We start from the raw sequence: 72,089 nt of genomic DNA on the forward strand, positions 1-72,089 counted from the left end.
CAAGGGGAAGCAATCCTTGCTGCAGTGTTCTTAAGAGTGCTTCTCAATGCCATGTGGGTTTCATACCGTTTCTCCCCTCCCTAGAAGGTCATCTCTCTGGGCGGTGATAGAGGGGGCGCTTGCTTCTGTGAAGTCACTTATACTGGCTCTGCTGTCTCAACTCCCCATCTGCACTGTTGCCTCTCTGAGGGCCAACTCTGGCTGTTCAGGCATCTCTCTGTACTTGCTAGTGCTGGCTCAGACGAGGGCTCATTTGAACGAACGAGCGGAATCATCAAGGAGCTGGGACTTGAACTTAGGTCTTTTGGGCTCTGCCAGAGCCATTTCCACTCCTTGCCCTTGCTGCAGGCCTCTCTCGCCTAGTGAGGCCCTAGTTACACAAGCTCAAAAGCAAATAGCCGAGGCAGGCCAAGCTAACTCAGAATCCTTCCCTTGCCTCCCCTTTCCTTCTCCAGAAGCCAAGGAGAAACATGAAAGCTCAAGTGCGCCCTGAACCACTTTCACCCCCAAGTCAAGGAATGCAAAAGGTGAGGAGTCGCCATGGCAACAGCAGGGCCAGGTGTGGTGGTGAATACCTAGCCCGTGCCCGCAGCATCCGCGGGGAGGGCCTGCCCAGTGCCTGTCTGAGGGTTTGCATTTTCTGGCTGCAGGGGACCTGCATTTCCTTTGTTCCTCTTAATGGGGGCATTACAGGAGACTTTTGCTTTTCGTTGCTTCCGTTTTCTTATAAGTGGAAGGGGAGAAAAAACCCCCATTTTTCTCCCCTTCCAACCCACTTGGAGAAATGCCAGGAAAACACCAGCATTCCCACCAGAGGCTCTGTTGCCACTGGTCATGAAACCCCATCATCTGGGGCACCTGGTGGCTTAGTCCTTGAGCCTCTGCCTTGGGTTCAGGTCATGATCCCAGGGTCCTGGGTTTGAGCCCGTATCAGGCTCCTTGCTCAGCAGGAAGCCTGCTTCTCCCTCTCCCACTCCCCCAGCTTGTGTTCCTCTCTCGCTGTCTCTCTCTCTCTGTCAAATAAATAAATAAAATCTTAAAAAAAAAAAAAGAAACCCCATCATCACCTAAATTGCTCTATTTTAAAGGCTTGTGAAAACGGCATCAAATTGATTTTTCCCATATCACTTCTGTTATTTCTGTGGTTTCTCTTCTTTGTGCTGCATTTCCTGGGAATAGGAGAGCAAGTCTAGATGAAAACTTGAGGCACTCTTATGTGCTTTGGGAACCAAAAAATGAAAATGTTTGAGGGGGTACCAAATCGTTTTTCTTTCTTTTATTTATTCAGGTATTTATGTATTTATTTTTTACCTTGGGTGTGTTGAAAAAGATTTGGTTCACAGATTCCAAACTTAATTTAACTTTGGGACTTAATCACTGTTGAGCAGAGGATCTTTTATTTTTAAAGATTTTATTTATTTATTTGACAGAGAGAGACACAGCGAGAGAGGGAATACAAGCAGGGGGAGTGGGAGAGGGAGAAGCAGGCCCCCCACTGAGCAGGGAGGCCAACGCGGGCTCGAACCCAGGACCCTGGGATCATGACCTGAGCCGAAGGCAGACGCTTAACGACTGAGCCACCCAGGTGCCCCAAGCAGAGCATCTTTTAACCACAGGGATGGAAAGAACCTTAGAAGTCACTTGGCTCACCTATAACACTGTATGTTAATTATACCTCAATAATAATGATAAAAGAAGTCCCTTGTCTCAGAGGTCCCCAGACTTTTAGATGTCATCAATAGTCAAAAGTTTGAAAAATGAGGACGGTGTCCCAGCTGTGGTTGCCAGCTTTTAGTTCAGTCAGACAAGAATATTAAAGAAAAACAACTATCATGTACTACAACCACTGCTTCATAAAAGAAAAGACATTTTAATACCAAAAAAAAAAAGGAAGGGTGTACTCTCAGAACGAAAGACTGTCTTCTTTTTTTTTTTAAGATTTTATTTATTTATTTGTCAGAGAGAGATACAGCGAGAGAGGGAACACAATCAGGGGGAGTGGGAGAGGGAGAAGCAGGCTTCCCGCTGAGCAGGGAGCCCGATGTGGGGCTCCATCCCAGGACCCTGGGATCATGACCTGAGCCAAAGGCAGACGCCTAACGACTGAGCTACCTGACATCTTTGGATAATTGAAGCTGTTACTTCTTTCTTATCATCCCTTTCCCTTCTTAAGACTGGTTAATGTCCCTCCTCCAGGCTCCCTTATCTCCCCTGTGGTTACCACCCCTGGAGTGTTTACCTCATGGGGTTTTAATGGCCAGCTGACACATCCCTCCACAATGAGACTGTCAACGTCTTGAGGGCAGAGCTCATCAGGAACTGTTGACTGAGGGAATGGATTTCTCCCCATGAGACCAGTGATTTTGTGAAACAAAGGAAATAATAATCATGAAAATAACCAACAGTTATTTAATGTACACTATTTCTGGGGCGCCTGGGTGGCTCAGTTGGTTAAGTGTCTGCCTTCGGCTCAGGTCATGATCCCAGAGTCCTGGGATCGAGCCCCGATTCCGGGCTCCCTGCTCAGCGGGGAGCCTGCTTTTCCCTCTCCCTCTGCCTGCCACTCCCCTGCTTGAGCTCCCTATCTCTCTGTCAAATAAATAAATAAAATCTTAAAAAAAAAATGTACAATATTTCCTAAGGACTTTTATGAGATTTTGATCAGGAACAGGCTGTTATGTCAAGGCCCTTGGAAGAAGACGAAAATGGTAATTTATAAAGCCTGCTGTTGTAAAAGGAACGGTTTCTCTGGGAATTTATCATACAGAATTCCCCTATAAGGGCTCCGAGATGCATGTACAAAAATGTCAATGGCAATACTGCTTGTAATAGCAAAATATTGGAAACAACCCAAATATCTATCACTAGGGAACCTAAGTAAATTATAGTTCGTCCATACTATGTAGGCAGCCTTTCAAAGAATAGAGTAGATCTAAATGCACTGACATGGAAAACTGTCCAAGAGATATTGTTAAGAGAAACTATCCCATTTTTGTGAAACATACACATGCGCACAGGTGTGTGCATGCTTGTGTAAATGAATATACTGAAAAAAATATGAATGTGCAGAGAAAAATCTAAAGGAACCATATAATACAAATTGTTAAAAGTGGTTCCCTCTCACGGGGCGCCTGGGTGGCTCAGTCGTTAAGCGTCTGCCTTCGGCTCGGGTCATGATCCCAGGGTCCTGGGATCCTGCGGGAAGCCTGCTTCTCCCTCTCCCAATTTGCCTGCTTGTGTTCCCTCTCTCGCTGTGTCTCTCTCTGTCAAATAAATAAATAAAATCTTTAAAAAAAAAAAGTGGTTCCCTCTCTGGGTATGATTGTGGGGGACTTACTTTATTAAATATACATCTCTATAATTAAAAACTTTTTATAAGAAGCATGTCTTATTTTTTAACAGCTTTATTAAAGTATAGCTTACATACCATAAAATGCATATATTATTTTTAAGGCTGTGGGGAGAACAGATTATTTATTTTTAAAAATTTTAAAGATTCTATTTATTTATTTATTTGAGAGAGAGCAGGAGTGGCGGGGCGGGGAAGGGGCAGAGAGAGAGGGAGAAGCAGAATCTCTACTGAACTAGCAGGGAGCCCTACGTGGGGTTTGATCCCAGAACCCTGAGATCACGACCTGAGCCAAGTCAGCCGCTTAACCGACTGAGCCACCCAGGCACCCCGAGAACAGATTTTTTAAAAACACCACCAGAGGGGCAGCTGGCTGGCAAGGTGATGGAGCATGCCACTCTTGATCTCTTGGTCCTGAGTTCAAGCCTTACACTGGGCGTAGAGCTTGCTTGGCAAAAAAAAAAAGAAACCACCCCTGGAAGGAGAGGCTTCTGACATTGAGGCTAATATCTAGTCTTTTGTCCCTTTGCCTGTATTTCTGTTCCCTTCCTCACAATGGCTCCCCCTACCCCTTCTCAGGATCTCAGTATCTCTAAGTGGCTTCGGACATTCCTTTTCTTTAGCTGGGCTTATAAAAGGAGGCATTGCACTAGATGACTTCTGCTGTTCTTTCAAACATTAATTCAGGGAGGTTCATAGTCCTCCTCTCTCTCTTCCGCCAAAACTCATTTTTAGGGAGGCTCTCGTAATCTTGTTCTCATTACACGAAAATGGCTGGTGAAATCCAGTTTATTTTTCTCTCCTGTAATGGTTGCATTTTAACAAAAGATGAACTACCATTTTGACTTGAAACCAAGTAAGAAACCTCCAATTGTGCAGTTTTTATGCAGACAGCTGAGGATAGGGTAGGGGATATGTTTTGGGGGCAGGGCAACATTTTTGAAAAACATAGCAGTAGTCAAATTAGGATCACTGGTGTGGAGATGGGTACTCCAGGTTACCACTAGGTAAAATGGGACCCACTATGGAGGGAAAGTCAAGATTCTGGCCATAGCACTTGACAGAATTAAGACAACTGTGTACCGTTGGGGAAGGAATCTTCTCGATTTCAGAAAGTGACCTTGATTGTCCCATTTAACCTGGTGCTTTGATGTCTCAGTGTGTAGAAACATTATCACAGTCAGAGAGCACATATTAAACATTTATACACACACAGATAATCTAAGTCACTCTGAAAGAGGTTGCCATAACGAAAAGAGCTTACACTGTTAAACCAATGTCCAGGTGGGTAGATTGTAACCACATTCTCATTAGGAGAGGCAGATGGCATAGTGGTTGAGGGTGTGGGGCTCTGGAAAAATACTCCCTGGGTTCAGATCCTGCCTCTATCATATACTGGCTGGGTGACTTCGGTCAAGTGGCTTTGCTGTTATCACAGTTTCCATACAAGGATAATAAAAATTTCCATGTCCTGCCATTATTGTGAAAATTAAATTAGTTAATTCGCATAAAATGCTTAAAACAACAGTCCTTGGCACACAGTGAGTGCTCAATAAATGTTAGCCGTGAACATCGTTACCTCCTAATCCCGTTGTTGGGAGTTACAGCTCCAACAGCTCTTGTTTCAATTATTAACAAATTTCTATTTCCCAACTGCCAAACGGGGAAACTAAGTCTCGAGGTTATGAGAGAATGCGGTGAACTGAACCCAGCGGGCAGGGCAGGTTAGAGTACTGGGGAGTCCACCGCCGGTTCTCGGTACCTACCACCTGGAGCCGATCCCAACCTTGTCCTGCTGCACTTGCCCCATCTTTAGGAAGATAAAATAAGGTGGCTGAGCTATGTTTCTAAACCTTTCCCTCTCCCTCGCGGCCAGTTCCTGAAGTCGTTTTCTCACTGGATTTCTGGCTGAAATCCAGCTACACCTGACTGCGGTGGAGATGGGGATCCTGAGAGCTGGTTGGCCGCGGGAAGGTTCCCCAAGGAGGCCACGGCCTTCCAGGCCACTCAGGCCCGAGCCGGGATTCAGCCCCAGCTCTCCAGCTCCTACCGGCTAGAGGAGAGGGACCCACCCGGGGGCGAGCCTGGCCGCCTGTCGGAATTCCCAGCTCCTCACCCTCCCCGCAGGGCTCCCCCCAGCAGCACGCACGCCTGGGAGCAAACTGCGGGGTCTGTGCACCACTCCCCGGGGCTTCCCGCAGCAGCTGATTGGCAAGGGGTGGGGGTGGAGGGTCCAGCAGCGGGCGGTAACCGGCGCCCTGCCCCCCCCCCCCCCCCCCCCCCGCCTCCGCCCCAGTACAAGAGGGCTGTAAAATTCCGGAAGAGAGATTAGAGGCAGGGGATGGGTGGGGCGGTGAATCAGTACATTCTTTCCTCCCCCTGCCTCCTCCTCCCCGGTTATCACTTTGGGAGGGGTTGGGTCCTCTAGGCCTTCTCCTGACCGGTCCACAGGGTCGGGACGAGCGAGGCAGTGCTGGGCGGGAACCTCCCAAGCTCAGCTGAACTCTGTAGAGCCTGGATGGCTTATTTTGCAGCTCATGACCCCGTCTGGTATTGGGCTGGGGAATTTTGGTCCTTGCTTCCAACTGGGTCCTTTCCGTAAGAGTAGCTCGTAGGTGTGTCGGTACATTTGTTAGTAACTCCCATTTACTCTGAGGCAAGGTCTGTGCCGGGTCAGTCTCGTCTTCCCGAAACTGCAAAGTAGCCATACCTTATCTCTTGTGAGAGGCAAGGAATCTGAAAGCTCAGAGACGTTAGGTAACTTGACCAGGGCCTCACAGTGGCGGAGCCGGGAATAATCCCAGCTCTATTGGTTTCATGCATTTCCCACCACATCCTGCAGCTTCCTTTAGCTCAGGACATTGGAAAGCAGCACTTGTCAGGGGGTAGGGAAGTAACGCATGGTCCACCTGCACCCTGCTGGGCACTGCAGTTATATTGTCATTAATCATTTAAATTTTTTTCACAACAACCCCCTGAGATAGATGTGATCACCATGACCATATTACACATGAAGAAACTTTAGAGGTCAGGAATTTAAGAGGCAGAGCTAGGATTCCTGTACAGTCATAGTACAAAACAAGGGTTAATGTTTACATAGTGCTCCACAGTTTATAAAGCACTTTCAAGATCTTCATTATCTTCATTTCAGGGCTATCCCATTTCACAGACGAAGACAGGTTCATTCATGAAGTTAAGGTCACAATGCCAGTAGTAAGTAGCCGAGCCTGCAACTTTGAGATAAACTCTGTAGGGGCACCTGGGTGGCTCAGTAGGTTAAGCGGCTGCCTCCGGCTCAGGTCTTGATCCCAGAGTCCTGGGATCGAGCCCCATGTTGGGCTCCTTGCTCAGCAGGGAGCCTGCTTCTCCCCTGCCTGCCTTTCCCCCTGCTTGTGCTTGCTCTCTGGCTCTCTCTGTGTCAAATAAATAAATACAATCTTAAAAAAAAAAAAAGAAAAAGAAATTCTGTAGAACCAGTAGTAGCAAAGCTTATTCCATTGAAGCATTCCACAGTGCCAAGTACCATTCTAATAACTGTAATAATAGCTAACATTTACTGAACACTTACTTACTATGTGTCCAGTGTAGTTCGACCTGAGTTATATATACTACTTCCTGTGATGCTCAGAACAACCTTTGGAGGCATACTGTTACCTTTGCCATTTTACAGATGGGGAAATTGAGACTAGAGGCTGTAACTTCCCAAGGCTAACCAGGAACTTAATGGCAAAGGATCTGGCAAGGATGCCAGATGAAACAGTCTAGAGTCCCAGGGTGGGAGCCAGGCACCTGGTTTGTGTCTCCACCTCTGTCTAAAACCACGTCTTCAGGGGTCTCCGTTTCTTTGCCACACCACCATTAATTACTTCTTCTAACTCCTGGCCGGCCCACACAGCTCCCGCTCTCTGGAAGCTAACGCTCTATAAAATCTATAAAATTGGCCCAGAATACCGCCAGCTTTACCTCACAGGGGCACTGGGAAGATTAATAAGCTAATGGCAATTGGAAGCTTTCAGCAAAGGCACTGGATAGACTCGGGGCACTCATTAGGTGTGAAACTCACTGCCAAGGGCTGGTTCACACCGTGCCTGCAGCCCAGTTCCTGATCTGTTTTGAGGTGTGCAGCCTTCCCTGGGAAACCACTTGGGTGAGGTCATTCATGTCAGGGGTTAGAGCATTTCCCTGCTGACCTGGAGGTATGGTGGTATCATGGTCTCAGGTCTTTCGCTCTCAGTGGTGGTGGGGGGGTGTTCCCAACATCTCAGAAAGGGTTCCAGCCTACTCTGAGAGACACCAGTTATTGATTGCAGTCAGAGATTAACATTACGATTATTTGGGCTTCAGAGGCAGACACCTGTGCTGAATCCTGGGCCTGCCACTTGATCTCTCTGAATTTCCCATCCCCTTTAAAATGAAGGTAATAATACCTTCCTGATTTGGAAGGTTATTTTGAAGAGTAAACTTGATAATACATTTAAAAACAGCACGCCCCGGGCTTAGAATAGAGTAGATGCTTAATAATTGGTAGCCACTATCATGGCCATTATTGTTTTCCTTATGTTGTTATTGTATTATTTACTGACATTTTAGGGCCCCGCTGAGAGCTAGATGAGGGAAGACTCATTCATTTGTTCAACCATGTACCAGATTGCCCCAAGTAGGTCAGTCTAAGGAGGGGAGAATCATGAAAATAGGCATTTACAATACACTGTAATGAGTGCTATGATAGGGGATTGCGGAAGGTGTTTTGAGACTTTAGTGGAAGAATCAGTGACCGGGAGACTCAACAAAAGTTTTGCGGAGGAGGTAGTTCTCTGTTTCAAGTCTGTGCTTCCAGGAAGTGGAAAATGCTGCCTGCTGGAGGCACGCAGAATGCAAGCAGCAGCTGAGCCTCTGCTCCTCATCCAAGGGCCTTGATTCTGATCTGCAGCCCCTCCTTTCAGGGCCTCTTAACTCCCACGCAGTCCTGCCAGCCAGCCTTGCCCTGGAATACCCTCTCCTGGGCCACCTGCTGGTGGTGAACATCTTGGGTTCTGTTCTGTGGCTTGATGTGGCTGAGTCATAAGACCTTTCCTTTTACTGCTAAGCTCTAATAGAAGCCTTCTGGTCAGGAGCAATGCCCCAGGTCTACCTTATGGGGACAGCCTAATGATGCCTACTGACCATTGCTTCTCTCCACAGGGCCAGATGGACATATGTGTGGTCATGGCGGAGGGGAAGCAGCCCAAGGGGCAGGAGTCCCTTCTAGATAGGTGCGGGTTCTGGGCAGGTAAGACTTCCTAGGGTGGATAGGGAAGACAGAGCCCCCTACCCCCAACTCTCATGGGTGAGCCTCCCCTCCTCCTCCCAAGCCAGTCTCCAGTGCCTCTTTCTGGCTGCGGTCAGACCCGCCAGTGACCCAGACCAGTGTCCCAACTCACCGGTGACCACATTTTCCATACCAAAACTCAGAACTCGTGGTCTGACGAAGAATTAAAGAATTTCTGGTCACCTTCCAAATGCAAGAGAGAATACTGGAATCTCTAGGATAATCTCTGTCCTTAAGGGGGACATTTGGTTGGAAACCTTTAAATTCGGGATTTTCTCTTTATCAGGCATTTCTCATACATTATGTCATTGATACGTGAAAAGAGCCCCATGAGGTAGTTGAAAACTATTTCCATTTAATAGTTTAGAATACTCAGAGAGAGGAAATAACTTGCCCAAGAAGCTAGGTCCCCAAAGTTTGAATTGTGTGTGTGTGTGTGTGTGTGTGTGTGTGTGTGTGTGTGTCGCGCGGGGATGGGACCGGGAGAGGCGCAGAAACATCCTTCGCAATTGCAGAATTGCAGACGCACGCACGCTATTTATTTGGGGCCTCGAGGAAGGGCAGCCAAGAACTGAGCTGCCCTGGTTGTCACTTCTGAGTTGGAAATCCCCGAGCAAAGGGCTCGGTCGCCGCCCCGTCCCATCAGGATCTGGCCCCAGGCCTCACGGCTCGGGATGCCGGAGAAAGCCCTTCGACCTTGCAGGTCACACCGCGGCCGCTGGCCCTCGCCTCTGCCCAGGTGCGGATGGGATGCGGGGGCCGCGGCGTGGGCGAACGACTCCCCTGGCCACGTTCCGCCCCCTTCCCCGGTCACATGGACGCGCCTTCCGCAGCCGGGAGTGCGGAAAGGAACGAACCACGAGGAGGAGAAGGGGGAGGCGCCGAGGGCAGTGGGTCAGCGCCCCGCGGGGCAGGTGGGCGGGCCCAACCGCCCCGCGAGCCGGCACGCCAGCCAGTCAGCGGGCGCGGGGGGCGGGCCAGTGGGCGCGCGCGCCGCGCCCCGCAGCGCCCCCTGAGGGGCGGTGGCGGGAGCTGGTTCCGGCTGCGCGCGCAGCGGTGGTGGCGGCGGCGCGATCGGCCGGGCTGTAACCGTCGTCCGTCCGGTAGCAGCTGGAGCGGCAGCGGCGGCCGGGCACGGCGCGAGGCGACGCCACAGGGCAGCGGCGGCAGCGGGGCCAGCGGCGGCAGCAGGAGACGCAGCGGCGGCCGCAGCAGCAGCAGCAAGACGGACTCGTGGACACGCGCCGCCGCCGCCGCCGGGCCGGGCCGGGTGTCGCGCGCCGAGGCTGGGGGGGAGTCGTCGCCGCCGCCGCCACCGCTACCGCCGCCGCCGCCGCCGCCGAGGTGACTGAGGAGAGAGGCGCCTCCTCGCTCCCGCCGCCGCCAGACTTCAATGCCCAGTCCCCAGCTCGCCAGCGTGAGTGCGCTCCTCCCGGGCGGCCCCCGCGCCGGCTCCCGGGGCCTCGGGGAAGGGGAGGGCGGGAGGCGCCGCAGCCATTAGTGCAGGCCCGAGACACGTCCCCGGAAGGAGGGCCGGGCCGGGCCGGGGGCGGGGGGAGCGCGGCCGGGAAGCGTGGAGAACGAGGGTGGGTGAGGAAGGGGGGGCCGTGCGTGTGGAAGAATGTGGATTGTGTGTGGGGGGAATGTGCGTGCCTGAGGGGGACAGTGTGAGTTGGGGAGAGGGCTGGGTGTGCATGTGGGGTGAGGGAGGACGGAGTTTGGGGGGGGGCAGTGTGGATGAGAGAGTTGGGGGCCGTGTCCGGGGGCAGTGTGTGTGTGTGTGAGTGCTGGCAGAGTGGAGAGGACAGTGGGAGTGTGGGGAGGAGTGCGCGTGGGCGAGAGGGTAAATGGGGGAGAGTGAGGAGGTGGGAAGGGGAGAGCACTGAGTGTATGGGGTAGAGTGGGGGAGTGTGTGGGGGGAATATGAGTGCAGTGTGAGAGAGGGAGGCTGGGGAGAGGGTGAATGGCAGATGAGGGAGCGTGGAAAGGGTGTGCCTGCGATTGTCCAGTGTGTGAGCGGGCATCCTGGAGGCTCCGCGTTGGTCGTGATCGCTGTGTACGGTGGTGTCCTCGGTGAGGGAGTTCTTTCCAAGAGCGTCTTGTCCCTGGCTTCTTGGGTTCCAGTATGAGGAAACGGTATAGGAGTCTATGCCAGTGGCACTAGAGTCTTCTGGCTCTGGGATTTTTAAAAGAAAGGTCATGCTTTTTCGGGGGCGGGGGAGGGTAAATGTTTTCCCCCGTGTTTATGACTATCAATTTCTAAATTTGTCAAGGACGTGGTCGCCATCCCATCCTCGTCCGGCGCTCTGAGAGCTAACTGAAACAGTCTTGTCTATTGCCCAGGATCCTAGGCTCTTGCCTGTAGAGTGTTCAGAAGCATAGACTCTTTTGTAAAGTACTGCTAGTTTTTCAGGTGAAAGGTATTTTATCGTTAGGTAAATGGGAAAAAAAAATTATTAGGTATTGGCTCTTTTCTACCCTTCTGGAGAAGAACTCTAAACAAAAATAATGTAACGCTGATGATGAAGAAGAACCAGAGGCTAGTTTATTATTCTCTGGAGTTTGTCAAGAAACCTAAAAAAAGTGTCTAGCCGTTCTAGCAGCACTATAGGCAAGCTTGTCTCTTTGGAATCCCCAAACTGCTGGGTTAGAATACGGTAGTTATTTGCTGCCATGCTCTGTATTACAGAGTAGTTTCAGACAGGAAGTGAATGAAGTTATGCCTTGTTCAGTGTGCAAAAGGAAATTAAGGCTACAGAATGACACGTTTTTAAGGCTTCAGAATTACTTACCAGCATACCATTGTGTTGGTGAAGATGGTGAAGATTGTTTGCCTGTATTCTAATCTTGACATTTAAAAAGTTGTTGCATATTGGATAGTGAATGTATATTATGGACTTTTGCCAGATTCTTGTGTTGTGGAATTAGGGGTTCTTGATAAAAAGTACCTTGATAATGGATTTTACACTTTAATGATGAGAAGCTTCTTAGAAGTTGGGAGTCTTTCAATGGGATAAACAAAGACGGCTGATAGTAGACATAATAGAATTATAGGCCAAAACATATGTAATTAGAAGTCAGAAATTATGTTTTTCCTAGAGTGTCCTTTTCCTCAGTCGTTAGCATGCTTTGTGCTTTCAGAAATACTGAATAGTATTGTTAACTAATATTTAGTGGGATACTGAATTAATTAGTATTAAGGGCCTACTATGCACCAGGTATTTTTATACACTCCCTTTATATATAATTCTCACACTCTAAAGGTGGTAGGGGTCCTCATTTGCATTTATTTGGCACGTATTGAGTGGTTTCTATTTGCTAGGCACTTGGGATACAGTGATGAGCCCTCAGTGATTTACAGTGATGAGATGAAGAGATACAGAGACTCAAAAGGGGTTAAGTAACTTCTCCTAGGTCACAAGATAATAAGAATTGGAGATGGATTAAAAACCCAGGTCTGTCTGACTCCAAAGTCCTTGATTTTTCCACTATACCATTACCACCCTTGCAATATGTTGTCTCACTTTGAGGTTTCTCAACCACACAGTGACCTAGCAGCTCGTACAGATGAGAAATGTTGAATTTAATGCAGAAGACTAGATGGCTGGAGGCAAGGGGATCATTTAGGAGATGCTGACTTGAGGCTCTTTGGGGCCTAAGCTAGGCTTTTATGTGGGTGGGGATTCTGCCTTGAAACTCTTGGGGCCCCAGGGTGTGTGCTTTGAGACATAATTTTTATGAGGCACCTGGGATATGTCTGGGAGAGGAAAGTCTGATTAAAGAAACCCAGCAGCCTTTTATGTTTTTTATTTTGGGGGAAAGAGGAAAAGTATATTTATTGGGGTAAGAGTCAACTAGAAGTTGTCACTCCTATGTGAAAGTCTTTCTGTTCAGCTGTATGAGATGAGATACTTAGGAGATTGTGAAGATCAAGTGAGAAAATAGATGTGGAAGCACTTTGTTAATTATAAATTGAACTACAGATTCAAAGTATTATTACTACTAAGACCTTTCTTCTTAGTAAGGCAACAGTTTGTTATATTTAGTAACTGGAAAAAGCTAGCGTTTAGGACACCTATACAAATGAAAAATTGTTTAGAACTGCTGAACTGGGTCTATTCTGACTCAGAACAGCAAAAGTCAAACCACTCCCTCCATGAGTCAGTCAAGTAGTATTTAATTTGAACTGACCAAATTTATAAGCAGAAACCATTTACAACATCATTGAACTGTGGTGGCACTAGGGAAGAGTAAATGTTTGAATGCTTTTGATACAACTTTCTTAAAAAGTTTGAAAGCCCCATATTTATATTTCCTTGAAAAGACATTTGTGTGAAGCAAGGTAAAATACTTATTTTTCTTAAGATTTAACTCTTCATTCTATTTAACATTTTGTCTTTTAAAGGTGGCATTTCTGTATGTAGTAGTTATAGAATTTTGACACAAAGTTTAAATTTAGTAGAGGTTTACTTAACAGGGTTTGTACTGTTCCTTTTTGTTGGAATGTGGAATTGGTAACCAGTGAAGCCTCTAGAAAAAGGCTAGAGCAGTACATAAGATGCAGAAGAGCAGTACATAAATTTATAGCTGTTGCTCTTGGAAGAGCAAAACTTTAGAGTGAAACCCAAGTTAGCTCAGTTTCTTCAAGTGCTATGTAATCAGCTATACTACTTATAAAAGTTGGGGATCTTTAAAAATTTTGAGCAACTGGAAATCAGGATCCAAAATTTCAACATGGTAGACTTAGTTATGTTTATTGAGTAGGGCAGTGGTAGATATCTTGAGGTCTTAGGACACCTTATGAACTCCAGCATTATGCTTTAGGTTTCAACATTCTGTTCCTTGAGAGTCTTATAATGCTGAATCATAAAGCATCTTATTTAAAATTCATAATAATCTTTTGAGTGACACTTTCAGTTGTACAAATAAGGAGATTGATTTATAGAATCAATTGTTGAATTCCAAGTTTTGAAATTGAAGTTAAAGATATCAGTAAATAGAGGGCAGTAGATAAAAAAAGCTTCTCTTTGGGGCTTAAGGTACTTAAATCTCTTGCTAAACTTTATTTTTGAGTTAACTCTGCTCATTATATAGGAGTTTAGTGGACATTAAAGAAGTTGGCCTTTTTGTCTGAAATTTAGTTTTTAATTTTTTAGGTTTTTGTTTTTTTTTTTTTATAAGGGTACTTCAGTTACTTGCATACTTTTTTTTGGTCTTTTGGGGATGTTGCTTTGAGATTTTTCTTAAGGCACTAGTTGGGTTATGTAGAAACTGATGATTATTCTCTAAATTCATAAAGTGAGAGTCTGAAGTTGCAGTTCACATAATTTTATACCTTGGGTTTGTTAGTGAAGAGTGGATACCAGCAATTATAATTCTCTTGGGAAATGGTGATTTGAGTCTGTTAATCTGGGATGTTAGAAGAGCCTTTTACCAATTTTCATCTTTAGGGGTAGTATATGTATAGAGGTGTCTGGTAGCTTTCTCTAGTTTTGTTTTATTGACTGAACCACATTTTCTAGTTCCTTTGGCCACTGTCTTGGGACTTGCAGCCCAATAGGATTGCTGGGTGTAGAGCTCAAGTAGATACGTTTTTTTGTTTTGTGTTTTTGCTCCTTGGAGTTGTAGAGGTCTAGGCTAAACCAGAAACTGTCACTACTCTAGCACCTCTCAGAAAGAAGCTGCACGGCACTGCAGGCTCTGTCCATTTTCACAGTCACCCTGTGGAGTTACCAGGACCCAGGTGAGAAAATTACCCTTCTGCACGTGTTACCGTGGTTTCCCTTGAACTATCTCTTCAATCAACATAGACTGACAGGGCACAAAATCTTTCCTGGAAAAATGACTATGAGGAGTTGACAGATTATACCAGCAGTTTTTATATGATTTGAATACAAACGTTTTTTGTTTGCCTGCACTGATTTCTTACCCATAGGTTCTGTAACACAGCATCATCTCCATTGTAAGTGGCCTAGAAACTAAATCTCATCATTTGAATATATATTTACATTGCACAACATTGCCTTTTTAAACTCTAAAGAATTTTAAGCTCTTCTCTGACCCTTTTTTTGCTAGTTGAGCCTGTTTTGAAAAAATATTTTGACGATTAGAATGGTCTTTACCTTTAGGGATATTTAATTCCTTTCATAGTATTTTTGGGTTGAAATTTCATTCTTCTCAGAAAATGTTAATTCTTTTGGCATAAAATGAACACATGATATATTTGCTTTAGCAGATCAGATAAATTGCTTTGTGTTTTTATTTCTGCAGTGGTCAAAAATGTTGGCTCTTAACTAATGTATCGTTTGACAGGAATTCAAATTCAGTCTGCTTTCTTGTAGTCTTTTAGTTTTAGTTGAGATTTGAGCATAACTTTTTTTTACAGTCTTTTACAGGAGACATTCACTAGGTTGTATCACCACAGTATCTGTAAATTGGATTTATATACATACATTGATGTTTATTGTTTTTAGTAGCAAAACAAATTGATGTGTTTTCTACTTTCTGTTATTGGTGAAAAGCCTATCATGAGGGAACAGAGTGACTGGTTAGTGCAGAAGGATATGAGTCATCGGCAGGATTTGTCAGCAAATTGAGAAGGATATGATGGAGAAACAATAGATTCTAGTGACATTATTCTTCATTCCACACGTGTGGTTACAAACAAGTTTCCTTTTGGTGATTGGTTTAAATTATTCAAATAACTTAGATTGTTCTAGATGAGGAACACTTCAAATTTAAGTCATAGACTATACCCTGAATTGTTTTTCTAGTGAAATGAGATCTTCATTTGGAGGTTATCAGCAGGTAGAATTTAGTTAAACTCATATTTGTTTACTAGGAAAAATAATTCACCTATGAGGTAGGAGTTAGTAAGTTGAGAGTCTCTTTTTGTGAAGCTTGTTGTTAATTATGGAGCTGCTCAGTAGATCAGAAGATGCCCACCAATGTGGCATATTTGTTTTCTCTCATTGAGCAGAGAGTTGCTCCCTGACTACTACTCATATTTTTAAGTTCCTGAGAGCTTTTATTGCATTTGAGTTGGTTTGAAATTCTCAGCATGGTCAAGGCCTCCTAAGAGTTATCTAACCAAAGACTCCTTTCCTTTATCAGGCTACCACAGCCCTTCACTGTTTCTACAGTCAGGTTATAAAAGTTTTACCTTTCCTCGGAAGTCCTAATTAACCCTACTCCATTTCTGCTCATACTTTGTGTCTTCAAAGTATATAGCATTAGTATGAAATTTTAATGTCCTTCATCAAACATTTTTCACTCACATGGATTCTCCTAGTATCTTGATCCTGGATAGTGTTTGTATGGTATGTGCAAAGAGCTCCACAATGCTTGTTGTAAGCTTGGATATGCTGCATTTTAGTATCATTCAGAGGTGACATATTGTCCTCCATCTCAGTATTTGGAGGAAGAGGACAAGAAAGATTAAATTTTGCATTCTTTAAGTGGGAAGAGAAGGAAGGCGAATCCATGTTGAACTAAGCTGGTGAGCAAAGAGTAATTATCCCTTGACATGGCATTATAGAGGTATTTCACCGTTTTTACTTCACTTTCGTGTTTTAATGTGAAACAACTGCTTTCACTGTATGTTTTTTAAAGATTGCGAATGTTGTGTTTTACAAAAATAAACATCAAACCATTATTGGACAATTAGTGGGTAGACAGTATATTTTAAAAGGCCACCAGCAGCTCCAAAGAGAATGATTTGTGGTTCTTGACTGTTTATCTTGTATTATACTCAGTACATAGAGAGATGGCTGTGAAGTACAATGTGATTTATAAAAAGCAAGTTTAGGAGAGGAAGTGACGTGTAACTTAACAGGTTTTAGGGGAAACTTGGACCAAAATGCCCTAACAGCAGAAAAATTTCTGGGGCTCAAACAAAAGAATTTATGCTGACAAGATGTAATTTGGAATGTTTTTATTCTGTATCCTGTACATAGAGAGCTTCCTTCCCTTCTTGATGGTGGTGGATATTTGAACAGGACTTTTAAATAATGCCCAATGCATTTGACAAAATGGGGAAATGAAAGAGTTAAGCTGACCCATAAACTGCTCAGCTCTAAAACATGTATTTTAAATAATGCTAACAATAGCCGGGAAGTTCTTACTTTGCATGCTGCTCCTGTGCAGTAGGTTATTTTGAAAGGTGATTCAAATAACCTTTTCCCAAGTATCTATTTTGCAACCTCAGGGAACTCACAGCTGTTACAGTCATTCTAACTGTCCTGATATAGCTCAGAAAGTATTTCAAAGTGGTGTTGACAGGATGAATCCAGGTGTCCTTTTGGATTTCCTTTCCTTTCCTTTCCTCTTTTCTTCTTTCTTTCTTTCTGGATTTTCACCACTGAATTTGCTTTTTTACTACTGAAGTTCAGAATCTCAAATACATTTCTTTATTAATGAAATAATAAATTTAGTGGTTCTGGATTAATGTATATATAGTGATGCTGGAAACTAAATTAAAATGATTAAGACTTAAATTGTTCCCCAGGAAAATTACTTAGCCTTTTGAGGTTAAAGGAAGGATGTAAGAAAAGAAGAAAACAAATATTAGAATTTAATTATGTGGGAATGCTGCTGAATTTGAGAGTTTTTATTGTATAAAGGAGGTTACCACAGTTATTTAGGAGAAGAATGTACTTAAACTTTATAATAAATAGAATCAATTTAATAGAGCTAAGTGTTTAGCTTAATTTTTAAAAAAATTCACTGAACTCAATAAGATTAATGCCCAATATTAGAATTGTGCTGGTAGAATTTTTAATGGTATTACTGGTATTCGAATAATTTTTTAGAAAAAGTGAAAATTGGCCATAGTCCTGTTACCTTCATTTAAATTTTATTTATGGAAGGAAAAATAACACTTTTGGACAAGAAATTCAACTGGAGAATTGCTAATCTTTAGAGGAACAGTAGAGAATTGAAAAGTAAATACTTTCAAGTGTGGCATGAAAATATTTAATGCAATTTTTGTCATATAGTTATTTGTAGAGGTAGGAATTACTAGAAAATGACAGGTACTTCTAATCACTAGGGTACACACAAATTTGAAAACCACTCCCTTTTCATTTGAGTGGGAACAGGGCCCACAGGACTTCAGTAAATAACGGTCACTGTTCTCAGAAGCAGGTGCGATTGTTGGTTAATTGCTTTCCTTTCCTTTCTGAGTGGCAGGCCATGTATCTCATGCTGGTTCTGAAATGTTACGATATTTTCCCACCATCAAGGTCATAATTTCTTTTTATATAAGTGATTATTGATTTCTGTACTGGAACTTGATTCTCAAGTTCCCTCCTTAAATGAGGAAGTGGAAAAGTGGGAATAACCAAGAGAGTAACTATGAAACTTTTTTTTAGCAGTGAAGGAGCTATTTTTAGCTTGTTTACAGATATTTTGGATCCTAATTTGTGTAGAATTTAATGATACCTCTTTCCTTATCAGCTCCCTGGGACTGTATATGGTAGGGGAGGGGAACTAACATGAATTTGAATTGTCTAAATTCAAAGAGCCAGATGTATACAGTTTTAGTTTGATGAATGCAACTAGAGGGATGAACAAAGATAAGTAGCAGAGAGAGTAGAACTATTATTTCCACAAGGCTCTGATGAGTTGGGAGTAGGTTATGAAAGATGAGTACGATTTCAGTTTGAGACCAGTTAACTAGAAGATTAATTAGCAAAGTTAAGTTCGCTTTAATAAGTCTTTAAGATACATTTTTCCTCAAATGGAATGCAGTAGATACAGTAGTATTTTACAGACGAATTTTCCTACTTTTCTTCCTTGATAGTTGTGAGGATTTTATTGGTCTGTTTGAATAATCTCTGTATTAAGTTAGGCTTCGTACAGTTCTTACAGTTATTCAGGGCCTTGACTCTTTTCACAGGCCCCACATCCAGTCTGTAGACAAATCTACTTTAAAGTGTATCTTTTTCTTTTTTTTAAAGATTTTATTTATTGATCTGACAGAGAGAGACACAGCAAGAGAGGGAACACAAGCAGGGGGAGTGGGAGAGAGAGAAGCAGGCTTCCCGCAGAGTGGGGAGCCCGATGTGGAGCTCGATCCCAGGACCCTGGGATCATGACCTGAGCCAAAGGCCGACACGTAATGACTGAGCCACCCAGGAGCGCTCCCCCCCGCCTTTTTAAAAGATTTTATTTATTTGTCAGAGAGAGGGCTGTTCCTAGAACACTCCAAGCACGGCCCCACCTCATAACCTTTGCAACAGCTAATCCCTTTGCCTAGAATGCTCCTTCAAATATCTGTTTGGCTCACACCCTCAGGTCTTGGATAAAATGTCGTTTTTTTCAGTGAGGCCTTTCCTGATAGCCTTATTTAAAATTAGAAGCCCTCTCTTTTCTGGCACTAGATTCCCCTGCCTTGCATTTTTCTCCATAACAGTGGCATATTTTATCTTTTTCTGCCTTTAACTAAAATACAAGATCCACTCTGACAAGAATTTTTGTTTGTTTACTGCTCTTGCTGCACTTTAAAGATGCATAGTACGTGTCTAATAAATACTTGAATTATTAATAAATTCCTAATTAGCCAAATTGTAAGGAACATGTCTTATTAACTCTTCATGAGAATGAATTCTTTACTCTTGGTAGATTATTCATAGTTATTTTAAGAGAGGTGCAGGTGTCTTTGTTAAAGTGAGATAAATTTGTTTTAGGAAAAAATTGTTGCAAGGTTTTAGCCTTATATGCAGTATAATGCTTTCATGTTGCCTGTTTGTACAAACCAAGCTGACTCAAATTTGCATGACTTCCTGTAGAACTTCTGGTAAGAAAAGTAACAGTAAATGTATGCTTACTTGTTTTTCCAGACTTTTGCTTTTAGGCTTTTTTCTTAGATCTAGACTTCTTTATTGTGTATTTATATTATAATGTATTGTTTTAATTTAGTGAATCCTGGCATAACCCATCAAATTAGAGAGTTTATTCTATCAATTACTTTAACTTGGAAATAGAGAATTTCTGAGTGGAAAACTTGATGTGAGTGGATTGATAGGATTTTTTAAAGGATGCCTAATAAGTTTGGGTTGCCCTCAAATTCTCTATATATTTAAACTTAGAATTACAGTTGCCATAGAAGAACCTGAATTTTACTCAGTAATTTAATATTTTTTTTTTTTAAGATTTTATTTATTTATTTGACAGAGAGAGACACAGTGAGAGAGGGAACAGAAGCTGGGGGAGTGGGAGAGGGAGAAGCAGGCTTCCCACGGAACAGGGAGCCCGATGCGGGGCTCGATCCCAGGGTTCTGGGATCATGACCTGAACCGAAGGCAGACGCTTAACGACTGAGCCACCCAGGCGCCCCAATAATTTAATACCTTTAACAAAGGAGAAAACTGTCTGGATTTGTGTAGGTGGAGTCCTGCCTGGGACCAAGAGTGACTTAGCTCTTTATAATCCTATGGTTATAGCACTTTTGAGAACGTGGTTAAATTGTAAATCATTGTAGGGTTTTTGTCACCCTAGAATTAAAAAAAAAAAAAAAGTAATACATGTACATGGGAAAAGCAAAACATTTCAAAAGGGATGTATTATGATAAAGTAAATCATGTTTCTGGCCTCCAGCTCCAGTCCCCTTGACCCCGACAACCAGTTACCTCTTTTTAATTTTCCAGATAGTTGATGGGTATGAAAGCTATACAACACTCACAAATATTTCTATATATACTGTTCATACTATCATGTGCTCTTTGCAGTTATTAGTGTCTCTTAGCCATCTTTCCATATTTCATATAGATGTGGGGGTTTTTTGTTGTTTTTTTTTTTTAAGATTTTATTTATTTATTTGGCAGAGAGAGAGACAGCGAGAGAGGGAACATAAGCAGGGGGAGTGGGAGAGGGAGAAGCAGGCTTCACACTGAGCAGGGAGCCCGACGCGGGGCTCGATCCCAGGACCCTGGGATCATGACCTGAGCTGAAGGCAGATGCCTAACGACCGAGCCACCCAGGCGCCCCTGTTTTATTCTTTTTAACCTCGGCATAATGTTCCACTTTAAGAATATATCATGATTAAATGATGGTTAATGTATTATTTCATGCATTTGGTTTTTGAGTCTCATCTAGGTTAGATGTTAGCACTAGAGTATTGACACAGGACATTTAAATTCTGACCTACCTCTCCAAAGTTTTAAGTAGTCTCTGTTGTGTTACTGACCTAGTCTTAGTGGTAGTACACTATCTTAGCTTGGTTGGCTTCTTGCTCGCTTGTTCTTCCAGCCTCCTCCTCTTACATTCTTTTTCCTCTTTCCCATTCCTTCTTCTCCTTCTTAATTTAAAAGGATTTCTCTGTCACAGACCATTCTTTCTAATCCTGCAATGAAGTTATCTTCTTTGCTTAAAAATGCAAATGTTGCATAGGAAATGGGAATGTCCAAAATTTAACATTTTAAAAGTTAGTTTCTATAAAAGATAAAATTACTTAATGTCAGAGAGACGGGTTTAGAAGAAAGTTTTCCTGTAAGATGTATAGGTGCTGAGTTTATGCTAAAATACAGGGCTTTAACTTTTGAGTACCTTCCAGCTGTGGTAGGTTATGATATTTTTTTACAGACTGTTTGCTTTGTGTTCTTATGTCTGTTACAGGAATTAACATTAGTTTATCTGAATTTATAGGTGCAAGAGCATTTAACTTTTTTTTTTTTTAAAGATTTTATTTATTTGAGAGAGAGACTGAGATAGAGAGAGCATGAGGGGGGGAGGGTCAGAGGGAGAAGCAGACTCCCTGCTGAGCAGGGAGCCCGATGTGGGACTCGATCCCAGGACTCCAGGATCATGACCTGAGCCAAAGGCAGTCGCTTAACCAACTGAGCCACCCAGGCGCCCAAGAGCATTTAACTTTTGATGAGTAATTGAACTCTTGGGGATGGGAGAAGGAACAGAAGCATGTTTTTACCATGTTATCTGTTAACATTGATAGAACATACTGTTTCATTTGGCGGAAATTCCTTTGCTGGGGATCTCAGTATGGTGTTAAGAATTGAAAATCTAATAATGAATTATCCTTATCCTTGAAAGTGGTCCTTCCAAAATGAGGTTGGAGGAAAAAGATGGGATAAAACTTGTTCTGTTTGCTGAGCGGACAAACACTGGAGAGTAGGTAGAAAACTTAATGCTAGAGCTGTAACCTTTCAAACCTGGCCATCACTACAAAGCAGGTCTTTCAGTGCTTTTACTCAGCTGACACACATATTAGCTGTGATAACATCATTAAACCAAAGGGATTCAAACAGGTTAGAATTTCCTTATGTTTTGCTTTTCACTGCATGCAACCCATTGTTCTTTGAGTGGTTACTTTAATAATTTTTTCTCCCCTTATTTAAGGTCACAGAGTTGCAGATCAACATCCAAGCAAATATTTGAAGAAAAGTTACAGCTACATGAAAAAGATTATGACTTGAAAAATATGTGGATACCTCCATAGTCAAAGCTGAAGGAAAAAATGAATAGAGTTAGGAGACCTGGGTTCTTGTCTTTGATCTGCTATTAATTAGTGATGTGGTCTTATTAGTTAAGTCATTTAACCTCTCTTGCTCACAAATATCAATTTGTTTTTCTTTTTTCTTTTTCTTTTCTTTTTAAAGATCAGAGTCCTTGGTCTCTAAGTTTCTCCTAGCTTTAAAATTCCTTGACTGCACAGGGAGTACTCTATGAAATGTGTAATCTAAGGTGGCTGTTTTGGGGTTATATTTAGGAAAGTGATGGTATATATTTTTATTTTTCTTAGTTTGAGTATTAGAAGTTTCATGATTTTACTGTAGTGTATAACTTCTGCTGAGATTTTGAAGTTCTTAGAATGCCATTTTGAATTTCGAATTTCTTATGTATCTTTCATATTTTAGGAACGTTTGAGTTTTGTGCTTGTGTCCGTGGTAATATTGGCACAAGTATGTAACTTTAAAAATACAGTGCCATGAGAATATCATAAAAAGACTTGTGGATAGAATAGGTTTGAAAGTTTGTAAGCCTTGGTTCGTTCTTAATTGTATTTTAGTTTCCTCCTGAAATGGTTCTGTGGTACTTATCTTTCATGTCTTTTTCTATCTGGTCACAATCATCTTTTCAGAGACTACTAAATAAGCATTTATTGGTGCATTAGAGAAGAGGCAAGTGAAAGAACTTAGACCTTGTCCCTATTTCCAGAGCTATCTATTTATTTATGAAGATTTATTTATTTATGTAATCTCTGCACCCAACATGGGGCTTGAACTCATGACCACAAGATCAAGAGTCGCTTGCTCTACTGACTGAGCCAGCTAGGTGCCCCCAGAGCAATTTATGATTATGTTGATACTCTGACTGAGCTAGCTATAAAGATTATTGTGTTTCAGTACAGCAAGCCCAAAATAATATTAAAAATTCTGCCACTTTTCTTTCTCATCTTGTTTTTGGTATGGGTAGGAGAATGTTGTGTGAATCAGTGACCTTTAGGTGCTTTTGTACTCTTGAGATAGTGATGTGATGTGAGAAATAGTAAAAAGGTAAACTGGACTAGGGGCACCTGGGTGGCTCAGTTGGTTGAGTGTCCGACTCTTGATTTCGGCTCAGGTTGGTGATCTCGGGGTCATGAGATTGAGCCCTGCATCGGGCTGTGTGCTGGGTGTAAAGCCTTCTTGAGATTTTCTGTCTGTCTCTCTCAAAAAATAAAAAAAAGGGTAAACTGGACTAGAAATGAGATGATGGGATTTATGCATTAGTTGAGGCAGCAGGCATTACGGTACATTGGAAAGAACATTGGACTAACAGAAGACATTCACCTTAGACAAGTCACTTCACTTTCTGATCCTCTTTCCTCATTCCTTGTAGGTAGTAACAACTACTTAGAGTTGTAAGGGAAATAAATTAATTTTTTGAGAAGTACTTTATGGACTAGTGTTATAATTGGGGGCCAATGCATATACTTTGGATAGAAGGAATTACATCCTCAAAGTGGAATTTTGGTAAATACCTTCATCTACTTACAGATGTATCTTATTTTATTTTCTTAAGATTTTATTTACTTGACAGAGAGAGAGAGAGAACACAAGCAGGGGAAACAGCAGTGGGAGAGGGAGAAGCAGGCTCCGACTCGGGGCTCGATCCCAGGACCCTGGGATCATGACCTGAGCCGGAGGCAGATGCTTAACTGACTGAGCCATCCAGGCGCCCCTACAGATGTATCTTATCTTAAGCAAAGTGTATATGTGAAGGACTTAACCATCACAGCAGAACAGTAAGATCATTGTGAACTTTATGAAGAGTCTGTGGAGGGAAGGTTTCTTTAAGGATCTTTTAATAAATCTTTTGAATGAATTTAAAAATAAGGTCACTTAAAAATGACTTGAATGGGGCATCTGGGTGGCTCAGATGGTTAAGTGTCTGCCTTTGGCTCAGGAGCTCCACATCGGGCTCCTGGCTCAGCGAGGAACCTGCTTCTCCCTCTCCCTCTGCCTCTCTCCCTGCTCATGCTTTCTCTCTCTCTCTCTCTCTCTCTGTGTCTCAAATGAATAAATAAAATCTTAAAAAAAAAATGACTTGAGTTACAAATAACCTAACAAATTTTGTTGAACCCCCTTTTGAAAAAGGAAAGACATATTTTTGAATTTTCTGACTTAAAACTCTTGGTATACATTTTTATCCTAGTCTTTGTAGATGACAGTAATTTAGAATTGGTGGCATTTCAGATGTCTTTGGACTCACAGAGAACGTATTCTTGACTTTGATCATCATGTTTACTGTGCTGTCAATCTCCAGTTCATTTTACTTATGTTTTTCTCCTCTAGGTTTTTCGTTGGAATATACGTTGCACATTTATGGCGATTCTGAGCGTGAGGGCAGACTTCTGCCAGGCTCAGCACAGCGTTTTCGCTGACAAGTGAGCTTGGGGGTTCTATGTGCCATAATTAACATTGCCTTGAAGACTCTGGACACCGAGACTGGCCTCAGAAATAGTTGGCTTTTTTTTTTTTTTATTGCAAGCATATTTCTTTTAATGACTCCAGTAAAATTAAGCATCAAGTAAACAAAAGTGGAAAGCAACCTACACTTTTAACTTGTCTCACTAGTGCCTAAATGTAGTAAAGGCTACTTAAGTTTTGTATGTAGTTGGATTTTTTTGGAGTCTGAAGGTATCCATCTGCAGACATTGAGGCCCAAGTTGAATTTGGATTCAAGTGGATTCTAAATACTTCTGCTTACCTTGAAGAGAGAAGCTTCTTAAAGAATAAACAAGTTGAATAGAGAAAACACTGATCAATATTAGGCATTTTAGTGGTCTTTTTAATGTTTTCTGCTGTGAAACATTTCAAGATTTATTGATTTTTTTTTTTTTTCATTTTCCCCATCACACCCACACACGCACGCTCACACTTTTTATTTGCCATAATGAACCGTCCAGCCCCTGTGGAGATCTCCTATGAGAATATGCGTTTTCTGATAACTCACAACCCTACCAATGCTACCCTCAACAAGTTCACAGAGGTAAGATTGTAGTATGGTCTACTTTTTGGATTGATTTATAGGTAAAGTTACAAATGAACAGTATTATGAAGCAATCTCTGAACACAAGGCCATTTATTTCATGTTTGGAATATGGATGGTCATTCTACCAATCTTTGAATTGGGTTGAATTAGTTACAACAGATTTTTAAAAGAACATTTATGGAATTTGGGGAGACCTTAGAGATTATCTAGTAGGGTTTTTTTTTATATCCTTTCTACATAGTTAGCAGTTCATATTTTTAATAATAAAAATAATTAACATTTATTGAACTCTTAGTATATGTATCCAACATTACAATAAGCAGTTTTATGCATTGTATCATTTACTACTGAAAATAGCCCTATGCGGTATAGGTACTGGTATTATCTCCCTCCTACAGATGAGGAAACTGAGTTTCAGGGCAATTTGGTAATTTAGTAATTTGCCTAAAGGTACACAGCATCTGGTAGAACTGTCTCTTGACTCAAAAACCCGTGTCTGCCTCAAATATTCTAGCCAGTTTTGATAAAAACCTACTCCAGAACTACTTAGCAATAGTAACCATCATATACAAGGGTCAGAACCTTACAGGGAGGAAAGGTATTATAGGTAACATTTTTTTTCAACTTTTTATTGTTATGTTAATCACCATACATTACATCATTAGTTTTTGATGTAGTGTTCCATGATTCATTGTTTTATAGGTAACATTTTTATGTCAGATCCTTCATTTTCTCTGCTATATTTATGGAGTAGACTTAGCTGAATGAACTCCTAGGGATTATTAATCTACCCCTTGCATTTTACAGATGGCAAAACTGAGTTCAGAAGAGGTTTTGACTTGCTTAAGGACACAAATATTTACTATAAAAATTTCTTTTTTTTCTTAAAAAATTTTTTTTTTTTAAGATTTTATTTATTTGCGAGACAGAGAATGAAAGACAGCATGAGAGGGAGGAGGGTCAGAGGGAGAAGCAGACTCCCTGCTGAGCAGGGAGCCTGATGTGGGACTCGATCCCGGGACTCCAGGATCATGACCTGAGCTGAAGGCAGTTGCTTAACCAACTGAGCCACCCAGGCGCCCTACTATAAAAATTTCTATAACCTTTCTGTGAATGGCAACTATGGAGTTCATTTTAATAGGATTTTACCTGTATTTTGAAATGTTTTAAAATTACTGACTGCATGTAATACTAACAACTTTCCCGAGTCTGTTTTAGAAGAAGGCCTTTCTGTGAAAAATAAAGTTCTTTAGCAATTAAAATAACTTTACTCTTTAGATAATCAAATGATGAATGGACACTTCTTGTAGGATGTCACTATTCCTGCTCTTTATACTTCTCATTCCCAGAGCTTCTTAACTTTGTGTACACAGTGTACAAGTTGATTCCAGGCCTGTGTGCCCTTAGGTTGTTCAGTCATCTTTAAGCCTGGTTGAATTATGTGATACTATTTTCAGCCTGTGGATTCCTTGGTCATAGACTCCAAAAGTGGCAGAGGCCACTGTCCTGCAACTATAAAAAGATGTTGGTGGCCCATTGAAGATAGGTGGTCACTGGATTAGGCATTACGGTAGGAAAATTTTTAAAGGAGCAAGGCTTCTGGCTGTTGTAATGGTATGTTTGTTGGCTTTGTAATATACCACTTTTTAATCTTAATTTCAAGATTACTTTTGTTTCTTTCATTTTATCTTATTTTTTTAAAGATTTTTTTTTTTTTTTTAATTTTATTTTATTTGAGAGAGAGAGAGCATGAGAGAGGGGAGGGCCAGAGGGAGAAGCAGACTCCCCGCTGAGCAGGGAGCCCGATGCGGGACTCAATCCCGGGACTCCATCCCGGGACTCCAGGATCATGACCTGAGCCGAAGGCAGTCGCCTAACCAACTGAGCCACCCAGGCGCCCTTTTTAAAGATTTTTAAGTAACCTCTATACCCATTGTGGGGCTTGAACTTTAAAACCTCAAGATCAAGAGTTGCATGCTCCACTGACTGAGACAGCCAGGCGCCCTACTTTTGTTTCTTTAAATTAAAAAAGCAATAAGTACTTACTGTGTAAAAATCAGAAGATACACATAAACAAAAGACAATTTGAAAATTCTTAACTCTTAATACCTGGCTTCTGGATGTTTTTCTCTGCATATATGTGTATATTTATTTATATTCATATAGATAGGATCACACTCTCTCTCTATATTTTTTTAAAGATTTTTATTTATTTATTTGACAGAGACACAGCAAGAGAGGGAACACATGCAGGGGGAGTGGGAGAGGGAGAAGCAGGCTTCCCACGGAGCAGGGAGCCTGATGCGGGGCTCGATCCCAGGACCCTGGGATCATGACCTGAGCCGAAGGCAGATGCTTAATGACAACCATCCAGGCGCCCCAGGATCACACTATATTTAAAAAAATCTTCCCCCAACCTTTTTAATATTATTTTTATAGCTGTCATAGTATCCTATATGGATGTGCCATACTCTGTAACTGTTCCCCTCTTTTGGACCATTCATGTTTCCATCTTTTTACCATTCCAAGCAGCCCATGCTGAACACACTGGTACCTAAATCTTTGGGTATATCTTTAATTACTTTGTTAGTATAAATTCTCAGAAGTAGAATTTCTAGGTCAAAGTTTATATGTGCTTTTATAGTTTTTGTGGTATGTTACCAAATTGTCCTTTATAAAGGTAATTGTGTTGATGCTTCCACTAAGAGCTTGAGTGTCCATTCTATATGTTGCCACCATGAGAATGATTTTTTTTTAAGATTTTATTTATTTATTTGAGAGAGAGAGATCACAAGAGCGGGGAGCAGGAGAGGGAGAAGCAGACTCCCCGCTGAGCAGGGAGCCCGATGCGGGACTAGATCCCGGGACTCCAGGATCATGACCTGAGCCGAAGGCAGTCGCTTAACCAACTGAGCCACCCAGGCGCCCCATGAGAATGACTTTTATCTTTGTCTAAGAATGATGTCTCATTGCTTCAGTTTATAATAGTACATTTTCAAAGTTTTGGTTGCAGATTCTAAAAGTATGTTCCCTTATATTCTTCTTTAAAGGAACTTAAGAAGTATGGAGTGACAACTTTGGTTCGAGTTTGTGATGCTACATATGATAAAGCTCCAGTTGAAAAAGAAGGAATCCACGTTCTAGTGAGTGTGTAGTGTTTTAATTTTTCACTACAAACAACTAGTACCTTTTAAACTTAACTATTTTTAAAACTGGGCACTCAGTAGTATGCTTTTGAAGCTTATAGGAGATACAGTGTTGATAACAATCTTAAAAATTTTTGGATTGGCAGTTTTGTCCATTTGTGCCCTTGAAGTTTATATATGCAGAGTATTTTCAACAAATGAAAAGCAAAATTGAATGTACACTTATTTCAAGAAAATGGAAATTTGTATTTTATTTTCTCTAGGAAATTATTGCAATATTTAGCTTTTGTATCTAGGCTACTGGTTTGAATCTTAACTGAAAGTAATTTCCATCAGAAATTCTTAAGTCACATGGAAATACGGTTGGCCCTTGAATGTGGGGTTAGGGACACCAACCCCCACATAGTCAGAAATCCACATATAACTTTGACTTTCCAAAAACTTAACTACTAATAGCCTACTGTTAACCAGAAACCTTACCAATAGCATAAACAGGCCATTAACACATATTTTGTATGTTACATGTATTATATACTATATTCTTACAATAAAGTTAGCTAGAGAAAAGAAAATTTTATTTAAAAATAAGAGAAAATACATTTATAGTACTATACTGTGTTTATTGGAAAAAAATCTGCATGTAAGTGGACCCACACAGTTCAAACCTGTGTTGTTTGAGGGTCAGCTGTATTCTGTCTGATTTTGCAAGTACTAATTAGTTACTATTTCATGGATAACCTATAGGGGACAGAAAGGCTGGAGAAGCGGTTAAGGGAGAGGGAGAAGGCATAGTTTCTGATACTTTGTGGTAGGTTCTAAGAAGGTTTTCACTTTGAACATGAAGTGATTGGAATTACTTTAAATTCCGCCTTAGTCCCTAAATACACTGTTTCATTTATTGGAAACAGGAGCCTCAGGTTAGGTAAAATTTTGTACCTTCTTGCCTAAATAGTTGTCTAAACCGCAAGAGCATGTAATGAAATGACCTTGTAGTCTTAGGTGTCTTAGAGTTCTTCGATTTAATCGTGGGAAGACAGTGTTGTAGGAAGAGAACTGGAGAGTTTTTAAGTAGCTGTTTAGGAAGAAAGTAATAAGATATTGGTACAAGGTTATGTTCCTCTTTTTTATTGAGAGGTAGTTCTGTAGTCTTTATGCATTGGTCAGTAGTTGGGAAGGCAGTTCATGCAAAGAAAATAAATGTCCTGTTGGTAAGGCAGTTGTCTCATATCTGATCCACAAAGTTTCCTCACCTCCATTTTGGTGAAAACACAAAAACTAAATAGCCAAGCATTATGTTTTTTAAAAATGTATTTTAATAGAATGGTATGGTAATAATTTGCTTTCATTCCCATTTCTAAAGGACTTTAAGGTGCCCTGGCTGGAAATCACTGGGGATACATATAAACATGTATAAAACGTAACCCTGTGTTTAAAAATATAAAAACAAAATTTTAACTTCTGAAACTAGGCTGACTGCGAGTTCTTTTTCCTGTATTGTGAGTATGTTCTCCAGTGGGCAGATGAGAAATCAGTTTGTTTTGACAGATGGCTTGGGTGAGAAAATGAACTGTGGATTGACTGTAGTTTGTTTGAATTAATAATGTTGGTAAACACCTTTATGAGATAGAAATGAACTAAAGCTTTAACTTGAACCAGTTTGTCAAAGATAATGGTAGGTCTGGGATTTATTCTACACCTTTAAATCTATACTTTCGTTTTAAATAGCTGTGATCAGATAAAACTAAAGGTCTAACAAACTTTTAAACAAGAAGGACATTTAGAATTAAGCTTGGAATTTCTTTGCTTTTTCCAGAGATTTTAAGTGGATTGTTAATCTACTTTTGCTAAGTGAAGAAGGTTTGGAATACTTTATAGATTTTATTTATTTATTTATTTTAGAGTGAGAAAGAGAGAGTGCGAGTGTGGGGGGAGGGGCAGAGGGAGAAGAGAGAAAGAATCTCAGGCAGACTCTGTGCTGAGTGGGGAACCTTATGAGGGGCTTGATCTCATGACCCTGAGGTCATGACCTGAGCCGAAACCAAGAGTCAGATGCTCACCTGACTGAGCCACCCAGGTGCCCCTGGAATACTTTATAAGAGGTTGTCCCCAAAATAAGACCTTTCAAATCTTTTGACTAATGTTCTTGCAACTCAGAGGCATATTGGAAAAGACTAACGGTGGTTTCAGTTGTCACTTTGAAGTTCAGACAGTTCTAAATAATTTTTTTAATGATTTTTTTTTAAGATTTTATATATTTATTTGACAGAGAGAGAAATAGCGAGAGCAGGAACACAAGCAGGGGGAGTGGGAGAGAGAGAAGCAGGCTTCCTGCCAAGCAGGGAGCCCAATGTGGGACTCGATCCCAGGACCCTGGGATCATGACCTGAGCCGAAGGCAGATGCTTAACGACTGAGCCACCCAGGCGCCCCTTTAATGATTTTTTTTGATAGAAACTGCTTTATATGAGTAAGTGAAGCATGTTTCATATTATTGTTACTTAACTGGGTGTATTTTAGGGAGTATTAGAGGAAGTAAGCTCTCAACTAAGGTACTTGCTTACTGGTTTTACTGCTATTTACAGTTAAACTTAGTGACATTTGTAATGATAACACTGGCAGCCCTTTAATTATGGGGTGTAGTTGACAAATCAAACATAATGTATTGTCACGGCTAATGGGCTACATGAAGTGTTCTAGTGGTGCCAATAATGAGTGGAGAATCAATTTAGTGCTTTGTCACTTTTCTTTCTCTAGCATCTTAAAGTGTCCTCATCCAATCTCATTAGAATAATCTTATGTTTTAAAAAAAATTCCCAGCGTTTTTGCATTTCTGTCCTTGAAGCTAGATGGGAGAGAGGGAATGCAAAATGTGAATTCCCTTCCCCTCGTTCTTTAAAGCTGATTTATGTTGGTTTCTTAGGCCCTTTTGCCAGGTAGAAAGGAAGATAAACCCTGCCTATATGCACATGGGGTTGGTCTTAATTAAAAAACAACCCAAGGGGCGCCTGGCTGGCTCAGTCAGTAGAACATGCTACTCTCGATCTTGGAGTTGTGAGTTTCAGCCCCACGTTGGGGGTAGAGATTACTTAAAAACACAAACATATACAAATCGATGAATATAAAAAGAGAAAGGGATATTTGAGAAAAAGGTCTCCATTTGCTCAGAACCCTATCATGTGGCACTTGTGCTTGTTAGATGGGATCTGTATAATTTAGGCAGAGCTTTAAAAATATTTACTACTTGGTTATTTATTTATTTTTAAAGATTTTATTTATTAGAGTGTGTGCACAAGTGGGGGGGGGCAGAGGGAGAGGGAGAAGTAGACCCCTCACCAAGCAGGGAGCCAGACACACGGGGCTTGATCCCAGGACCCTGGGATCATGACCCAAGCTGAAGGCAGATGCTTAACTGACTGAGCCACCCAGGTGCTCCCCACCCCTTTTTTAAAATAGACAAGCACAAAGATGGTAGTATATTTCTGTTACGATATGCTAACTACTGGAGATTTCTTATGAGAGAGCCTTTCTCTAAAGAAAAGGCATCATAGCTTAGAACTATTTGGGGGATAATCCTCAAAATATTCGTAGAGATCAATGAGATACTAGTTGGTATGCTTCTTTGCCAGAGTGGACCTTTAAATTATATTGACAGGTGTTGTATTCTCTCTTACTTTGCCGAGGCCCTAATCAGAGTTTTCTCTATTATGTCTAATTATTGCTTTAGTCAGATAAAATATTTAAAGAACACTAGTGTCTTATCACTCTGATAAGAGATGTCTGTAAGATAAAATTAGATGCTTACAGTGCTGACAACATGTCATTGAGAAGGCTGAGTTCCTTGGCACACATGAATTTTGATCTTAGAAAAAACTTTTCAGCAGTGATGAGAATTGTGTTATTAAGAATAGGTATAGGGGCACCTGGGTGGCTCAGTTGGTTAAGCGACTGCCTTCGGCTCAGGTCATGATCCTGGAGTCCCAGGATCGAGTCCCGCATCAGGCTCCCTGCTCAGCGGGGAGTCTGCTTCTGCCTCTGAACCTCTCTCCTCTCGTGTTCTCTCTCTCATTCTCTCTCTCTCTCAGATAAATAAATAAAATCTTAAAAAAAAAAAAAAAGAATAGGTATATATTGGGGGGCCTGGGTGGCTCAGTTGGTTAAGCGTCTGCCTTTGGCTTAGGTCATGATCTCAGGGTCCTGGGATCGAGTCCTGTGTCGGGCTCCCTGTTCAGCAGGGAGTCTGCTTCTTCCTCTCCCTCTCCCTCTGCCCCTCCCCCTGCTTGTGTGCTCTTTCTCTCTCAAATAAATAAATAAAATCTTAAAAAAAAAAAAAAGAATAGATATGTAGGGTCACCTGGATGGCTCAGTCAGTTAAGTGTCCAACTCTTGATTTTGGCTCAGGGACATGATCTCAGGGTTGTGAGATTGAGCCCTGCATTGGGCTAGGTGCTGGGCGTGGAGTCTGCTTAAGATTCTCTCTCTCTCTCTCTCTCCCTCCCTCTCTGTACCCACCCCCTATTAAAAAAAAAAAGAATACAGTTAGTTAAGTTAGATCCACCCTGTGTTCTATGCAGCTATTCTGCATTAGATACTATCCTGCAGAAAATAACAATTTAATGTAAAAGATCTTTTCTTTCCAGGATTGGCCATTTGATGACGGAGCACCACCCCCTAATCAGATAGTAGACGATTGGCTAAACCTGTTAAAAACCAAATTTCGCGAAGAGCCAGGTTGCTGTGTTGCAGTGCATTGTGTTGCAGGATTGGGAAGGTAAGCTCTTACCTTTTTGTCCCAGAATTCATTATCAAAAATTTAACTTTGGTAGAAGTTTGTATTTATTACACCAAATAGTAAATTGCCTGAAGGAAAAGAAAATGAGAGCAGAAGCTGGTGTAATGGTTTCTTAAGACAGCTTTTTGTGTTTCGTGGGTTGTCTGATTCTGATGCCCATAATAGATTTAGTGGATGATGGCTCAGAAATTGTTTTGAAACTGATTTAATGTAATTATCTTATATTTGAGCTAAAAATTGGTTAATTCAGTATGAATTTTTATCCTTATTATTTCACATATTCAGAGGCTTAGGTCTTTGAAATGGGCAACAAAATTAAAATAATTTTAGATTCTGAAGAATCTATATGTGGTTAATTTTGGATTGAGATGAATGGGAAGTTAATAGGTGCAGAGCAGATGGCTGAACTTTAAACTTCTGAAAGGAGATGTATGGAGAATGAAAAGTAACTTTGATTTTAAAACCTTTTTCCTTGAGCATTGCATGGAATGGTGTTGCAACACTCTCATCAAGAGCAGATTAAATGCCAGTTTATGATGTGCACTTTGACTCAGAACATTAGTGCAGGCTGCTGTTGCCTCAAGGTGGTGGTGACTCAGGTTATTACCCCTGCTCAGCCCTTTTGTTTGCTCTTTTCCTTTTTGTGCAGTTTAGTATGGTACAGTTTCTTCTTCAGGGTCAGAAGTTCCAGTCCTGATTCTGAAGGGTGAAGACTGTAGTGTTCTAACTTGACTTGGACAGTTTGGTAACTGGTAGCTATCCTAGCAGGTAGTCCAAAGTTGGTGCCATGTAGTGGACATTTTAAAACATCATTTCCCTTGCTAGATTTTTGTCTGTGTGTGTATTACTGTTATTTTATTGTTAAGGAATCTATTTCTGTGACTGTCCTGAAACCCAGAGTGGGTGCTAATAATGACGAGTCCTGGAGGTAACTACAGCTCACCTGGACTTTCTGGTTATAACCACTGTCTTCTCTCTCTACCTCAGCGGTAAACCCAGACTCATGAGGCCTCCATCCCTGCCTTCCTATTCCTAGAAGATGCCAAATCCAACTATGTTGGAGACTTTTTCAGAGGAGAAGACAGCTTTGTCTTCCCAGAAGACAAACCCTCTACTTTGCTTTATGAAGCATATAGTATTCCCAAACCACAGACAGGTTGAGACCTGCTCAGGCCTCAGTGTCCCTTATTAGATGTAAAAACAAAACAAAACAAAACCCACATACTTACATAGAGAACTGTTCCTAATGACCAATTCTCTGACACTCTCCTAGCTCACAGAAAGGATTTTGTTGAAGTCTAGCCCCTTTTTAGTATTTGATGAGGAAAAGATACTAAAATGGATTTGTAATGAAATTTCTGAGATACTCAATATAGATGACACATTTGGTCATTTTTTTTTCCCTTACTGTGTGATGATGGTTAAAGACCGATGAATTTTTAATGACATATAATGTGTAAATTTGAGATAATAATGTGATGTTTTAAAGAATAAAGATCTTTTTTTTTTTTTTAGAGAGTGAGTGCATGCCCTCAGGGGAGCAGGGAGGGGCAGAAGGATAGGGAGAGGGAATCTTAAGCAGGCTTCATGCAGTATGGAGCCCCACACAGGGCTTGATCTCACAACGCTGAGATCATGATGTGAGCCGAAATCAAGAGTCAGACACTTGACTGTCTGAGCCACCCAGGTGCCCCAAGAATAAAGATCTCTTAATGAAGATGTAGAATTTAGTGCTTTACTAAAAGTGGATGACACCATAGACACTATCATGATACAGACATTTTTACTGTATAGGGAAAACAGATATTTTAATATAAGGGAAGAAAGGAAAGCTCAAGCTTTGCATTGCTTTGGTAATATGTAATCCTGGCTTTTAAAAAAAGTCTTTCAGGGCGCCTGGGTGGCTCAGTCGGTTAGGCGTCTGCCTTCGGCTCAGGTCATAATCCCCGAGTTCTGGGATTGAGCCCCGCACCGGCCTCCCTGCTGAGCAGGGAGTCTGCTTCTCCCTCACCCCTCTCTCCCTCACTCTGTCTCTCAAATAAATAAGCAAAATCTTTTAAAAAAAAATCCTTTAATTCCAAAGACTTGTGGGTATTTACACATGAGTTTCTCTCTGTAGGGCACCTGTGCTGGTTGCACTTGCTTTGATTGAATGTGGAATGAAGTATGAAGATGCAGTACAGTTTATAAGACAGTGAGTATGAAGTTTTATGTTCAGAAACACATAAAGCAAGACCATACAAGAAGAAGGAATGATGGAAAGTACCCTTTGTAGTATGGAATAATTTGTTGGCTTAAAAGATTGATTGAAGAAATCAAAAGGAACGAGTGGTGGAGAGACTTGTAATAGTACTGTTGGCTCCCAGATTTAAAGATTTGCTAATTTAGCTGGCAAATTTGGACACTGTAGAATATGTCCAGTATATATGACTTGAATATCTAGGAATCTTTAAAATGAATAGCTAGGTAGTAGTCTAAGTGATCTAGTGACTCTTTTAATGGATATCTAAAATACCTTCCAAATGCAGCTATGACCAAGAGGCAAGGAAGAATCATAGAGAAGGAGTTAATCACCTGTGCCTCTTAAGTGACCTGTTCAGGCACAAAAGCAGGATGGTATTGCTCAGACAACCTTGGCATCAGTCTGGAATAATGGGCCATGTTATTTTGTTGTCCAGAATTCTTTGGCAGTCACTATCTTGTCCTTTCCCTTTCAACCTTTTCTTTAAGAAAAAAAAAAAGACTGATAAGAGGGCATGAAATGTATGGTAGCAGCTCTAGGAAGGTGGCATAGTTCAAGGAATGCCATCTGTGCCTACTGCTTCACACACTGCCTGCTCACCCATCAGCCCTTTCTCTTAAGTGATACGGTATAGGAAATAATGCTCTTTTTCAGCTGTGTAGAGTTAGAAATGCCTTAGGCCATAAATAATGCATTTCAGTGAGACAGCTCTTTTTTTACATGATCAAGTTTGTCATTCTTGTATTTTCAGAAAAAGAAGGGGAGCATTCAATTCCAAACAGCTGCTTTACCTGGAGAAATACCGACCTAAGATGCGATTGCGCGTCAGAGACACCAATGGGCACTGCTGCGTTCAGTAGAAAGAAGTGTAAACGAAGGCTGACTTGATTGTACATTTAGAGGGAACTCTTGGTACCTGGAAATGTGAATCTGGAATCTTTAACTGTGTCACCAAAGTAGTGATGGATTCAGTACTCCTCAACCACTTTCCTAATGATTGGAAAAAAGCAAACAAAAAAGAAATCCCTCTATAACATGAATAAAATGTTTAAGAAAAGAAAAAGAGAAAGAAAAAAGGGATTAATTCAGTGAAGGATGATTTTGCTCCTAATTGTTGGAGTTTGAATTTCTGCCAGGATTGAATTATATCAAAATCTCCTGTCTTTTTTAACTTTTCAAAATAGGTCTCTGAGGAAAACCAGCAGAACATTAGCCTGTGCAGAACCATCTGTTTGGGGAGCACACTCTTCCATTATGCTTGGCACATAGATCTCCCTGTTGTGGGATTTCTTTTCTTTTCTTTTCCTTTCCTTTGTTTTCTTTTGTCTTTTCCTTTCCTTTGTTTTCTTTTTTCTTTTCATTTCTTTTTCTTTTCTTTTCTTTTCTTTCTTTCAGTGGTGGTGGGTGATATTCTCCCCCTCTGCTCTTCTTTCCCCCTTCCCTCTTTTTTCCCCTAATACATGTTGTAGATGGAATAGGAGAAGCTCTTGTTGCTGTAGGTGTGTGTGCAGTCTGGCAGCCTTAAGCCCACCTGGGCACTTTTAGAAAAAACAACAAAACAAAAAAAACAAAAAACACCAAAAAAAAAAAAAAAAAAAAGCAGTGGCATATATATTATATGATCCAGGTGGTTTTTAGTCTTTACTGATGATGGGGTGTTCATGTTAGTTTCTTCTTGAAAACCCTATTCAGCATTAGGCAAAGTAGCCAAGAGCCTTTTGTTTTGGTTTTTATTTCAGTAAATTAATGGGGAAATGGCATTTTAAAAATAGTCTTTCTTCTCCAAGAACTTAGCTGAGAGTCGAATTCTCTTTTCCAACCAATGAAGCTAAGTGGGTATCCCAGAAACTTCTGTTTTCTGAAGGGGAGCACTCCAGGCCATCACTAAAGTGTCCAGGCAGAGAGTTAGCACACTTTCTACACTTTCTAGAATTGTGGGTTTGTAGCATTACTCTGATTTTCTGTCTGATGATGTCAGAGAATGCTGGTAGTTTAAAATTTTTATTTAGGACTTGTACTATGAATTTTCAGGAACGGTGAAAGGAATAACAGCAAAGATAGGATATTTTGGACTTGAGAAATGCCTGTGATTTGTATTTTCCAAACTGCCCCATTATGTACAGTTCAGTTTAACCACTGATTGCCTTGTTATTTTCTTACTAGGTTCTTTATGAGATTAAAAAAAAAAAATTTGCTGGTTCTAAACCAACAATGCCTAGTGAGTATGTGTCCACAGGCCATACAGGGTAGAAGAGAGACATAAAGCAACCCAATGAGTAGCAAAGAGACTGTTGTTAATGAAATGGTGTACTGTTACTTCTGCGGATTCTCTGCCAGGTTCAATGTGCTGATCTAGAGAAGCTAGCTGTTCTGCTCCTTCGCAGAAGGCAGTTGTGACCGGGCTGCATTGACAAAGCAAGTTGAAGGAGACCATCAGGGGCTCTTGCACTCTACATCTAAATATTAATAGTGCTCTGCTTCTAAGGATTTGAATAAAGGCTTAGGGTCATCTTGTCTTGCTGGGATTTGCTATGCAGAGTCATAAACTTCCCATTTTTTTAGGATCAGCTAGGCCAGTAGGAATGGACTGGGACCTTGTCTCACACTGATGATACCTCAGACGTTGGCTGGCTATGTGAACTGCCTATTTCCTATGCCGGAGTTGTTTTGATTTTTAACTAAATAAATATCTGTAGATTCTCTCCTCTCCCATCCCAGAAAACAAAACAAAATAATGCTTTTTGAAACTGTTTCTAGAATTTTAAAGTGAAAAATGATGGTACTCTCCAAAATTCTTTCAGAACAGGACAATAGATTCCTTTAACATAGGTTCAAGATCGAAACAGCATACCCTCTAAACTCAGACTGTCTGTTGACTTCAAGGGTTTGATCAATACAGTAACAAACTTTTTCCCTTTGACATGCTCTGATTTTTGTTTGTGGGGAGTGTGTGTGTATGTGTGTGTTTTTGTGTGCAGTATCAGTGCCTGCCTGAGATGGGAAATTGCATTCCTGGTTCCGTATGAGGAGAAGGGTGTATAAAGCGACACGAAACGTTATCCCTCATTTTGTTTTAAATTCCATACTAATGTTAATTGTTCTCAGAACTGGATTTTCTTCCTCAAAATTAAAAGGTTTTTTTTCTTTTGGATTTAATGAAGTATTGCTAGCTGAAGCCAGTTTGACATGGTGAGAGAGATGTCAGACTGATGAAAGGTGTGCAGCCTGATTTAAAACCAAACCCTGAACCCTTTTAAAGAACAATAAAACTTATTTTACATGCTCCTTGTCTGTGTATCGTTCTCCACCCCAGGTTGAATTTCATTTATGTCTCCTTAGAAAACTTGGTATTCTCAAGGCCTGATCTGTTAATTACTGCAAGGAGGTGAAATAATTAGAGGTTGGGAAGTTCAAAGATTTCATGCCACCCAGGTGTTCAATAAGGGTAAACTTAACTGGAGTTGGGATACATCTGGTACATTTTGTGGTTTAGTTCTTGGACATAACACTGTAGGAATGAGGCATCTCGTCTCTTTCCAAGGGATTTGTTTATACCATAGATTTTGATGAAGCGTTGCAACTTTTTACTCAAACTCTTAGAGAACAGTGAGAAAGGAGGAACTTTATATATCACAGGACTGGGGGTGGGGAATTTCCCTTAGACCAAGGGTAAGCGTCCATCCATCCATTCAGAAAACAAGCTTATCTGCTAAGGTACTAAGAATGAGAAAACACTTCCCACTTTGGAGGATCTTAGTCTGGAAGAGGAGTTAGAGCTGTAGATGTTAAGAACAGAGTAAGCGGATACAATACATGTGTGACTTAGAGTTCATTGATATTCTTCTCTAGTTTAAATTTCCCACCTCCCGGTCATTACCTACCTTAGGTTCAGTGGACTGTTGTTAAATTCACTCTTGGCTACACAGCAAATTGCCCTGCCCCATCTCTTGCTTCGTTATGCTTACCTGGCTAAACTGCACTTTTGGTTAAGTTCAGTCTGCCACCTTCTCTGCACCTGTGCGACTGAACATGCCGACTCTGTGTTTCACGTCATGACCTCAAATAGGCCTTAGTACCATCTGACAGTCCTGCTACATTTCTTTATTTCATTTACTCTTCGACTCTCCTTGAAAACACTTAGATTTTAGGGCGCCTGGGTGGCTCAGTCGTTAAGCGTCTGCCTTCGGCTCAGGTCATGATCCCAGGGTCCTGGGATCGAGTCCCACATCGGGCTCCCTGCTCGGCAGGCAGCCTGCTTCTCCCTCTCCCACTCCCCCTGCTTGTGTTCCTGCTCTCGCTGTCTCTCTGTCAAATAAATAAAATCTTTAAAAAAAAAAAACACTTAGATTTTAATACTTTTCCCATTCTCTCAGTTTACGGCCTTCCCCCCGCCCAAACTTAGAAAATAGAAACAAGGAAATTTCCACAGGCTCCTGCCATCATATCTACTTACTACCTGCATCTCTGCTTGTATGCTCTGTCTTTCCTCCAGGCACACAGATGTCCATGCCCTTCATAAGGCAGGCTCTTCTAGACGTGTACTAGATCCCATCCCCATTCCGAGGGCACAGATTTAGACGTTTTGTTCGTTAACTTCACTCTGCTGGATCATTCCCATCAGCCTACCACATACTATTACTTCTTCCATGTTAAAAAAAAAAAAAAATCCTGTTTGGCCCACACTCATCCCCTTTGCTCTTTATAGCAAAACTCAAAAGAGTTCTCCAACTGCACACTGTTGTCTTGAACCCACTCCAGTGAGGATTTTAATTCCATTGAAACTGCCCATGTAAAGATTACTAGAACCTCTATGGTACTTAATCCAGTGGTCAATTCTTTTTTTTTTTTTTTTAAAGATTTTATTTATTTATTTGAGAGAAAGAATGAGATAGAGCGAGCATGAGAGGGGGGAGGGTCAGAGGGAGAAGCAGACCCCCTGCCGAGCAGGGAGCCTGATGCGGGACTCGATCCCGGGACTCCAGGATCATGACCTGAGCCGAAGGCAGTTGCTTAACCAACTGAGCCACCCAGGTGCCCCAGTGGTCAATTCTTTATCCCTAACTTTTTTTTTTCTGACATGTTAGCATATAACATGGTTGATCACTCCTTTTTGAAATGCTTTCCTCGGGACGCCTGGGTGGCTCAGTCGGTTAAGCATCTGCCTTCAGCTCAGGTCATGATCTCAGGGTCCTGGGATCAAGTCCCGCATCAGGCTCCCTGCTCAGCGGGGAGCCTGCTTCTCCCTCTGCCTGCCGCTCCTCCTGCTCATGCTCTCTCTCTCTCTGACAAATAAATAAAATCTTTAAAAAAATGCTTTCCTCATTTACTGTGTAGGAGGAATAGTACCCCAACCCCCACCCCATGTCCATACTTGAAATCCCTGGAACCTGTAAATCCGCTACCTGGTAAAAGAGACTTCATGGCTGTGATTAAGGATCTTGAGTTGGGGAGAGTATCTCAGATTATCTAGATGGGTCTAGTTTAATTGCATGAGTCCTTAGAAGCAGAGGATCTTTCTTGGCTGAGATCAGGAGATGGGACTAAGGAAGAATGGTTAGAGAGATGGAATGTTGCTGGCTTGGAAGATCAGGAAGGGGGCCTATAGAACCTGGAAAGATCAAGGAAACATTCTCTCCTAGCGTCTCCCAAAAAGGAACTCAGCCTACCAACACCTTGATTTTAGTCCCATGTGGGACTTGTGTAGAACTGTAGGATGATAAATTTGTGTTTTAAGCCACAAGTTTGTGTTAATTTGTTACAGCTGCAATAGAAAACGAACACAGATTTTTGCCTTCTAGGACAGACCTCTACTCGAGTTTTCACCTAGTTTAGCAGCAATACCTCAATTTGAAGTTCTGGTTCTTCATTATCTCCACTACTGCTCTATCTGCCTGGACTCTATTCTCTGGACTCCAGACCCATTATCCAAAGCCTACTTGACATCTCTGATGGATGTCCCTTAGTTCAAACAATTTCAATTCCTGCTCAACTGTAATTTCAATGAGACCTTCCATGACCTTCACTTTAGAATTGCCACCCCCATACCATTGGCATGTTCTGTTGCCCTGCTGTGCTTTGCTTGACCCCATACCAGTTACCACCATTTCACAAACTTTTTATTGTTTGCCTCTCTCCACCAGACTATAAGCCCCATAAGACAGAGGGATTTTTGTGTGTCTGTTTCATACACTATTATCTTCACCTAGAATGGTGCTTGGCAAGTACTAGGTGCTCAGTAGTTCTTGAATGAATTGGCACTAATAGGTAAATGATGGTACTATGGAGAAGCGAGTAACTAAAACTGTCCAGGAGCATGTTAGGAAGTTCCACAGTGGTCAGTGGTCATATTTGAGCTGGGCTTTGAAGTGTGACATAGAAAAAGCTGATGTGCAAGGTATCACTTCACATCCACTAGGATGGCTAAAATAAAAAAGATGGATGATGACAAGTCCCGGCAAGAGCGTGGAGAAATTAGAACCATCATACATTGCTGATGGGGATGTAGAATGGTGCAACCTCTTTTGAAAACAGTTTGGCAGCTTTTCAGAGAGTTAAACTTAGAATTGCCATATAACCCAGCAATTCCAGTATATCCAATAACCACTTCTAGATACATACCCGAGAGAATTGAAAGCATGAGTGGTTGCCTGGGGTTGGCTTGGGGGTGAGGATGTGGAGTGACTGCTCATGGGTATGGGGTTTCTTTTTGTAGTGATGAAATGTTCTGGAATTTGTGGTGATGATTGCACAACAGTGTGAATGTACTAAATGTTACTGAATTATACACTTAGAAAAAAAGGTTGATATGGGGAAAGTACATTTCAGGCAGAAAAACTAGTACAGGGGCGCCTGGGTGGCTTAGTCGTTAAGCGTCTGCCTTCGACTCAGGTCACGATCCCGCGTCGGGCTCCCTGCTCTGCGGGAAGCCTACTTCTCCCTCTCCCACTCCCCCTGCTTGTGTTCCCTCTCTCACTGTGTCTGTCTTTGTCGAATAAATAAATAAAATCTTAAAAAAAAAAAAAAGAAAGAAAAACTAGTACAAGGGAGTGGAGGTATGAAAGAGCAAGGTATGTTTGGGAAAAGTGGCATGATTCGATATGTCTGGAGGGTATGGATTTGTGCCAGGCTGCTTCAGTCATCCTCAAACTCTATGAAGCATGCTAGACGCTCCTCCCTTGTGCCTCCCTCTCCATCCCCAAGGCTACAACTAATTGGGTCAGAGATAGACTGTTGGCCCAAAGCTAACCAGTGGCCAGCAGGTTCTTACTTTTTACTGAGGGAGACTCTTAGATGTTGAGAAGCCAGTTAGGGCTAGTATATATGTTGGGTCCTATGTGAGCTAAGTAAACAAAGGACAAGGAGGAGGATGGAGTAGCAACTTAGGGAGCAAAACTAAAAGACTCTGGCCTGGGAGTTGGGGAGAAATGCCTTCGCCCAGCCAAGTTCCACTTTGCCTTGAGGCCTTTTCAGTAGTTTCTGCCCCTTCCCCTGTCCCTTCTGTGAAAGAGTTTGAGTCAGTTTCTTTATTTTTTTTTTTTTAAGATTTTATTTATTTATTCATGAGAGACAGAGAGAGAGGCAGAGGGAGAAGCAGGCTCCCAAGGAGCAGGGAGCCCGATGCGGGACTCAATCGCAGGACCCTGGGATCATGACCTGAGCCGAAGGCAGATGCTTAACCATCTGAGCCACCCAGGCGCCCGAGTCAGTTTCTTAATAACGAATAGAACCTAGACTTGGATTATACAAATAGCATGTTGAGTGCTGTGACTGAAGCACCGATAGGAAGAGTGATGATTTAGTGGCTAAGTGCTTGAGCCCCCACCACATACTACACAAACTCTCTGCCCTTACAGGGCTTACATTCTGGTTGAGATGAAAGAATAAACAGGGACACCAATAAGGAATATATATGCAGATAACGATGGGTGCTATGAAGGTTGGAAGAAAGTAAAGCAGGTAAGGGGTTAGTGACTGGAGTTATGTATGGAGTTAGATGGAATGGTCAGGGAAGATCTCTGAGGAAGGTGAAGGAGTGGAAATGCCATGTGAAGATGCTAGAAACACCAAGTAGTGCCTGTAGCAGTATGTGTAAACAGGAAAGAGTGAGCTCGGTATGCTCACAAAACAGCCGTGTGGGTAGTATGGCTGGAGTATATGCAGTAAGGAGGGAAGGCAAAATTTAGGCAGAGGCCAAATTGTGTTTAGTGAGCCTGGGAAGGTTGCGGTCATGTTGCAGAGGGTATTACGTAGTCGGAGCAAGAAATTTGCAAGTTTTTCTACTGTTTCTCAATCAGGAGGAGACATGAGACTCAACCATGTGGTTTATTCAAAATACCCACGCCCAGACATGACCGAGGTCATTCCAAATGAGGGTCTCGAAGTTGGGAATCTCTGCTTTGGGCAATGGGGATCCTCTGAAGGTTGGTAAGCACAGCAGTTACATTGTCAGATCTGTGCTCAGAGTGGTTATTCAAGAAGCTCTTTAGAGACCGTCCCTGTAAACCCCGTGCCTGATTCGTATTATGCATGCAATAAATACCAGCTGAATGAATGAAAATGAATTGCAGAGAATAGAAGTTGAAAAACCATTTGTGGATACTGGGTTGATGATAGCCTGTGGTAGGTCAGGACAGAGGTTGGAGCCTCATCTGAGGGAGCAGCAGAGGAGTAGGGTTGAAGACTATCCTTTTTTACAGCCCTTAAAGCCTGGATTACATGAAAAGATGACCAGTATATCTGCATTCACATTTCAAGGGATTAATTTACATCAGCTGGGATATCTGGCCTGGGAAAGATTTGTAAAATGGCCCCCACCTCTGATTTTCTCTGCAGAGCACACTTGCAAATGAAACCAAATAGAGGGGCGCCTGGGTGGCTCAGTCGGTTAAGCATCTGCCTTCGGCTCGGGTCATGATCCCAGGGTCCTGGGATCGAGCCCTGCATCGGGCTCTGTGCTCGGCCAGGAGTCTGCTTCTCCCTCTCCCTGTCCCTCCCCTCCACTTGTGCTCTCTCTCGCAAATAAATAAATAAATAAAATCTTAAAAAAAAAACAACCCATAAAGAAAGCAAATAGAATTCCTCACTGCTCACAACTTTGCCAACCACGCTAGAAGAGTTCAGTGCCATCCATGCCTTTGCTGTCTGGGGGTCAGGGCAGTGAGGAAGATCTGCCGAGTACAGCTGTGCTCAGCATCTCACCTACGTTGTCTCATGTTATCTCCATAGGCTTCCACTCATTGCTAACCTCATTTTATAGATGAGGAAACTGAGAAGGGAAGTAATAGCAAGGAGTTGGCCAGGCTAGTATATGCATTCAGTCCTGATTTCTAAAATGCCTGGCTCCTTCTGCCTTAGCAGAATGGGAAGATGTTTGTATTCAGGATGTTGCTGTGAGTTTTTGCACTCAGCGAGTTCCTGTTAATTGAGCTGCATCTTTATGAGTGTGTGTGTGTGGTGGGGAGCGGGGGGAGCACATGTATGCATATGTCTAGTTCTGTCTAGTCAGCGGGTTTAACTTGTGCAAACTGTGTGTAATGGGCCCTACCAGGAACAAACCAGGACGTTTGAGCAGAGTGCTTTATAGTTTATAATTGGCTTCCTATTACTGTTGGCTGGTTCTCCTGCACATAGAGTTTACACCAGGATTGGTATTTGATTTAAGAAATTTTCAAATTGATTTTATCTTCAGTGCATTAATGCGTGGCCTAAATTCCTGCAGAGGCATTAGATAACCAGTCTGGACATGCTTTAGCAGTCGTAGCTGGATCTGAGCTGCCGGTGCCCAGCTTTTATTCGGCATAGATAAAGCACTTTTCCGAAAACACTTTTCTACCTAAGCCCTGTGACTTATTTTTTTAGGGTACCTCAAGTTTAGGCCCCTTGAAATTGGAATATATTCCCTTGAAATTAGAATAAATTCCCCAAATCATGCTAAAACACACAAATGGGAATTTGTTAACATGGGTAGATTTAATCTTTAGCTTCCTGTTGGAATGGAACACATAAATATTCAAGGAATGGTGTGGAAATCAGCCTAATGTTCACGGGTGCACAAATGTAATGTCTTTTAAAATCAGGAAATATGAAATGTGACTCCAGTAACGAACAGTAACTAAATGTAGCCGAGTACATGAAAAACTGGAAGGTGTTCTGCAGCTTCATGAGGATTAGCACAGGTAAATGTTTTTAGGGGAAACATTGTTTTCAGCTCTAGAAGTGCAGAATGGATCACAGCTGTATGAAAATACCAATTAATCATCCTCTAATGCTTTTATGCAAATGATTATATTTGACTTTCATTTAGAATTGCCATTAACACCTGGAACCTTGAGATTGATAACAGGTAAAATTTTAATGAATACATAAAAGATTTGAATCATGTTTAGATTAATTTATAGCACTTTTATTCATTATAAGCCCTCCTGAAATGTAAAAATCACAGGATGAGACAGAAAATAGGGAAGAGGAGACAGCCTTTGAACTTAATCCATTTTTTTACTGGTGAAGAAGGATGACTTGGAAATGCTAAACTCTGCAAATGCCTTTTCTGCCCTTTGCAGTCATTTGCTCCGGTGATAGGCCTGTGTACTTACCACAGAAGACTTTAAAAATTTACTCATGCCCTGAGACAACACTGGTCTTTTTTTATTTTTAAGTGAAGATTTTCCGGGGTGCCTAGGTGTCTCAAGTTTGTTAAGCGTCTGCCTTCGGCTCAGGGTCCTGGGATCGAGCCCTGCATCGGGCTCCCTGCTCACTGGGGAGCCTGCTTCTTCCCTCTCTCTGCCTCTCCCTGCTGCTTGTGCTCGCTGTCAAATAAAATCTGTTTTAAAAAATAAATGAAGATTTCCCTTCCTATACTAATCTCCCTTGCTTTAAAAAATATTTTTTCAGAATGAACATAAAAATAGGGTTGTTGTAGAAGTTTTGGGAAGTACAGAGGAAGTGAAGAAAAACTGCATGGTCCTGCAATCCAGGGAAAACTGTTGTTAATGTTATGATGTATTCCTTTTACCTCCCTCCCCGCCCCCATGTGTAATTGTAATTTTATAATTATGTATTTTGCTTTTTTCACTTACATAGCCATGGTAATATTTACGATTTATTGAAACTTCACCACGTGCCAGGCACTGTGCTTAGTGTTTTAGGTGTATTATCTTTTGAGTGTTAGGTCATATTTTTTTTTTTAAGATTTTATTTATTTGATAGAGAGAGACACAGCGAGAGAGGGAACACAAGCAGGGGGAGTGGGAGAGGGAGAAGCAGGCTTCCCGCGGAGCAGGGACCCCGATGCGGGGCTCTATCCGAGGACCCTGGGATCATGAGCTAAAGGCAGACGCTTAACGACTGAGCCACCCAGGCGCCCCTTGAGTGTTAGGTCGGATAAGGAGGCAGGGGTGTGGGGCTCAGAGGGTACATAGCTTGCCCAGTATCACATGTCTAGGAAGTGGCAGAGCCAGAATTCTAACCTGAAATGTCTCACTTAGAAACCCTGATCATATCACTAGGCTCCCCTTGCACCCAATAAGAGGAAGCTGTTATTATTAACCGAAACCAAGTTGTCCCCTGAGGACACTGCTTTCTCTGGGACCTCAAAAATGAAGGCTACTTGTTCTTCCGTGACCCCTGTACTACAAAGGCTAGTGGGAATGAGGGCTCAGCAATCCATGGCCAAGTCCAGACCATTGCTCTTCCATCCTTGAGTAACACCAGCTTGAGACAGTGACCATCAGGCTGCTACAACCACTACCCCTCATTTCTGCTGTCTTCTGCTCACCCTCCCCATCATTCAGTGCATGGAGTTCTTTGGGCCTTGGACGCCACCCCTAGTCATTCTCATCCTGGGCAAATTCAGTGCATCTTCCAGCCCCTCAGCACTGAAGGCTTTTGCTACCTTCACTCCAATGACCCGTTCCCAGGAGTGAGACTGTTCTGCCTCTGCTGGAGTCAGGAGGTTGAAGGGTGTGTGTGTGTGTGTGTGTGTATGTGTGTGTATACCCACACACATAATAATTTACTATAAATTTTACTGATACAAAGGATGTATAACATACAATTTAAAAATAATAAAATATGTATTACTCTTTATTGTAAATTCCATGTAGCCAATTGATTCTTTTTTATAGATTTATTTATTTGAGAGAGAGAGAGAGAGAGCATGGCGGGGGGAGGGAGGAGGAGCAGAGGGAGAAGCAGACTCCCAGCTGAGCAGGGATCCCGATATGGGACTTGGTTCCAGGACCCCAGGATCATGACCTGAGCTGAAGGCAGACGCTTAACCGACTGAGGCACCCCCCCCCAATTTTTTAAAAAGATTTATTTATTTGTTTGAGAGAGAGAAAGAGCACTCAGGGAAGAGTGGTGGGAGAGGTAGAGAAGCAGACTCCCCTAAGTTAAGAGCCCGATGCAGGACTGGATCTCACGACCCTGAGATGATGACCTGAGCTGAAACCAAGAATTGGATGCTTAACCAACCGAGCCACACAGGCACCCCCAGTTGATTCTCACGGAATGCTTTTGTTGATTTTTGCCAAACTCTTATATCCTAACTGGTCTGTGGTTGCACTTGACAAACCCAACATAAATGTTGGTTGAAATTTTTCTCTTATGTTAAAGATTCAAAAGTAAAAAAATGAAGACTTATGTTAAAACTTCACTCATCCGGGCGCCTGGGTGGCTCAGTTGGTTAAGCAACTGCCTTCGGCTCAGGTCATGATCCTGGAGTCCCTGGATCGAGTCCCGCATCGGGCTCCCTGCTCGGCAGGGAGTCTGCTTCTCCCTCTGACCCTCCCCCCTCTCATGTGCTCTCTCTCTCTCAAATAAATAAAATCTTTAAAAAAAAAAAAAAAAAAAAAACTTCACTCATCCATCAATGATGTGAATGACTTCTTTGCAGAACTGGATAATAGTTTTTGAATACTGGAAGACTATTTCCTCAATTTTTGGCGTCATTTACAATGTAATGGCTATAGACACTATGTACTTTTAAGTTTAATATGCACTACTACCATTTTCTCTATTACTTTCTTTTTTTTTTTTTAAAGATTTTATTTATTTATTTGACAGAGAAAGACACAGTGAGAGAGGGAACACAAGCAGGGGGAGTGGGAGAGGGAGAAGCAGACTCCCCGCCGAGCAGGGAGCCCGATGTGGGACTCGATCCCGCGACTCCAGGATCATGACCTGAGCCGAAGGCAGTCGCTTAACCAACTGAGCCACCCAGGCGCCCCTTCTCTATTACTTTCTTAAGTGTAGACGATCAACAAAACATCAAGTTCTGATCTGTAGCACTTGCCAGTTTCCATGGTATAAATACCCTCCCCGCCATGGCCAATGGCAAACTATCAGTAGACGTCACTGAACAGGGACCTGGGAAGAAAGGTGCAGTTGTCCTTCTGCCATACAGAAACAACAAATAATAGCACAGATAATAGTAAAACGTAGTAAATAATTAGGGAGAGATGAGTTTGAAAATTTATGACCTTTGTCTCTAAATATAATTTATTCGATTGTAAGTTTTTACAACTTAATTTTAAATAATGGCTGTATTTAACAACCAGCTTGCAAATTCCTCAAATGTACCAGTCAGTTGGCATGAGCTACCCCAGCACAGCACTGCAGAGAGTCATCTCTGCACCTACTCTTGGACGCCAGCCCACAAAGCTACGTGTCCCACTCTGTCACCTGCAGCTCATCTGCTTACCCTCTGGTTCACTTTTTACTCAACCCCCAACCCACCACAAGCTGACTTCTGTCCTTTCTATGACAGACCCTGTGCTAGTAGGTAAAATCTCCTTTTCCTGTGCTGGCCCCCCGAATTCCAGTTTTCCCCAGGGCTGTGCTGTGGGTGGTCTGCTTGTCTCTTCCCACACATCTTGCTTAGGTGATCTCGCTCAATTCCCCGACATTAAGCACCAAGAAGGCTCCCAAATCTGTAATTCCTTTTTTTTTTTTTTTTAAAGATTTTATTTATTCATGAGAGACAGAGAGAGAGAGAGAGAGAGGCAGAGGGAGAAGCAGGCTCCCAAGGAGCTCGGGAGCCCGATGTGGGACTCGATCCCAAGACCCTGGGATCATGACCTGAGCCGAAGGCAGACGCTTAACCATCTGAGCCACCCAGGCGCCCCTAAATCTGTAATTCCTAACCACCTCTCTCTCCGGAGCTCCAGATCCATTTGTCCAGCAGTCTACTGGACATCTTACTTGAGTTGCTTACTTACAGCAACTCAAACTCAGCATTTCAAGATTGTATTCATTCCCTCTTCAGCCTTCAACCTCCACCCCTCAAAGCTGACTTTGCCCCTCTTTTTCCTGCCTCTGTGGATGCAGATGCCTTTATTTGCTAAGTCAACTGAGCCAGATACCAGGCTCATCCTCCATCCCTCTCTTTTTTCATCGCCCCCATTTTTCACACTGGTACCATATCCAGATTTACTCATCCATCCATCCATCCATCCATCCATCCATCCATCCATCCATCCATCCATCCATTGAAACTTACAGCAAATATTTATCCAAAATGGCTGTGTAGCGTATTGGGAGAGCATGAGAGCTTGTAGTCAGCCTGCCAGGCATCAAATCCTGGCTCTGCCATTTACCTAGCTTTGTCACCTTGGGAAATTTGCTTGACCATTCTGTGTTTCCGTTTCCTTAATTATAAAGTGAGGATAATAATAGAATTTCCTCACAGAGAGCTGAAAGGATGGAATGGGCTGCTCTAAGTAAAACACTTAAAACTCAGCCTGACAGAGAGGAGCCTGGGTGGTGCAGTCGGTTAAGCATCTGACTCTTGGTTTTGGCTCAGCTCACGATCTCAGAGTCAGGGGACTGAGCCCAGCCTCGGGCTCACACTCAGTGGGGAGTCTGCTTAAGATTCTCTCCCTCTCCCTCTGCCCCTCCTGCCGTGTCAGCAGGGTCATGTTCCCTCTAAAACCTGTAGGAGAATCTCTCTGCTTTTTCCTACTTCTGGTGGTTTGCTGGCAATCTTTGGCGTTCCGTGGCTTACAGCTGCACATCCCCGGTCTGGGCCTTCATCATCACATGGCCTTCTCCCTGTGTGTCTCTGTCTTCTTATCAGGGCACGAGTCATATTGGATTAGGGGTCCACCCTACTACAGGATGACCTCATCTTAATGATTACATTTGCAATGACCCTGTTTCCAAATAAGGTCACATTCTGGGGTACTGGGAGCTAGGATTTCAACGTATCTGTTTTGGGGGCAGACAGTCCAACCCATATCAGGCAGGAACTATGATCTAGGAATTCCATCTGATCCCCAACCTTCTTACCTCCTCTCTCCCTATAGCCACTGTCTTAGTTCATTCTGTCTTATGACACCTCCTGACTAGCCCCTGGTCTGGCTCCACCATCGCCCATCCTCCACGCGGCTGTCAGAGTGATCTTTCCGAAACATAAAGTGATGTTTGGAATTCACCTCCATTAGAAGCTCCTTGAGTTTTCAGGTAAAGGTTTAGCACCAAAGGTTCTTCCTGCTCTAGCTCCTTCCTGCCCCGCGGCACTGAAACTTATACCACAACCCAAAAAACTGTTTGTGGTTCTCCAGGTGTATCATTCTCTTTCATAGCTCTGGGTGGGTGCCGGCTTTCTGCCTTACGCGCCCGCCCTCACATTTCTTCACCTGCCTGGGGAAGCCTTCCCTGACACCCTCCCCACCCCTCTTCCGAGTTCCTTTGGCACCCTGCGCACACCCTGAATATAGGAATCACTGAATTTATTGTTTTTCTTGTGTCTTGCTGGCAGGACAGAGTGCCCCTTGAGAATAGGGATTGTTTTTGTATCCCCTATTATTAGACATTAATGTCACTTTCAATCTTTTCCCTATTGCAAATAATACTGTGGTGAGTATTTTTACGTTTAGATATCTTTTTCAAATTTAAAATGATTTCCTTAGGCACAACTCAACAACAAAAAGACAAACAACCCAATTTTAAAAAACGGACAAAAGACTTGAATAGACATTTCTCTGACGAAAATAAACAAATGGCCCATAAGCACATGAAAAGATGCTCAATGTTACAAGTCATTAGGAAAACGCAGATCAAAACCACAATGAGACACCACCTCATACCACCAGGATAACCATAATAATTTTTTTAATTCTTATGTTAATCCCCATACATTACATCATTAGTTTTAGATGTAGTGTTCCATGATTCATTGTTTGTGCATAACACCCAGTGCTCCATGCAGAATGTGCCCTCCTCAATACCCATCACCAGGCTAACCCATCCTCCCACCCCCTCCCCTCTAGAACCCTCAGTTTGTTTTTCAGAGTCCATCGTCTCTCATGGTTCGTCTACCCCTCCGATTTCCCCCGCTTCATTCTTCCCCTCCTGCTACCTTCTTCTTCTTCTTTTTTTTTCTTAACATATATTGCATTATTTGTTTCAGAGCCATAATAATTTTTTTTTTAAATTGCTGGAGGGATGCAGAGATGGAGAAATTGGAACATTGCTGTTGGGCATGTAAAATGGTGGACCAGGGTGGCGGTCCCTCAGCAATGTGTACATAGACTTGGTGCATGACACAGAAATCCCACTCTTAGGTATATGCCCCAAGGAGTTGAAAGCAGGTATTCAAACAAAAACGTGTACACGAGTGTCTGTAGCAACACTATTCACAGGAACTGAAAGGTGGAAATGCCCCAGACATCCATCAGTGGATGAACGGATAAACAAAATGGGGTCTATGTAGACAATGAAATACTGCTCAACCACAGAAAGGTATAAAGTACTGATCTAATACCGCAGCGTGGACGCACCTCAAAAACATAATGTTAAGTGAAAGAAGCCAGACACAAACGATCACATAATATATGATTCCACTCATGTGAACTATCCAGAATAGATAAATCCTTAGATGCAGAATGTGGATTGATGGTTCCCAGGGACTAGGGGGAAGGGGAGAATGGGAATTAACTTTAAGGGTACAGGTTTTATTTGGGGGTGATGAAATGTTTTGGAACTAGGTAGAGTAATAGTTGCACAACATTGTGAATGTACTAAACGACATGGAATTGTACACTTTAAAATGTTTAATTTTATGTTATGTGAGTTTTACCTCAATAAAAATTTATTTTATTTTATTTAAGATTTTATTTATTTGACAGAGACACAGCGAGAGAGGGAACACAAGCAGGGGGAGTGGGGAGAGGGAGAAGCAGGCTTCCCGCCGGGCAGGGAGCCTGATACGGGCTCGAACCCAGGACCCTGGGACCACGACCTGAGCCGAAGGCAGACGCCTAATGACTGAACCACCCAGGCGCCCCCCAATTTTTTTTTTAAAGAATGCAGTGCTGATGCCTGCTTCGATACAGATGAACCCTGAAAACATTATCCTGAGTGGAAAATCCAGACACAGAAGGTCATGTCTTGTATGATTCCATTTATATGAAATACCCAGAATAGACAAGTTCATAGAGGCAGAAAGCAGATTCGGGGCTGCCAGAGGCTGGGACAGAAGGGACTGGGGAAGTGGCTGGGTAATGGATATGAGGTTTCCCTTTGGGGTGGTGAAGTGTTCTGGAACAAGATAGTGGTGCTGGTTGCACAGCATCGTGAATGTACTCAACGCTACTGCGTTGCACACTTTAAAATGGTTAAAATGGCAAGTTTTAGGTAATGTGTATTTTACCACGATAAAAAATATTTCCTAAGGAAAGATTCTCCAAAGTGAAGCCAGAGTCAAAGGACGTGGTGTATCACCAAACTTCTCTTGAGATGGGGTCGCTCATTGCCCTGCCACCAGCCCGCTTCACCGATTTGATGTAACATTGTTCCTCTTCGGGAAGTTCCTCCTGCTTCCAAGCATAAGCTCAAATGGAATGAGAACATCTGTAGAAGCACACAGCCAGAGTTAACAGAGTTTAGAGCTGGGAGAGGCCCAGAGGGCACCTAGGCCCCTGGACTGCATTCTTAGCCGACCAATACTTAGTAATGACCTTGCTGTCCTGAAGTAAAATTCACAGAAACCCTACCTAAAGTCTATATGATGTAGTGCTTTGTGCTTTAGATGATATAAAATTTGGAATAAACCGCCTAAGTTCGAATCCTTGCTCTGCTGCTTATTAGTTGTGTGAACTGGGATCTGACTCTGTGCCTCAGTTTCTTCATCTATAAAATGGGGGCAATGACAGCGGCTATCTCAGAGGATTGTGTTGAAGATTAAATGAGTTTATATATGTAATATGTTCGGGATTGCAATCTCAAGTGTAAAAAAAAAGGAGAAATAAAAGGAAAGTAATTTGTAAAATGCAGTTTAAATCTGTAAATACCTAGGCATGATTACCCTAGGAGAGACTGAGATAGGTGTTTGCACCTATGCATAGAATTACTCTGGATGCCGCAGCTATAAATGCGGACTGATGGGGGCATGTTTTGCTTCAAAAACTCTGAGCCTTGCCACTGGGACATGCGCTTCCAAAACCAGTTCTTGGGCAGATCTTTTTTTTTTTTTTTTAAAGATTTTATTTATTTATTCATGAGAGACAGAGAGAGAGAGACAGAGGCAGAGGGAGAAGCAGGCTCCCCGCAGAGCAGGGAGCCCGATGCGGGACTCGATCCCAGGACCCTGGGATCATGACCTGAGCCGAAGGCAGACGCTTAACCGACTGAGCCACCCAGGCGTCCCTTTTTTTTTTTTTTAATTAATTTATTTATTTGAGAGAGAGAGAGCATGAGCGGGGGGGGGGGGGGCAGAGGGAGAGGGAGAGAGAACCTTGAGCAGACTCCGTGCTGAGCATGGAGCCCAGTGCGGGGCTCGATCTCAGGATCCCGAGATCACAACCTAGGCTGAAACCAAGAGTCGGGTGCTTAACTGACTGTGCCACCCAGGGGCCCCATTTTTTTAAAGTAATCTCTACACCCAACATGGGTCTCGAACTCATGACCCCTGAGATCAGGAGTCGCAAGCCCTACCGACTGAGCCAGCCAGGCACCCCGTAGGCAAATCGTTAAACAGATGAAATCTTTTGATTTTCACTTGAGTTGCATTCCTGGGAAATATTTTTTAAAAACCACACTTGTATGTAAAATGGAGTTAGATTCCAGGCTCAGATAACTTTACAGGTTTTTCATCTTCATAAATGTGCAGTGGGGCATTTGAAAGTGGGACATGGGACCATTCGTCACTGTGTGGGATGGTCCTACATATTTCTGGATGTGTAGAACCCCCAGCCCCCTCCTCTAAATGTCAGTATTCTGTAGTGGGTGTTTCCGCCCCCACTGAGAACCACTGAAGCTATTCCAACCATCTCCTTTTCCAGACCTCCTTACTGGGACTCAGAGAGGGAATTTAAAATAGGCACATATTCCTTTGACTGCTCCTTCACCGCGTCGCCATCTTCGGCCACGTGATCACTGTGGGAAGGGCCTTGTCAGTAAGCAGGACTCCGCCCTGGCCACATTTAGGCACTTTATTCCTGTCCTTGCCTACACACCATCTTTCTCCCCTCTCGCTCTCCCTCCCTCTGCCCCAACACCCAAGCTGTCACCACTCCTGTGGGCTGCACCTCCAGCACGGGAGACCACTGGTTCCCTGCTTCCTCCCCTGCCCCATGACAACCTGTTCTTCTCATAGCAGCCGAAAACTCACATCAAGCCAGTCCTCTGCTTTAGCTGCTCCAGAGGCTTTCCAAGACACTGGGAATGAGTTGTGAATTCCTCTCCCGGCCCTGCAAGGCCCTCCGAGACCTGCCCTCATCCCTTTCCATTCTCCTAACTAAGCTCCAGCCACAGTGACTCACACACCTTGTCTCCAGGCTTTACACCTGCTCTGCCTTCTACCGGGACCTAACCTCTCTTCAGCCAGATCTTTGGAGAGTTGACTTCTTATCCTTCATGTCTATTCAAATGTCACCTCCTTAGAGACCTTCCTTGGCCAGCTTATCTGCAGTTACGTGTGCCCCATCACAATCTATGCCGTTGCTCTCATTTTTGTTCTTCGAAGTGCTTATCACGATTTGCAGTGGGAGTGTCGTTTGCATGTCTCCTCCCTGGACGATGAGCCACACGGAAGCAAAGACTTCAATTAGCGTCATTCTCCACAGGACCCTAGGACTGGGCCCGATGCCTGCAAGAGCTGCTGCATATTTTTCGAATAAATGAATTAAAGCCCACACACAACCTTGAATCCTTCCCCATGAATTTTGTAGCTTGACTCAGAGAGAAGTTCCTTCTTTTTTTGGATGCCTGGACCTTAACATATAAAGCTCAGGAAGTATTGGCAGCTGAAGGTTCTACCTTTTAGGCCAGAGAACTGGAAAGGAATCGCTGGGTGAGAAGATTAGAGAAAGAGAGAGAGGAATAATGTGGGCCTATGGAGAACCAGAGACAAGAGACAAAGATGGAGAATGAGCATCTTTGCAGCAGTGGTAGGTGGCCACCAGATGTTCCTGGGGTCTAGCTGCTGACCTGTTGTGTCCCTCTCGTGTGTGTGTGTGTGTGTGTGTGTGCTCACGTGTATGTCCTGTTGGTTAAAAATCAATTTCATGGGGGTAAAACTTATATGAAACAAAACCCTGATTTTTAAGTATGCAAGTCAATGAGCTTTAACAGGGGTTCCTGGTCGGCTCAGTAGAGCACGCAACTCTTGATCTTGGGGTTATATGTTCAATCCCCATGTTGGGTATGGAGATGACCTAAAAATAAAATTCAAAACAGAACAAGACAAAAAACCAAATATACAGTCATGTAACTACCGCCACAATCAAGATAGAGAACATTTCCTTCAAACCAAAAAGAATAACCTGTTTCTGGAGTTACACATGATACCCTGAGATTCTTTTTTAAAAAACAGCTTTGTTGAGGAATATTTGATATACGGTGAACGGCACATATTTAAAGTGTGTAATTTTGTAAGTTTTGAATATGTGTGCCTCCGTGAAACCCTCACCACAATCCCCATTTACCCCCAAAAGTTTCCTCTTTGTAATCCCTCCCTCCCAGTCCTCTGTGCTCCTATCCCTGAGCAACCACTCGTCTGCTTTCTGTCACTGTAGATTAGCCTGCATTTTCTAGAGATTTATATAAATGAAATTATGCAGTGTGCATTCTTTTCTGTCTGGCTTTTTTTCCCTCAGTGTAATTATTTTTAGATTCATCCATGTTGTGGCAAGTATCAATAGTTCATTCTTTTTTACTGCTAAGTAGTATTCTGTTGGATGGATGTGCCATGATTGATTTATCTATGTATTGATGGGCATTCAGGTTGTGTCCCATTTGGGATTATTACAAATAAAGCTGCTGTGAACATTCCTGGACAAGTCTTTATATCTTTGCATCTCGCTGCTTGTGCTTTCTCCCTCTCTTTCCCTGTCAAATAAATGAATAAGTAATTTTTTAAAAAAGATTTTATTTATTTGACAGAGAGAGACACAGCGAGAGAAGGAACACAAGCAGGGGGAGTGGGAGAGGGAGAAGCAGGCTTCCCATGGAGCAGAGAGCCCGATGCGGGGCTCGATCCCAGGACCCTGGGATCATGACCTGAGCCAAAGGCAGACGCTTAATGACTGAGCCACCCAGGCGCCCCAATAAATAAAATCTTTAAAAAAAAAAAGCCCTTCTCTTACCCATGTCCCTAGCCACTGAGTTCCTGTCCCCAGAGGCTACCACAATTCTCCACCCCAGTCCCTTGTATGTTCTTCCAGAGATCTGCACATACAAAGATTTGCATATACAAGCACGTATGTGTATATATTTTGTGTGTGTGCATAGCACTTTTTACACAAGTGCTAGCAGCCTAAACACACTCTGGTACACTTTGATTTTTCTTCTTTACGTATCTCAGGGTTTAGTCCACAGTACAGTGGAAAGAGCCTGCTTATTCTTTTTTCATATTTACATAAAATTCCGTTACACTTATTCAACCAGTTGAGGCAGCATTTGACCACTGGTTTTGGTAGGACAATGGGATGACATGGAGAATAATTTTAGTTTGCACAGTAAGTAACAACAGAATTGCAGGTGGAGTCTCTTGGCCCTCTGAACTGTAATATAATCTCAGTGAAGGCAGAGTGAAGGGAAGGTAGCATTTCTAAGCACTTGATACGCTGAAGGACTCATAAAATAGTGGTTCTTAAACTTTGGTGTCTTTAAGAATTGCCAGGGGAGCTAATTAAAAGTGAGGCTAAGCAGGCTCCCTCCTCCTCCACCGCCCCAGAAATTCTGGTTCGTTGGAGCCAGAGGTGAGGGGGAGCACAGAATTCTAACACGAGTGGTCCTCAGACTAAACTTTGAGGAAAACCCTGCTGTGCAAAGGGAATAGAGCTTTCCACTGAAGGAGTAACTGAAGAGTTCATGAATTCAAATCATTAAAATAATTTCATTCCCATATTTTTAAACCTGAAAGGAATTTCTGAACAAGTAAATGGTCTTCTCAAACAGTTCAGAAGGTTATGTAGTCTCCTCACACCTGCGTACGTCCCAGCTCCCTCTCTCTCTGGAGACAACGGTTTCCTGTCAGTCATTACCTTTGAAGAGACCTGAGGTCCCTACCGCACTGCAGGGAGCACCACTGTGGCTGAGGAAGTAGGCCTTGTCCCCAGCTAGAGGCAGTGCGAGGGCCGGGGAAGGGCCACAAACTTGGGTTGGGAAGCCCTGGGTCAAGTGTCTGCTTAAATGTCAGCGACTCTCTGTGGGCCAGGCACCGGGCTCAGGATTTTCCAAGCATTATCTCAGTGAGTCTTACACCAACCCATTTTACAGAGCGCAAAACCGAGGCTGAGAGGGGGGTTAGTAATGTGCCTGGAGGCTGGCGGGTGGGGGGGGGTCACGTGGCCAAGTTGATGGAACTGGGATTTTGAATTCAAAGCTAAAGCTATTGCTCTTAAAACTCTGTTTAAGTGCCCTTAACCATTTAGTCACTGGGCAGTTTTGGGAAAACTCTTAACCACTCTCAGGTTCTTGGGAGTCCATGACACTTTATGGAAACCACTCGTTCCTTGTCTTTCTTTCCCACTGCGGGAGCTCTGCGAGGACATGGCCCTGTCAATGCAGATGAGAAAATCTCTTTTTCTAAATATCTACATATCCATAAAATCAAAATATCCATAATTAAATCACCAGAAAAACAACCTTCTTGACCTTGTCTGATCTTTCTGCCTACATTTTATATACACACATATATTATAGATACACAATATGTAGTATTATATAGTCTGCTTAAAATATAACATATATATCATATATATTATGTATATATATATAATATAGGCAGGCAAGATCATTATATGTATGCATGCACTAAATATATAAAAATAGTGTATATGCAATTATATATATGTACAATACATATATATATATAATTATTATATATTATTAGTAGATTCGGGGAGTGAAATGCGGGTGTAAATGGCCATGCCACTTCTAAGCTGAGTCACGCTAAGGGTTAGCTTGTGGGCTGCCATCTTTCTCTTTTCGTTCTGTTATGAATCCAGCAATGGCCCTGAGAGGGGCTGTTCTGTTAGCCCTGGCGTGAAGGTCATTTGGAGGACGGACAAGCTGACCTAGCATGAGTGAGAAATAAATATTTGTCAAAGAAGAAAAACTGTCTCTGAGATTTTGGGGCATTTGTTACTTATAGCATAACCTAGCCCATCCTGATATGGTAGCCTTGGACATGCTACTTTGACCTCTCTGAGCCTGACTATCCTTTTCTATAAAATGGGAATAACTGTGACTTACTTCACTCACAGGGCTGTTTTTTTTTTTTTTTCAAGATTTATTTATTTATTTGAGAGAGCGAGAATGAGAGAGAGTACATGAGAGTGGGGAGGGCCAGAGGGAGAAGCAGGCTCCTCACTGAGCAGGGAGCCCGATGCGGGACTCGACCCCGGGACTCCAGGATCATGACCTGAGCCGAAGGCAGTTGCTTAACCAACTGAGCCACCCAGGCGCCCTCACAGGGCTGTTTTAAGGATTTATATAATGCAATGGATTTCAAGCACTTAATTCTGGGAGCTCAGCGGCTGCTTGTTAAATGTTAGCCGAATCTCAACCTAATCAGCAATTGGAGAGAAGCCAGACAGAGACTGATGGATGGTGACTTTTATTTAAAATCTGGTAAGACAGGGGCGCCTGGGTGGCTCAGTTGGTTAAGCGTCCGACTCTTGATCTCGGCTCAGGTCATGATCTCAGGGCCGTGGGGGGTCGTGGGATCGAGCCCCGTGTTGGCTCTGCACTGGGCGTGGAGCCTGCCTAAGATTCTCTCTCCCTCTCTCTCTGCCTCCCCCCACAATAAATAAATAAAATAAAATCTTGTAAAACACGGCTGTCCATAACAGCAGTATTCACAGTCGTCAAAATGTGGAAACAACCCCTATGTCCACCAACAGATAGATGGATAAACAAAGTGCACAGACATACAGTGGAATATTATCCAGCCTTTAAAAAGCAGGGAATTGTGACCCATTATGCTACGTGAAATAAGCCAGACACGAAAGGACAAAGAATGTACATGTCTACTTATATGAGCACCCAGAGCAGTCAAATTCATGGAGACAAAAAGTAGACTGGGGGCTGCAGGGGCTGAAGGGAGGGGGGAAAGGGGAGTTAGTATTTAGTGGGGACAGTTTCAGTTTGAGAAAATGACAGAGTTCTGGACACGGGTGGCCGTGTTGATTGTACAACAATGCGAAGATGCTTAATGTCACGGAACTGTACATTTTAAAATGGCTAAAATGGTAAATTTTATGTTATGTATATTTTATCACAATAAAAAAAAAAAGCTTTATCAAGCTTCCCTTTCATTTGGAAAACCCAAAAACCTCATTCCTTTTTTGCTCTGCTTTATGTCGAGTCCACCTCACTTGGAGCTCTTGTTCTGGACCACACATTTTTATCTTTTCCTTTGTTATTATTTTTGTTTCATATATCACACATAGTCATTATTTAAAAGATTAAAATACAGATAAGCAGGGGCGCCTGGGTGGCTCAGTCGGTTAAGCGTCTGACTCCTGATTTCGGCCCAGGTCATGATCTCAGGGTTGTGGGATCAAGCCCCGTGTTGGGCTCTGTGTGGGGTGTGAAGCCTGCTTTGGATTCTCTCCCTCTCCTTCTCCTTCTGCCCCTTCCACCTTGCTCATTCTCTAAAAAAATAAAAAATAAAAATAAATAATAAAATAAAATACAGATAAACAGAAAGAAAAAAAAACTCTACTCATGTACTCACCCTGCAGTGATAACCAGTGTTAAAGTTTTGGTATATCTCATTCCAACCATCTTTCTAAGCACTTATACATAGAATTCCACATACGTGTATATATAGTCGTCCAAAGTTGGGTTTAAGCATAAAATCAGGTCAGTGTATATATACTGAGATGTAACCTGCTTTTTTGCTCTACTAAATAATAAATACAGATCTTTCTTGACTTAAGATGGGGTTACATCCCCAGGGTGCCTGGCTGGCTCAGTCGGTGGAGCATGTGACTCTTGATCTCAGGGTTGTGGGTTTGAGCCCCACGTTGGGTGTAGAGATTACATACAAATAAAATCTTTTTTTTAAAAAAAGATGGGGTTACATCCCTCAAATCCCGTTGTAAGTTGAAAATACTGTTAATTTGAAAACACATTGAATACACCTAACCTACAGAACATCATAGCTTAGCTTAGTCTTACACCTTACACGTGCTCAGAACACATACTTAGCCAACAATCTGGCAAAATCATCTGACCCAAATGTCATTTACTGAACAGTGTGCTGAAAGTGAAAAAGCAGAATGGTTGTAAAGGTACTGATCGTTTACCCTCCTGATTGTGGTGGCTGACAGGGATCTGTGGCTGCCCGGCCTCACAAGAAAGTACGGTACTGCATATCAGCTAGCCCAGGAAAAGATCAAAATTTAAAATTGTGAGATATACTTTCTGCTGAATGCATATCTCTTTCCCATTATCGTAAAGTCGGGAAGCAGCTATACATGAATAGTTTTCCACACTAACACGTATAGATCTGCATCATAATTTTTAATGGCTGCACAGAATCCCACTGTATATTTGGATGTAACATCTTTATTTAACCAATATCCCTCCGATACACATTTGGTTGTTTCCATTCTCTTTTGTTATTATAAACAAACTTGTGGCGGGACACCTGGGTGGCTCAGTCAGTTAAACATCTGCCTTCAGCTCAGGTCATGATCCCAGGGTCCTGGGATCGAGTCCTGTGTTGGGCTCCTTGCTCGGTGGGGAGCCTGCTTCTCCCTCTCCTGCTCCCCCTGCTTGTGCTCTCTCTCTGTCAAATAAATAAAATCTTAAAAAAAAATAAACAAGCTTGTGGCAAATATAATAATTATGTACAATTTATTGATTACTTTTTATGTATCGGAGATACTTGCCATGCACATTATAAGCATTATTTAGGCTAATCCTCACAAGAATCCTATAAGGTAATACAGTTATAATCCCTGTCTCATAGGTGAGCAAACTGCAGTTCAGAGATGTTAAGCCATCTATCTACATCATCCAGCAAGGGACAAAACTGGGATTAGAATGGAGCTCTGCTCCTTCTACAGCCCACCCTCTTCCCTCTCGGTCGTGCTGTGTCCTGACTACTGAAATAGGGTTCCTTAAATTCCCTTTCTCGCAGCCACAGGATGGAAGGGGTTTGTGGGCAAGGAGCCTGGAAGGTCCCTCATCTAGCTCTTCTGAAACAGAAACAGAGCTCCCAAAGTCCTGGATCCATTTCCCCTTAAGAAGGTGTATGTACTTGCCAACAAAGACACCCAGTCTTCCCTGGGTACTGTCCAGAAAGCCTTCGATCTGGGCCACCCCTGTCAGCGAGCAGGCCCAGGACTGCCTAAAGCCTTGTGCTCTTGAGAAGCAAGATTTGCCTGTTGTCCTCTCTGCCCCAAGAGAAGCACCCTGGGCGCTCCAGGTTTTCTCACCAGCTGAGGCCTCCAGGCTGTCCAGCCCAACCCTAAGTCTTGCCTTTCCCTGTCAAACGGAGAGGATCCTCCCATAGGTCCAGGTCCGTGGCTTCCTTGGGAACAGCATCCACTAAGGGACGGCTCTTGTGTCCAATAGCCACTTGGGTCCAGTAGCCTCTCTCTAACGCAGGACCTGCTTCCTCCAGAAGCAGACCCTGAGACATGGATTTAAGTGTACACAGTTTTTCAGGAAGTGCAGGAAACCCCAGCAGGGTGGGTGGGGAAATGACCCAGGAAAGGGAAGGCTGTCAATGAAGGGTATGTTATCACCAGCTACTACTCTGGGCAACGGGAGCTAAAGTCCGTGGGAGGACTCTGGAGAATGTCATAGGGTGATCTCACCAGAGGGTGAGGGAGCTGGGGTATTTATATACCTCCCCTGTCAGTCACTCTCAGGACAGAGAGGTCTTTTGCAGCTTTTGGAAAAGCCTTCAGGTAATGAGGGTCAGAAAGAAGTTCGCTGGAGCAGACTGAGGTGATCAGACTGAGAGGTGAGGGTGGGAGAATCAGCAGTGTCTGCAAATTCTGATACCAATATTCCCAGGACCAGGTTTCTGCTGGGAACTAAATCTTCCCACACCATATCACCTTCCCACCCAGTCCCCAGATACAGCTGGAGACAGCATTTTCACCATCCACGAGGAAGTCCACATGTATTCAAATCTTATGTATCATTATTAATAGTTTGTTCACTTCTTCTATCAATTAGGAGAGGTCTATTGTTTTGTCTTGTTCTTTTTTTTCCTTCCATCAGTTTGGAAGAAATACTTTCTTTTCTGGGGCACCTGGGTGGCTCAGTCAGTTAAGCGGTTGCCTTCGGCTCAGGTCATGATCCCAGAGTCCTGGGATCGAGCCCCGCATGGGGCTGAATAGTGGGGGGGGTCTGCTTCTCCCTCTGTCCCTCATCCCTCTCTGACTCTCTCTCTCAAATAAATAAATAAGATCTTAAAAAAAAAAAAAGAAATACTTTCTGTTCCTCTTCTTTTAGTAGTTACCCTAATAATTTCACCTTGCTATCTGACTTACCAAAGTCTAAAATTAATCAATGTCTTTTCTCCCCATGAACTTTGTAAGAACTTAAAACACCTTAACTCCAATAACTAGCCTCCAACTTGTATGCCATTGTTGCATTTTTTTCCACAATCTTATTTTTCTTTCTAACCCCCAGAAGACATTTTCATTATGGTTTTATGTAAGTCGATGAATAACATGAATTATTTAGAAGCATAATTCTTAATTTCCAAATACATAGGGGTTTTCTGGTTACCTTTTCTTTATTAATTTCTAACATAAATTCACTGTGGCCTGAAAACATATTCTATATCATTTCAATACTTTGACACTTGTTCAGACTTGCTCAATGGCCCAGGATATAGTTAATTTCTGTAAATGTTCCACGTGTCCTGAAAAAGAACATGAATTCTACAGTTTGTTGGATACTGGGTTCTACAGATGTCTGCTAGGTCAGGCTTGTTAATCATTAAATCGTCGCCATTCTTACTGTTTTTTGTCTGCTTGTCCTAGCGATCACTGAAAGGGATATGTTGAAATCTCCTGCTATGATGGTTGATGTGTCTGTTTTGCCTTCTGCCATTTTTTGGCTTTATACCTTTTAAAAGCATGTTATTAGGTACATATGAATTCAGAATTGTTATATATTCTTTTTTTTTAAAGATTTATTTATTTATTCGACAGATAGCACAGTAGGCAGAGTGGCAGGCAGAAGGAGAGGGAGAAGCAGGCTCTCCACCGAGCAGGGAGCGGATGTGGGGCTCGATCCCAGGACCCTAGGATCATGACCTGAGCCGAAGGTAGCCACTTAACCGACTGAGCCACCCAGGCACCCCCAGAATTGTTATATATTCTTAAATGAAATTTTTTTTTTTAAAGATTTTATTTATTTATATGACAGAGAGAGATATAGCGAGAGCAGGAACACAAGCAGGGGGAGTGGGAGAGCAAGAAGCAGGCTTCCTGCCGAGCAGGGAGCCCGATGCGGGGGTCGATCCCAGGACCCTGTGATCATGACCTGAGCCGAAGGCAGACGCTTAACGAGTGAGCCACCCAGGCGCCCTCTTAAATGAAATTTTTATCATTATGAAGTGACTCCCATGCCCCGTTGTGAAATGTTTTTGGCTTTAAAGTGTATTTTTTTCTGTAACTAGCCTAGCTATGTCAGCTTTCTTTTGTTTAGTATTTGCATAACATGCTTTTTCTACCTTCTCGCTTTCAACATTTTTTTGTATATTTATAGTTTAAATGTATCTCCTGTAGACAATAAATATATACTTGGACTTTTATTGTCCAATCTGGCAATCTTTGCCTTTTGACTGAGATATTTAGTTTTGAAACTTCAAGGTACTGTTAATATTATTAACATTATTACTGTTATTACTATACACATTCAATATTCATTTAAACTTTCTGCTCAAGATCATTTTCTACCTGGCTGAGATAAAATACTTAGAGTGTCTTTAGAGTGTTTAGATCTGCTCGTGGCACACTGTTTTAGTTTTTCTCTGTCTGAAAATGTCACTTTATGGTTGTTTTTCTTCTGCATGTCTAATATGATGAAAAAAATTGTCAATTCAGAACTCATCCATCAAAAATATCCTTCAAGAATGAAGACAAAATAAAGACCTATCATCATCCACTGAACTCTTAGTTCTTCCTACCCCAGACCTCCTGTTCCCTAGCAACCCCCAAATTTGGAAAGGGAGCACCAAAATATTGGAGTTATCTGAGATTCATCTTCTTTTTCCTTCATTTCATATCCTGTTCTTTTTTTTTTTTTTAAGATTTTATTTATTTATTTGACAGAGAGAGTCGCAGCGAGAGAGGGAACACAAGCAGGGGGAGTGGCAGAGGGAGAAGCAGGCTCCCCGCGGAGCAGGGAGTCCGACATGGGGCTCGATCCCAGGACTCTGGGATCATGAGCTGAGCCAGAGGCAGACGCTTAACGACTGAGCCACCCAGGCGCCCCTCATATCCTGTTCTTTGTTAAGTCTTATGAACTTCAATCTAACCACTTCTTACTTCCTGCACTTGTACTAATTTAGCTCAAACCACCAGCGTCTTCCCCCACCCCCAAGCGTAGCAATAGCTTCCTAATTGGGCCCTCTGCTTCCTCTCTTACCACCCACATGACGTTGACACAATATCCTTTTATAATGCAAAGAAGATATTGTTATTTCCCTGCTCAGAACATTGCAATGTCTGCCCATTATACTTAGAGTAAAATGCAAACTCCATGCGTAGTGTACTTGCTGTGGCTTCTACCTATGTCTCTAACTTCATTCCACACCATGCTGCCCCTGTTCACTGAGCCCCGGAAGCTGCACTGGGATCCTGCTGCTCCATCTCAGGGCCCTTCCTCTTGCTTCTGCTGGAGTGCTCCCCCTAGACCGAGCCTGGCTCCCTCCCTCACTTCACTCCCACCTCTGCTCAAACGTTAATTAATCAGCAAGGGCTTCCCCCAGTGCCTTTTCTAAAATAAAGTCCTATCACTCTACTCCCTTCTCTGCTTTAGTGTTCTTCATAGCAACTGTTAACTACCTGACATCATTTCATATGTACTGGAGTATAAACTCCATGAGGACAAGAACTTTATTTTATTCACTTTATTCATCCCTAGTGTCTCAAACCATCCCTGGCACAGAGGAGGTCCTCCAGAAATACCTGCTGAATGGATGGATCTGCATCGTTGTCAATTTTACAATGAGATGAGCATTAAAAGATTTTAAGGTAAATGTAGCCCAGATATCTAACCTCATCAGCTTGTTACTACAAAGTTGGGTTTAATTGCCTGGTTGCCTTTTCATTCTCAACTTACAACAACTTAACACCCATCCACATGATGGCAAATCCTCAGTCTCTCCTCCAAGGGACCCTCCAGTTATTTCTGGGGGTCCCCAAAGAAGGGCTCCTGGGAGTGACAGGCTAGAGGTAGCATGTGCAGGCTCCTAAGAGCTGATTGTTAAATATTCAGGAATTCTGTGAGCTGGTTGTTATACCATGGTAGCTGGAAATTGGCCACACTGGGAGTATTTATACCATGGAAATCAGTGAATGTTACAGATCAGAATGGTTTTTTAAATTAAAAAAAAAAAAAAATTAGAGCCAGCTTACCAGTACAAGGGTCCCCAAACTAATAAGTAAACTAATGCTTCCAGATGGCATTAACTCCTCTCCCACTGAGGCCCCACTGTGAGGGCTCTTGGAGAATGCTGCCCACCGCCACCGCCCATCCTGCGAAGGCCAATGTCCCTGCAAGACTGCAATATCATATACTGTCTGGGAGCCAAGGGTGAAGTTAAGGGCTGCCCACCCAGTAGATGAAGACATGGAGTGGAACCTTGAAGATATAGGGCTTCTCCAAAACTTCCCTCTGCTTCTCCTCTAATCAGCTGACTTTCAAAGCTCTTAGGCCTTTTTTCCCCCTTTTTAATCAAGGCTCCATAGTGGTGGTGCCACAGTGTGGCTTGGTGACTTTATCCCCCATGGGGAAGACTCCACGTGGAGTGGTGGTGGTGCATTTTCTATATGCATTCTCTCTTCTTCCTTGTTGTGACTTAGTGGTATGGGAGTAGCAGAATGGCAGAGTGGGAGACATGAGAAGCCACCATAAGGGCACTGGAGCCAAAAGAAAATACCCTGACTCAATTAAGCCTTGGTTAACTCTCTTACCTGCTGCTTGAACCAGTTCCCAACTGAAACACTTCTCTGTAATATCCATCAGCTCCTCCAAGCCGGTTAAGCAAAAACACATATTTTTAGGGCGCCTGGGTGGCTCAGTCCATTAAGTGTCCAACTCTTGATCTCAGCTCAGGTTTTGATCTCAGGGTCATGAGTTCAAGCCCTGCATAGGGCTCCATGCGGGGTGTGAAGCCTACTTAAAAAAAAAAAACCCAAAAACCCCACATATTTTCTATGCAAACACAACATCCAAACAAGATCCCTCTGCTTTTTATTGTTTGATGGGAATGCTATTGATTTTTGTGTATTGATTTTGTAATTGGCCACATTCTTGGACTCACTTAATATGGATTTTGGGGAGGTTTCCAGATATATAATCATATTAGCTTTAACTAATGATTCTTTCTAATATTTATACCTTTTTATGTGTTTCCCTAATTAAATCAGCTAGAACGTTCAAAACTGTTAATTATGCATAGTGGTAAGGATCCTTGATTATTCTTTACTTAATGAAACTATTTCTAGGGTTTCTTTGTGAAGCATGATGCTTAAAGTTAGAGACCTTTGAAAATAATAATCAAGAAAATATCACTTTTATTTTACTAAGATTTGTAAAACTTAGTTATAGATATTAAATTGATGAAATGCAATTTTGTTATCTTTTAATAATATTGTATGGCTTTCCTTTTCTACTTATTAATAAGATAAATTATATTAATAGATTTTCTCATATTGATCTATCTTTTTATTTCTGTAAAGACTACCACTTGGTCATGGTATATTTTTCCTTTAAATGATTATTATTGTCTATTTTCTACAATAAATTATATTAATAGATTTATTAATATTGAACTATTTTAACATTCCTATAATAAATACCACTTGTTCATGGCATATTTCTCTCCTAATACACTATTAGGTTCTTTTTGCTAATATATATATTTTTTAAAGATTTTATTTATTTATTCATGAGAGACAGAGAGAGAGAGAGAGGCAGAGGGAGAAGCAGGCTCCCAAGGAGCAGGGAGCCCGATGCGGGACTCGATCCCAGGACCCTGAGATCATGACCTGAGCCGAAGGCAGACGCTTAACCATCTGAGCCACCCAGGCGCCCTGCTAATATTTTTTTTAAAGTGTATGAACTCAGGCTATAAACCCAGTTGTACAAGAAATATCACGTTTCTCATTCTGCCATGGATTTTATTCAGGAGTTTTGCATCAATATGAATGAGCAAGGCTGGTCTATTCTTTTCCTTTTCTGCACTATCCTTGAGTTTGGGGCACAGGGTCTTCCTAAAGAAAACCAGAAATATTTCCTTCTTTATCCAACAGTTGTCCCTGTTGCTTGATGTAACCACCCAATGTGTAGGCTGCATTTTTCCCATGTTATACCTGAGGAGACTGAGATCTGCTAGTACTGCCCTTGTTAAACCCGGTATCAAGGTCTGTGGGAAGCAAACTCTGTCAATGAAAGGCAGTGTAGAATTGTAGTTGAGTTTGGGCTCTAGGGTTAGACTAACCAGCTAAGTGACCCTGGGCATCCACCCCCACCCAGAGTTCTTATGAGAGTTCTTATTTAACAAGATGATTGTGTATGGAAGAGAGAATGATGCCTGGCACACAGCAGACACTAAGTAGACAGGAGTTGAAAAACAGAACAGAACAAAACAAAACCCAAAGGCTACTTGGTGAACCAGGATTCAGGTCAAAGGAGAAGGACGGTCCTGAGGGTGGCTCCTTCCAAGCTGAGGAAAAGCCTCAGAAATTATCTCTGCCTAGAGCAGCACCCCCTTCCTAGCACCCCCACCCCACATGCCTTCCAGATTTCACACTCTTGCCAGGACAGAGCTGCAGGGACCTTCTCAAGAGTCAGCTAGTTGCCTGGACACCTTGGATTCTCCTAAACCAGGGCCCCATGTGGTCCCTCTGGCCTAGAATTGTGTCAGAAGGAAGACTGTTCAGTGACCAAAATGAAAAGCAATTCACAGTTTCCATGGCATGTCCTGAGCAGAGTAAAAGGGAGTTCAGTGAAGAGCACTCCCATCTGAAGCTGCCTTCTTTTCCTCTCACGTGTCTCACCCACACCTCCCGGTTGCCTTGAAGATCCAGCCCTTCACTCTCAATTCCCACCCAAGCTGGGTGACCATATCCTCTCTCTGTCCAGTCCCTCCTACCCCCTACCGCCATTCCCCAACATGAGGGTCCCCAGCAAGGTAGCTTGTTTTGGGCTCTGATTGTTTCTCCCATAAGAAGCAGCTGTCTCTGGAAATTGTTGATGCTGTTCTTTGGTGCCCTTGAGGATGATTTTTGTCTGTAGAGAAGACTATTAAGAAGGTTTATTTTTGGCTTTAAAAATGGAGTCAATTTTGGGGTGCCTGGGTGGCTCAGTCGTTAACCATCTGCCTTCGGCTCAGGTCATGATCCCAGGGTCCTGGGATCGAGCCCCGCATCGGGCTCCCTGCTCAGCGGGAAGCCTGCTTCTCCCTCTCCCACTCCCCCTGCTTGTGTTCTCTCTCTCAATGTCTCTCTCTCTGTCAAATAAATAAAATATTTTTAAAAATTGTAAAAAAAAAAATGGAGTCAATTTATTAAAATTACAAATCCAAAAACCTTAGTTCTTCTCAGATTTTTATGTTCAACTCACAAATCTTATTATTCTATTTATAAGCCTAATTCATCTTCAGAATAATTTTTAAGGAGACTTTAAATGTTTGGTCCCATTTACAAACTCAAACACCTTCACATTGTAAAACCGTGCTGATAAATTTAAATGTATTTGATTTCTTTTTAAGTATTTAAATTTTCTCACTTAACAAACAATCTTTCTAGGTACAAAATAATTCTTATCAATCTAGGAAATTAAACTAATAAATATGGTGAGCCCAGACTCACTTAGATGTTCCAATATTGTGCATTACTTTAGGCAGATTTCAACTTGAAATCATAAATCTTAAGGTTGTCACTCGGCCAATAAGTGGTGGAGCTGGGATTTGAACCGAAAATCCATGTGCTTAATCTCTACTCTAGACTGCCTCTTTGTAGCTTAAAACATGGGAACCTTCATGGGAACTACTCTTTGGATTTCAGGTACTCAGATTATCTAATTCTCTTCTTCAAAGAAGGCTGCACTCCCACCCAGGTTGGGGATGGATTTTGCATTTCTTTATCTCTTAAGATATGTAAACATGGTTTTCCATTTTACAGTAAAGACCTTTGAACTGGATGGGAACTTAAATTCTGTCATGTTTTGGGGTGCCTGGGTGGCTCAGTTGGTTCGGCTCAGGTCATGATCCCGGGGTCCTGGCATTGAGCCTCCTGCGGGGTTTTTCGCTCAGCGGGAAGTCTGCTTCTTCCTCTCCCCCTTCCCATCCCTCACCCCTCCCTGCCACTCCCCCCTCCTGGTGTGCTCTCTCTTTCAAATAAATAAATAAAATCTTAAAAAAAATTCTGGCATGTTTTTATGGGAACACAAGCTCCACGAGGACAGGTGTTCTTAGATACTCTGTCTCTTTTGTTTACTGATTCAGAGCAGAGCCTGGAGCCAGGTTGTGCCCTATAGATATTTGTTAAATGCTGAGTGAATAATATCTGGGATAATATCTAGTTCAATTTTAGCTACATCACATGGTTTGTCTGGCTCGAGGTCATGATTCATTACACCATTGTCCAGTTTATTACCTGCTCTCCTTGGCTCCTCCCTATTTCATTGTCTGAAAGCGCTAGCCGGCTACAGTGGACTGTTGTACCAGCTTAGGGTCTCTTGGGTAACTGCTCCCGTGCGAGCCGGGTGGAGCTGTCCGTCATGGTCATGGTGTCCCAACACCACAGCCATGGAGTTGGGGAGCGTGACCCAGCCTAGGCCGGTCCTGTGACTGATCCACGCTGTGACTCAAGCCGGGCAATCAGACAGGAGGTTTTATTAGGGTTGTTATTATTACAATAATAATTAACAGGACAGCTGGTACTCTTTCTTGTTTCACAAGGGGATGAGGTGTAGGCTGTCCGGGAGGTGGCTTCTGAGGTTGCCCGTGGCTCTCTCGCGGGTCACAAAGAGACTGTGTAGCACGAGGGTTTGGAGCCAACGTCGGAATAAAGGTAGAGAGTTGAAAGGGGGGGAGGGAGAGAGACCTTTTCTTTTTTTTTTTTTAAAAATCTTTTTTTTTAATTAAAGATTTATTTATTTATTTATTTATTTATTTATTTATTTGACAGAGAGAGACAGCGAGAGAGGGAACACAAGCAGGGGGAGTGGGAGAGGGAGAAGCAGGCTTCCCGCTGAGCAGGGAGCCCGATGCGGGGCTTGATCCCAGGACCCTGAGATCATGACCTGAGCCGAAGGCAGACGCTTAACAACTGAGCCACCCAGGCGCCCCGAGAGACCTTTTCTTTGTTTATTCATCTGTTCAGCTCTTCTACTTCTTTTTTTTTTTTTTAAGATTTTATTTATTTATTTGAGAGAGAGAATGAGAGAGAGCACATGAGAGGGGGGAGGGTCAGGGGGAGAAGCAGACTCCCTGCCGAGCAGGGAGCCCGATGCGGGACTCGATCCTGGGACTCCAGGATCATGACTTGAGCTGAAGGCAGTCGCTTAACCAACTGAGCCACCCAGGCCCAGCTCTTCTACTTCTTGAGTCAATTTTGATAATTTATATTTTGATAGAGTGTCATCCTCCTTCAGATGTGTTGCCATAATGTTATCTTTAAATCCCCTTAGCCCTGTCGGCCCCACAGTTGTACCTCCTTTCCCATGATCTGTATCTGTTTGGAAAAGCGCTATGCCTTCTGTTCTTAATTAGGCTTGCTAGCAGTTCTGTACTTTACAGAATATTTTCTTTTCTTTTTTTTTAAATTTTATTATGTTATGTTAGTCACCATACAATACATCATTAGTTTTTGATGTGGTAGAATATTTCCAAAGAAGCAGGTTTTCTTTATCCTTTCTGCTGCTTTTTATTTCTTTCTCTTCTACTTCATTAATCTATCTTTTTATGAATTTTCTTCTGCTTTTCTTTTTTTTTTATAACTTATGGGGTTTTTTTAGATTTTATTCATTTATTTGACAGAGAGAGACATAGTGAGAGAGGGAACACAAGCAGGGGGAGTGGGAGAGGGAGAAGCAGGCTTCCCGCCGAGC

At 42.4% G+C, this 72,089-nt stretch overlaps 1 protein-coding gene across 3 annotated transcripts; it reads left to right on the forward strand.

The window, feature by feature from the left end:
* The first annotated feature begins 9,693 nt into the window (after positions 1-9,693).
* On the forward strand, positions 9,694-38,609 carry PTP4A2 (protein tyrosine phosphatase 4A2). 3 transcript variants are annotated; one of them, XM_035019238.1, is made up of 7 exons: positions 9,694-10,074; positions 14,322-14,400; positions 24,449-25,145; positions 28,199-28,291; positions 32,931-33,061; positions 35,202-35,276; positions 36,076-38,609. In XM_035019238.1, the coding sequence occupies exons 3-7, from the start codon at positions 25,050-25,052 to the stop codon at positions 36,182-36,184; spliced, it is 504 nt and encodes a 167-aa protein (XP_034875129.1). In that variant the 5' UTR covers positions 9,694-10,074; positions 14,322-14,400; positions 24,449-25,049; the 3' UTR covers positions 36,185-38,609. The 3 variants fall into 3 exon arrangements, with proteins under 3 accessions (XP_034875129.1, XP_034875128.1, XP_034875130.1); XM_035019237.1 differs by lacking the exon at positions 14,322-14,400; XM_035019239.1 differs by lacking the exons at positions 9,694-10,074; positions 14,322-14,400 and adding an exon at positions 12,901-12,999.
* Positions 38,610-72,089: the final 33,480 nt, after the last annotated feature.

The sequence above is a fragment of the Mirounga leonina genome, unplaced genomic scaffold (genome assembly GCF_011800145.1).
Source record: "Mirounga leonina isolate KUSES-001 unplaced genomic scaffold, KU_Mleo_1.0 Mir_173, whole genome shotgun sequence".
Lineage (NCBI taxonomy): Eukaryota > Metazoa > Chordata > Mammalia > Carnivora > Phocidae > Mirounga > Mirounga leonina.

What these genes read in the sequence shown, in the direction of transcription:
- PTP4A2 (XM_035019238.1), top strand. Translation starts at nt 25,050, where the DNA reads ATGAACCGTCCAGCCCCTGTGGAGATCTCCTATGAGAATATGCGTTTT. An exon ending in TGTGTTGCAGGATTGGGAAG is followed by an intron (nt 33,062 to 35,201) that starts GTAAGCTCTTAC and finishes TTCTCTCTGTAG; the next exon opens with GGCACCTGTGCTGGTTGCAC. An exon ending in GCAGTACAGTTTATAAGACA is followed by an intron (nt 35,277 to 36,075) that starts GTGAGTATGAAG and finishes TTGTATTTTCAG; the next exon opens with AAAAAGAAGGGGAGCATTCA.